Source organism: Cryptomeria japonica, chromosome 4, assembly GCF_030272615.1.
Source record: "Cryptomeria japonica chromosome 4, Sugi_1.0, whole genome shotgun sequence".
Classification (NCBI taxonomy): Eukaryota; Viridiplantae; Streptophyta; class Pinopsida; order Cupressales; family Cupressaceae; genus Cryptomeria; species Cryptomeria japonica.
Window position 1 is genome coordinate 686175383 of NC_081408.1, and position 72089 is coordinate 686247471.

The 72089-nt window shown below is 36.4% G+C and overlaps 2 protein-coding genes across 2 annotated transcripts; both read left to right on the forward strand.

Annotated features, from left to right (window-relative positions):
- Positions 1 to 19891: 19891 nt before the first annotated feature.
- LOC131028626 (chaperone protein dnaJ 10) lies at positions 19892 to 59862 on the forward strand. Its single transcript, XM_057958929.2, has 10 exons — positions 19892 to 20326; positions 33368 to 33427; positions 35651 to 35733; positions 36154 to 36313; positions 36998 to 37127; positions 44595 to 44753; positions 44977 to 45155; positions 45422 to 45502; positions 46677 to 46829; positions 59218 to 59862. The coding sequence occupies exons 1-10, from the start codon at positions 20240 to 20242 to the stop codon at positions 59326 to 59328; spliced, it is 1203 nt and encodes a 400-aa protein (XP_057814912.2). The 5' UTR covers positions 19892 to 20239; the 3' UTR covers positions 59329 to 59862.
- Positions 59863 to 69502: 9640 nt separating this feature from the next.
- On the forward strand, positions 69503 to 70075 carry LOC131875325 (uncharacterized). The gene has a single exon (XM_059219412.1). It carries the CDS (start codon positions 69503 to 69505, stop codon positions 70073 to 70075), a length of 573 nt encoding a protein of 190 aa, XP_059075395.1.
- Positions 70076 to 72089: the final 2014 nt, after the last annotated feature.

Genomic DNA, 72089 nt, shown 5'->3' on the forward strand with positions numbered 1-72089 from the left:
ACTTTTTTCCGAAAGTGACAACTCTTCCTTCCAACAACCTCATAATGCTTCGCTACACATTGAAGGCTTTATCAACCAGCATAGGATCAAGCGAGTCTTGATCGATAATGGAGCAGGCCTGAATATTTGTACACTACAGTTGGTCACAGCATTGGGATATGCAATAGAATCAGTGGATCCTCGTAAGAAGATCACAATCAAAGCCTATGATGATGCAGAGCATTCCTCCAAAGGAGTTGTGGTACTACCAATCCGAGTGGGCCCTATGGTAAAACACATTATCTGTCAGGTTCTGGACATTCCTCTGCCATATAATCTATTGTTAGGAAGACCTTGGATATATGCCATGCAAGCCATTCCATCTACCTACCATCAATGTATCAAGTTCCCACATAATGGTGTAGAGATCACAATCCTGGGCGATGCAAATCCCTTTGCGTATTGCCATAATATCAGCCATCAACCAGAGATTACCGTTCCTAATAATAGAGAAGCCATTTCTTCCACATCATATATAAGTCCCGCCTCTCTTACCAGTTCAAACACCACTATACCAAAGCAAGAAAAGCTTAAGATGAAAGTAGCAGAGGAAGGCCCTGGGGAATACAACTTGAGTCAACTCTTTTGTGTGGGACAAATACCCACTTCTCCTCGAACACATGGTAAGCCACAACAGTTACTCCAGCAACCACTAATCATGCCTACATGTGCTTTGACGCCTTTCATCCTTGGAAAGAGTCAAGAAGAAGAAACCCAAGATGAGGACTTAGCATAATGGATCTATAAAGATCCCATCACCACTGATATACCGAAAGTTAAACTTCCTACAGATTAGTATGGCAAAGGTCTCCTCATTATGCAAAGAATGGGGTATGATGGTCAGAGTGCTTTAGGATATTGCAAACAAGGACGACATGAACCTCTGCTGCCAAAATTAAAGCCCAAAAGTAATATAGGCCTAGGCTTTGAAAAAGAGATCTTTCCTAAACTCAAATTCAAAGGAAAACCCAGCAAACCATTATGTCAGCCTACTGCCAAAAGGACACCTTTCATTATCAAAGTAGCATCAAACACCATCACAACTGCCCCACCAAGGCTCAAAATCCCAACACAACCAGCACCAATACCATTCATCCCACCAAGCGAACCAGTAGTCCCATCAGCAAAACCATTAGCAGCAGCAACTATATTAGAACCCGCAGCAGCATCTCTGGCACCAGCAGTTCCAGCAGAAGCCGCTGAGTCAACACTGCCGATACTCTCTGTACCATATTCTTTTATCCCCATCGACCTTACTACAGCACCAATCACCACAAAGGTACATCAACCAATCACACCTGCAGTATTTAACTCAAAAGACATCCTAGTATGGTATAATAATCGGATGCTGGAAAGTGATTCAGAGACCGACTCACATGAGTGGGAATTTGATTCTGTATAGCTTAACACTTCAGATGAGGAAGATGCATCACTACCTCCGCCACACAAAGACATCTCTGTTTATGGAGAAGCCCAAATAAAGACCACTTGGGTTCCTGAACTAGAAACATCTTCCACAGACCCTACTTCTCATCCTATGCCTGATTCTGACAGGGAGAGTACCATCAATGACCTTCACGATAATGTCTTAACCCTCACTGATACATCTAATGCACTTAACCTAATCGATGAAGTAATTCCCATTATCCACCCTAAACTCATCGAATGGAACCAACCAAATCCCCCATGTCTTGACTTCTTCCAAAATGATGAGGCCATCGTTGACTTTTTGGAATTAAGGGATAACCTACCAAGCGGGGATCACAAAGCTGGATTCACCATTAAACTTAATAGCGCAGCATACTTCGGGGTGGATGCCAAACCTTTCAGCTGCAAAAATATAACAATAAAACATGAATCTTCTAATGAAAACCACACTGTGGCACTGTTTGATCCAACAAAAGTAAAAAGAAAGAGCGTATCCAACGGTGAAAACCTCTCTGAGGTGCCTGAGGATGAAGGGTTTGACATTCTCCCTACTAATGCACAACAGGAATGATCAACGATTCTCATCGAGGAAACCAAAGAATACAATGTGGGGACTCCTGAAAATCCTCATCTCATACATCTAGCATCTCTTCTCACTCCAGAGGAACAACCTAAATTTATAGAGTTCTTCCAGAAGCGTCAGATCAACTTCACATGGTCATATGCAGACATGCCTGGGCTTGATCCTGATTTAGTCATGCATCACCTCACCGTAGCAGAAGGAGCCAAACCTATCAAGCAGAAGCTTCGTAAGATGCATCCTCAAATTGCAGTACTAGTCAAAATAGAACTCAAGAAACTCCTAGATGTTGGTTTTATTAGACCAATTGATTATGCAGAATGGATCTCCAACATTGTGCCTGTCGGCAAACCAAAAGGGGGCATCCGCATTTGTACTGACTTCAGAGATCTAAATAAGGCATGTCCTAAGGATGACTTCCCCCTACCAAATATCGACATCATAGTAGATCTGACCACAGGACTTGCCATGCTTTCACTCATGGATGGCTTTTTAGGATACAATCAGATAAAGATCGCACCGGAAGATCAACATAAGATAGCCTTCACCTATCCACGGGGCACATATTGCTAGAATGTAATGCCTTTTGGTCTAAAGAACGCAGGAGCGACTTATCAAAGAGCAATGACCACCATCTTCCATGACATGATGCATACTATGATGGAAGATTATGTTGATGACTTACTAGCAAAATCACTCACGAGAGAAGGGCATCTCCACATCTTAGATAAAATCTTTGATAGACTGGAACAATACCATGTTCGACTCAACCCAAAGGAATGTGTCTTTGGAGTAACCTCTAGGAAGCTTCTAGGATACATTGTCTCAAGCAAAGGTATTGAGGTCGACCTAGCAAAGGTAAAAGCAATCATGGACATGCCACCTCCAAAGAATATCAATCAGCTAAGGACATTACAAGGACAGCTTCAATCCATCTGAAGATTCATTGCACAATTGGCTGATAAGTGTCACCCATTCACACACCTACTACACAAGAACATCCACTTTCAGTGGGATGCCAAATGCCAGCAAGCATTTCAGACGCTTAAAGACTATCTCATGAATCCACCATTGCTGATGCCACCAGATCCAAGTAGACCGTTATTACTTTATATCTTAGCAACAAGTACAACATTGGGTGTACTACTAGCACAACGTAATGTAGAAGGAAAAGAGTGTGTTGTTTATTACATCTCTCGCACACTGGTGGGCTATGAACTCAATTACACACCTATTGAGCGAGCTTGCCTAGCAGTAATCTTAGCAGCCACTAAACTGAGGCACTATCTGTTAACACACAAAGTACAACTCATTGCAAATATTGATCCACTCAAGTATTTACTCAGCAAAGCAGCATTGACAGGTCGCTTGGCCAAATGGGTGATGATTCTAAGTGAATTTGACATCGAGTATGTAGATCGTAAAGCTATCAAAGGTCAAGTTATTGCGGATCAGTTGGTCGATGTGCCTCTCATAGGCGATCATCCTCTCATTTTCAATTTTCTAGATGAAGAGATATTCATGATCACAACAACACAACCATGGAAATTATACTTTGATGGTTCATACACTAGGCATGGCTCAGGGGCAGGCATTTTGTTTATCACACCTCAAGGTGACAGCATCCCGAAGTCTTACAGGCTCACATTTCCATACACTAACAACATAGCAGAGTATGAGGCCTTGATCACAGGACTCAGGCTAGCCGTACAATGGAAGTTACAAGAACTACAAGTATATGGCGACTCCCAACTGGTCATTCGACAAGCAACAGATGAATATCAGACCAAGGATGATAAACTCATGCCATATAAGCAAATGGTGGACAAACTAAAGACATCATTTACTACTATCACTTTTGAGCAGATACCAAGAGATCAAAATCAAGTTGTTGACGCTATGGCTACCATCGCATCTCTCCTAGATCTTCCACAGAATTCAACACGCTACGAGTTCTTGGTAGAACAGCTTTGGATTCCCACTTATGATATCCCCGAATCCGAAATGATATGTCACCTTGTCGGTTCTAAATCCCCATGGTACGGTGAATTCTACACCTATCTCCGCGATCACACCCTTCCTTCCAACCAATCGAATAACCAATGTAAAACCTTCATTTGCCAAACTGCTTGATATACCATTATTGTTGAAACCCTATACCGACGCGGTCTTGATGGTACTCTCCTTCGATGTCTGGAACAAGGTGAGATAACAAAGGCTTTGGAAGAAGTCCATGAAGGAATTTGCGGGACTCACTCAAGTGGTCCGTCACTAGCCAAGAAACTCCTGCGCAATGGATACTATTGGCCATCTATGGAAAAGGATTCCTACTACTTTGTCAGAAAATGCAAGAAATATCAAGTTCATGGCGACCTGATACATGCACCAACCCAGGAACTACAACCAATCACAACACCATGACCTTTTTGTCAATGGGACCTTGACTTTGTGGGTAAGATTCATCCATCTTCATCCAATGGCCATAAATTCATTATTACCGCCATCGAATATTTCACAAAGTGGATCAAAGCTGTTCCACTTACCCAAGTCACCGGCAAGCAGATCGCCTCATTCATCCTCAACTACATCATCTGCTAGTATGGTGTGCCCATGTCCATCATCACAGATAACGGTCTTCCTTTCAAAAATCAGGATGTCCGTGAACTTTGTGAGAAATTTCATATCCAACACCGCTTTTCCACTCCCTATTACCCACAAGGCAATGGTCAGGCCGAAGCATCCAATAAAAACATATTGAGGATCCTAAAGAAGACAGTCAATGATGTCGGCCGTGATTGGCATGTTCAATTGAATCCAGCACTATGGGCATATCGAACTAGCATTCAGACTCCTACATGCGCAACTCCTTATTCATTGGTCTACGGTGCCGAAGCTATCTTACCTATTGAGGTGGAGATACCATCACTACGAGTTTCCTTGCATAATCTAATAGATGATGAAGCGTACAGAGTCTCACGCCTCCGAGACTTAGAGTTACTTGATGAGAAGCGACAAGCTGCATACAATCACCTCAAAGCCTATCAGCAGCGCATGAGTAGAAGCTACAATCACTGAGTTAGATCTCGTACATTTGAGGTAGGTGATCTTGTTCTCTGAGAGAATCCTCGCAACCAACCAAACAGAGAACATCAGGGCAAGTTTGAATCAAACTGGCTGGGCCCATATGTTGTCACTGCTGTATTCGGGTCCGGGGCATATCAGTTGGTTACATCAGAAGGAGAACTGCTCACAGATCCAATCAACAACATGCACCTCAAACGGTTTTATACCTAAGTTGAACAGAGCATCAGGCTCCTCTGCATACCAGAAAATACCAAAAACATTTAGAAAAATGTCCTGAAGAATTACAAAAAACATTCAAAAAGTAAAGAAAAACCATGCATCCAAACGGTGAACAACCACTCCGGTGGCACCTTGGGTAAGTGTGATGGTGAAAACCTGGCAAACAGGCGCCACTCATAAAGATAATGGCTCTAGTATCTTTCAGGCTTGTTGCAATCACTTCATACATACATCCATCCATCCATGAACCATGGCTTGTTATAAATCTACAAATCCAAGAAAGTACTAAATGCATCCTACATCCCGCTTTTTTATAGTCATGTCTAAAAACTGGGGGCAATGCCTTTAACCTATTGATGGAAGTGGATTCTACATTGTCTTGTGATTCATTAAAGTTCTTCATTTAAAACTATCTCACAAAATCCAAAAAACATTCAAAACAATTCAAAATCCAAAAAAACATTCAAAAATGTCTCACAAAAATCCAAAAACATTCAAAAATGTCTCACAACATACCAAAAACATTCAAAAACAATACAAAGTCCAAAAACAACGAAAAAACCATCGAAAATCAAAACACGGCAACACCTTGTACATACTCATCCGCACAGATACAAAATAAACATTGACATAATACTCACACGATGACCATTTACCAATCAAACCACACAATCAACATCAAATCAAACAAGGATGCATCCTTCCTTACCAAAACAAAGACAAAAAGTGATGTTTTCTTTGACAAGATAATTATGTTAAGCTATCAAATACTTGGTTGATTTGTGAGTACAATCATTTGTTTATCTGTATCGGGATCTTTCAACATTATTTTGTATCGTTTGCGCATTATTTCCGATGAAGTTCTGGGGCATGTACTAATGGTGTCTACGTGGGAAGTTCACCAAGCTACGTGATCTTATGCCAAATGCAATCATAGATCATTACGGCTTGCTGACTACAGCGTATACCTCGACCATATGAGCATGAACCATTACCAAGGATCCTTATTCTTTATTCTTTATGAATATATTGTTGTTTTGCAGGAACAATGCTCTTCCTTTGGTTCCTTCCCCCTCATCCAATTTGGATATAGGTTTTTATCTCTTAGTACGGTATGCACTTGTCTCAGGATATGATCAGCCTAAGATCAAGGAGGATGATCCAAGTCATGCATGAACAGAGATAATCCTTGTCTATTCCGCAAGCAATACTTTGGTCGACTTGACCCTTATATCAAGTCGTTTGTATTAACTTGCTATATAAAATCCATGTAAGGAATACTCAGGTCATCTTGAATCATTATGTCAAGATGCTTGTATTCTCTTCCAACATTTTAAAGCTCAATGATGAAAATAGAGCAATATGGATCGTCATTTCATCTCATCTATTTATATCTTGCATTCCGTTGCATATCACCCATCCATTCATTCATTCATATGTAGGCTTTATATGCAAAAGTGACCATTAAAGTTGGTCTTGGATACAATCATGACCGAGTACTTTGATACATCATCAATGCATCATGCAAAGTCTTAAAAACCTTGCATTCCTCATGGTCATATCATCATCGCATTTAGGTGCATCTTGCATTAAGTCCATTCATGTCATTTTTAAACTTAACATGGCCTATAGTTCATTTTTGACATTAGTTTTCATTAATCATTTGCATCATTGCATCAATCATAAATAATTAGATTCATTCATGGGATCAAATTGTCTTTGATTGTTTTAAATCATTTACTAGGCATTCATTTAGTGTCAATTATCCATCATCATTTCATCATCCTTTATCATTTATTATTGCATCCATTCATTAGTGAAAAAGTGCATTCATTCATCCATTATTAAAGTATCTTATTAAGCTCATTTTAGGATTCATTCACATTGCATTCATTATCCTTTTTAATTGCATTAAGGTACAGTTATTAAAACCATAAGTTGTAATATCCTCATATTATCATTTGTATTTAAATCATATTTAAAAAGCATTTAGAATCATAAATCCATTTGTTTCCAAACATTGGTTCATACCATTATATATATATATATATATAGGCATTTATTTCGACATTATCATATAAACATTTGTACTTTACATTTTGTTTATCCATTTTACATTCATCTAAAAACATCTAGATGCATATCCATACATAAAATCATTCATTCAACCATTGCATTAACATCATCGCATAAATTATCATTGCATAGGAAACACCAAAATCCTGTTCATAAATCATCATAAGCATACATCCTCATCATGACATTACATACATAAGGCATTACATCAAAAATCAAACAAAATCATACATATATAAGCCTGCATTCATATGTCAGTATCCCACATCATAAATCATCATAAAAACATGCATATAAGAAACATCTCATCAAATGCATACATATACACATATCCATCTAAGTAATCACTCATCATCCTGCATAAACATCCATACATATCAACTGCATATCATCAAAATATGGGATCTCCTCATATATCAGAGTACAATGAAGTCTACAAAATTGGCTACCAAGAGCCATCCAAGATACAGTCCAAAAAATAAACAATGATACAATACATATATGCAAAAATGCTCTCTCAAATGCCACTCTGGCCAGATGTCGTACCACCATCGCCACCTGCTCCACAACCGGTGCCTGCACCACCTGATCCATCTCTCCGTGGAGGCCTCATCGAACCCCCACTCACTCCTGAATCCCCTGATCTCTCCCTCCGTAGAGGACCCATCACACCCCCACTGCTCTGCACCCTCTGTGATCGCTCTGATCTAGCCTGCCGCATCTGAGAACAACTAAGAGATCGCCGACTAGCTGGCACCACCTGCTTATATAAACCCCGCCAGTAGTATATCTCTACCTGTGCTCGTTGCATCTCCCTCATCACCTCCCCCATAGGCCCCTGTGCTCCTACTCCCATCCAGACTCTCTCCTGCAGCTCTGCCAATCTCTCCACTGCAATATCCCTCTCCTGTAGCACCACCGCCAGCTCTAACTCCCGTGCAAATAGCTGCACATCCTTAGCCGCCACCTCCGCCTCCAAATCCTCTACTCGGGTCTACAAATATGCTATCATGTGATCTCGAAGATCTCCAGTGGCTCCCTCTCCGGTATCCATCACAGCCTCACCTATACCACCCTCTCCAGTAGCTCCCTCCCCTCTGTCCATCGAGATCTCCCTCTTCATCCCCCTCCCACCCAGCCGAACTCCTCCCTATATCAATGGTCCTTGTGCTATCCGTAGAGGCAGTCCACCTCTTCCTCTCCGCTAAATCTGCATCCCCAACCCACCACCTCCTCCACCTCCTCCTCCATCTCCTCCTCCACCTCCTGCCCTCCTCCGTCTCCGTCCCCTCTCGTCCTCAAAATCCAGAATCGACTCTGTTGGATCCGATATTCGTAGGATCGGGTGCACTGCCCGGTACTGCGTGTACTCATTTGCTACTCTTGCATCCACGACCCTCAGTCGTATATCCCACGGTCTTTCCTGTAGCGTCTGAAACTCTGCCAGTGCCTGATCATATGACAACATTGACCCCCATGCATACCTCTCCCGAATCACCCGCGCATACTCCCCTAATCCACTGGGCAGTCCCTACTGCCGTCCAAACTGTCTCAGCACTCTCCCGGGCACCTGTCTCTCCACATGGTACGTGGTACTCCCAATGAGGAATCGAGTCATAAAAACATAGGGCAGTGCCTCTGCATCATCATCCCATGGCTCACACTCTAGGTATGGTCGCCATATGACTGCATCTAGATCGTCCAGTGCCCGCCGCCACCACTCTAACTTTCCCAGGTGGGGCTGACTCATCATGCTGCTATACATGAACATATACGGCTGATCTACGGCATGAAACCTCAGACTCACTGGTCGAGTCACTGGTAGGTTCTCCCAGGCCCAAATATGCAGCAGCGTCACGCCCACTGCTAAGGAACCCCTCCCTCGGTAAACCACCTCATGAAGCTCCAGATACAAATGCGCCAACACGCACAACCCCCAAGTAAAACGGGTCCCCTCGATAATCATCGTCTCGATCACCTGCCCCCACCCCACGACCAAACCATGTGATCGCCTGCCAGGACATAGAAGTCCTCCCACGATACCTGATAGCACTGCTAGTAGCGACTCATATAACGCAGCTATCTCCTCCCAGGCAATAGAGCCATCATCAATAAAAATATCCTCATCAAAAAACCTCTGAACTGCAAGGGTCCCCCAGGATCTGTCATATGTGACCAGCTCCCCCCGAATCAGAATCCGCAGGATGCGCCACACATCCTCCAGGGTCACTGTCATCTCCCCCTGTGCTAAATGGAAGGTGCACGTCTCGCTGTGCCACTGCTTGGCTAACGCTATGATCAAACTATGATTCATCCGAATCATGGGCATGTGCATCACCTCATACAATCCAGTAGCAGCAATACAATCTATCTCTTCCTCTGTCAATCAATCCTGCAACCCCTGTGTCGCAAGATGTCTCTCACGTAACTGCAACACGCCTAGATCCTCCTGCACATAGACATTCATCAATCACCATCAGTTGTTTTGTTTTCAAACTTTCTTAAGTTTAAACCTAGACTATCAATAGATACTTTGATCAAGTATCTTCGGGTCTCAACAGGTAAGCAATCATGGCCACCTAGATTTCAATGGGCATTTATTCTAAAAATGACCTAAGTCTCATCAGGCTGCTATGGTTCAAAACAACTCCCACTTCACATCGCCATCCATCCATCATTGGCATCGAGAGATTTTCTTCATCCAAAGTGGGGCATCTCTTTATCCTAAAACAAAAGCGTTTTTTTACCAACAAAAGTGTTAGTTTCTCAACAATAGCGCTACAACCCTAACAAAAGCGCTCAATAAACTATCCAATAGCGCTCAAACTACAAATGTGCTAAAACACCTACACAGTAGCACTAATTAAGAGCAATAACGCTCAATTAAGCACTCAATAGCACTTATAATCAATAACGCCTAAACATGCATACAATAGCACTAAAACATTTCAAAAGCGCTCAAACAATAGGCCAATAGTGCCATTGCGGCACCATAGCGCTAGTTCATTGAGCAAAAGTGCCAAAACCATAGTTTCAGCGCTCTTGCTCCAACTCGACTTAGACTCAACAAAAAGCCTATCAAAAATGCTTAAAAATTCAAAATTCTAATTTGCGTACCGCTGGTCCGTAGTCGTCTAGCCGCTGGAACCATCAGACTCGCTCAAATCTGTGCTCTGTAATCGGTATCAGCATCCTGACTGCTGCTCACTCCTCCAAAACATCACTATCAGAGCTCTGGTTTCACACTGGTCGCGGTCACAAATGATCCTGTTTTCATCCCTTTCACCCCATTTATACCCTTCATCGTCACCATAACTTCCCCCCCGCTCACCACCGTGGTCCCCGTAAACTTCCCAAGCTCCCCATTTCTCCATTTTACCCCTATTTTCTTCTATTTTTCACCCGTATGGCTAACTTCTTTTCTTCTAAAACCTTGCCAATTTTCATTCTTTTTCGAGATATCGCCCGATTTTTCAAAAAAATTCGGCCCATCTCTCGAGGGGGCATACCACCCATTAAATTAACATTTTATGGGACATTTTCTTCATACCAGTTTTTCTTTCTTTGAAACGACGCGATAAATCGCACCATCTCAAAGATGGACAAATGTAGTCACACAAATCTGTCCAGCTTAATTAAATAAATATTCGCTATTCATTTGATTAAAAATCCACTAGCCATCAGTTAATTAAATTAATATTTAATTAACTCATCTCCAAACATTCTCCTATTAATTAAATAAATTATTCAATTTATTTTAATTAATTCATTAAATCAAATTCACAATCAATTAAATAAATAAAATCTATTTATTTAATTAAAGTCCCCTTTTCCTCTTTTAAATAAATTAAATAAAAATATTTATTTAAATCATTTATTTCCCCCCCACTTGCATTTTCCTACAAATGCAACTTGCACACATTTATTGGAATAAATGAATTTTTATTTTAATAAAATCCTATTTTCCCTCACCCACCAAATCCACTTGCAAAATCTAATCCCCTTCTGGATTCTTCTAACCCCTTCCTAATTAGCCTAATCCATCCCTTAATTATTGTCGCATTCCTAAGCAAAATGAAGTCACTTCTCAAAGACTTCAAAAGTCTTTGAAAAGCATTTAATGCTTTCTGTGTTCAACAAATTAACCCCCAAAGTCTTTTAAGACCACTAATGGCTCTTACATGACCATTTATGTCTCTTACATAACCATTTATGGTTATTTCAAACTTGTCCCCCCAAGCATTTATTGCTTTGACCATATTTATCCTTTTTACATTTGCACAAGAGTTTATCCATTGGATAAAAGCTTTATTCTTTGAATAAAGAATTTATTCATTCAACTAACCTTGACTTTAACTCCCAAGGTCATATCAAACATTTAATGCTTATTCCCTCCCCTCTCAACCTATCTCACATTGACACTTGTTATCCTGGGATTGAGTTGAAAGCCCTCACATGGATTTGAAATCATTCAATCCTAACCCTTGTTGAGATTACTCAATCGCAACCATCCATTGCTCCAATTTTCTTATAAATAGAGCCCATTTCTTCATAATCTAAATCCTGAAAACTGGTATGCATTTAACCTATAGGCATTTTAGAGAGCATTTAGCATAGCAAACTAAAATCTTGTTATTTTGGTTAAAATCAATCATTTTTAAATAACATCTAGTATTTTAGCTTTTCATTTTACATTTTGAGCAAAATACCCAAATCTCAATCCTCCATAAGCATCCATAGTGCAAAAAGCTGCTGAGAGCTACACTATTTTGGAACTTGGAGAGGAGAGGAACAAGGGAGAAAGAGCTAAGAGCATGTTAGGAGGTATTTGGAGATGCCTCATCATATTTGTTTCTTTAGTTAAATATGCTTTCATGTTTTTAGTATCTCTTTTGATATGCCTATTTAGATTAGTTTTTGATTGATTAATACTGACGGTTTCTTGTGTGTGTGTTATTTATCTCAGACTAACTTTGTCCATTTAGCAAAGCATCAAGTACATGTGGAACTACAGTCATATATTGATTTGTACCTCAAAACATTTCTTACTTTTTGTTAAGTACAAAGTTCTATTTCCATAACTTGTTATGTCCTAAGCTTATATATAATAGTTGGGCACCCATGTCCTTTCAAATTATGTTTGCATATCTATGTAAATTGAATAAAGTTAGAATTCAATGTCTCATTTATAGGATTATTAACTTTATTAAGAAAATGAGTTTTCAACAAACCTCTCCTATGAACATTTTTTTTAGAAAATTTAAATACTAATTTTAATTGAAGTAAATTTTAGGAGAAAACATTAGCTCTCTTGTAAAATTTTAAATTGATAAGATTATGATTTGTAAGATCCATATTAAGATAAACATAACATTACTTTAAGTGGAAGAAATAGTTAGTTTATCTCTTTATAATTTTGCAAAGGATTTGGCATTAATTCAAGAGAAACTAGAAGTAGATTGGTAACAATTATTTATTAGGAGCCTTATTATTATTTACATTGGTTACATAGCATGTATTTAGACTCTTTTCTAATCTTATGTATCGAGATATTTTGTGTTACTTTAATTATATGCCACATTGTATTATCTCATAAGTTTGGTTATAATAGTTGGCCAAATTATTTAAAATTATGCATGCAAATTTTTTTGTAAAATAACAGAAAAAATAATTCTTACAAATACCTAGATGCTTTCAATTCACATTATTTCATTCTCTATATATATACTATTTACATGATCATCATTTATAGATAGATCACATTCTCCTAATTCTCAAAGGAACTTCAAATGGAATAACACAATGAAAAGATGCAAGAAAAGCATGCTCGTCGAAATGAAATGCAACGCATACGATACCATGCAAGGAAAGATAGTATTAACCAAAGAAGACAAGAAAACCAACACATCCTTCTCGATGAATCTTCCACGTCTGCATTCTCTTCATCTAATAATCCTTTCTGTCTACCATCACATCCACCTCAATTACAATAGATAATTGAGCCCAACCTTTTTGCCCAAATGCAACCTCCATCACCTTTCTTTCAAAATTATTACATTGCTAGAAATAAATTTTGTTCAAAGTTGGATAGCCTCTCAAACATGTCAACATGTTTGGTTTGTATGGAAAGATATCCAGGCATCAAATGATGGAATAACTACTTGTTAAAGATGCACATTAGAAAAGAATGGTCATCGATTCTCAAAATGGAACAATATGGATCCTGATTAGCAACCTATCTATTTGCAAAGACTATCCCAAATCGAGGAGATGTTAATTGCAAGGGTTAGCCCAGTACTTCAAGTTACTTATGCTAGAGGAGGGCAACTCAAATATAGTGGCCACACTATTTGTTTTCCTCAAGATATTACTACAATTACATCTTACTTGCCAACGCTTATACATGAATTGGATATAATAATAGTAAACAGGGAAAGCATTGGGCAACAAAAATATAAATTTTATGTTAGTAGAGATCGTTTTCATGAAGCATTGAAATATAAGATAATCAATGACCCATATTATAAAGATGTAAAGTTAGATGAACTTGCATTAACATCTTTACCCATTGCCTCTACTGACATCTCAGACCTTCTGTATGCAACAACTTCATCCATTGATCCAAGAGATGCAGAGTTCACACAATCAGATATTATAGAGGATGACACATTACAAGAGAACATGGAATCACAATCTTCATTTGTGGCAAATATTCCACCCGCACTTGGAGAGGTTGAAGAGGTGTGCTCTTTACTAAAACTAGGGAAATGACGATAAACTCCTACTCTAAATTGGCCACCCATTTCTCCATCCCCCATAAATGAATACACCACTGAAGAATTGTTTGCAATGGCATTTCCCACTTTGTTTCCAAAAGGAAGTGCCATATTCAAACAATAACGCATCAAAGAATTTAAGTTACATGAATATGCTATACATCTTCTACGATACCATGATAATAGATTTGGGCAACACCCATGATTTAGATACTTCATACTAAACATACTGATGCATCATTGAAGTCAAGCCACATCCTCTATTTTTGTGCAAAGACAACTAGATGATTCTCTACCAACAACTATTTATGATCTACGCCAAAGACTAAAGGACTTGCTTGATGACAAGCTTGCTGACTAACTCATGCGGTTTACCTCATCAATTTGTGGCACGTGCCCATTTTGGAACCAACATAGAGGAGAGCTCTTTGACATGGTTATTTAGATTGGTTGCCCAACACTATTCTTCACCCTCAGTGCAACAGATACAAAATGACCAGACTTGCATAGTATCATGCCATCCAATGCACCTACAAATCTATATGCAGCTTCTAGATGGAGGATACAAAATATAGTTCAAAACCCACACCTTACTGCTGTATACATGCACCACAGATTTACAACATTTCGTAAAGAGGTCTTGGAAAAACTCCTTGGTGCAAAAGACTATTGGTATAGGTATAATTCTCATACTATTGTAATCTTGTACTACAACACTTGTTACTTATATTACTCATTAAAAATTCCTTTCGTAGGTATGAGTGGCAACACAAAGTATCTGCACATATCCATGGTTTCATTTGGCTCCGTGAAGCACCTGACTTTGAAAAATTACAGCGGAATAACATTCAATCAATACAAAATGCACTTGACTACATTGATGGATATGTCTCTGCATGGAACCCCAAAACCATTGAATTAAGAAATATAATGATTCACATATCTCCTATTGATGATCCTTTCTTGATGGACACAAGAATGATAATGACAACAAACCCTTCCACTGACTACAATGAATTGGCAAACCGTGTACAATGCCACACAAAGTGCACCCTACAAACTTGTCTCGGGAAAAAAGGGACATCTCTTGTTTGTCATTATAAAGCCCCTTGGAACATGCAAGACAAATCAATCCTCTCCGATAATGACAATGACCAACCTAAACATACTCCTGCAAGAAATGACGACCGCTTGAATCTTCACAACCCATCTATACTCTCTATTTGGAGGGCCAATGTAGATTGCCAACCTATTCTCTCAATAAATGCAGTTCTAAAATATATCACAAAATATGCAACAAAAGCCGAACAGAAATCTGAAACATACCATGCTATGGTATCTCGCATTTTAACCAATTTTGAGCTTGTCAAACCTTCCCCAATTGCCTTTAAAAAAATGCTTACTGATACTCTTGTAGATCGAGACATTGGTGCTTAAGAGACTTGCCACCTTCTGTTAAAATTGCCACTCTCCATATGTAGCAGGGCATTTGTTTCTTTAAATGTAAACCGAAAAAACTTTCAACATGTTTCAATCTCATCCACATCCACAACCACGTCCCCAAGTTATATATAAGCTTACATGACATGACCTACACATCTAGAAACATTGTCACTTATTCAAGTCACTCAAAAGTGGACCTTCAAAGCATCTCACAAGCACAACCAATGGAAAGAACAATCCACACCAACCATTGTTCAAGTAACTCCACGATTCACAAGCATCCCAACAAAAGATGACAAAGCTTTACAAGCATTCTATTGGACTGAACTATTACTATACCATCCATTTCGCAACATTCAGAATGATATTGGTACATCAAATGACCAAGTTATGGAAAAATGGTCAACTTTCTCTTGCTACTACCAACCATGGCATGTGCGACGCACACCTCTGCAACCAGATGAAGAAACTAATACTAGAAGTCTACCTATTTAGGAGGACCGCATGCAAGAAGATATACCTGATGAATGACAAATCTTATCAAATCTATATCCAGGCCTTCCTATACACATTGATGGAATTGACATGCTTGGTCGACATGGAATTGACCTCAACCATGATTGGGGAGAGGCTCATGTAAATCCACAAGAAGAAATAATAGCTACTACTTTCATAGACTCAAATCGGCCAAAATTTCAAGATCCCTATGATCTCAAGCAAAACACCCAACTTCACCTGTCTATTGAACAAAAAAAAGCATATGATATAGTTGTTTCACACCTATAAGCCATTGCTTTGCAGCTGCTACTTAAGATAATTGTTCAAGGAACAGATGGAACTGGAAAGTCTCACTTGATTAAAAGCATCAAGATCGCATTGATGAGCTCAACATCAATTGGACAATCACCACTAATACTTCTTGCACCAACAGGTATCACATCATTCAACATACAAGCATCAACAATTCATTCTGCCTTGAGAATACCAATAAAATAAATGCCCCCCTTACAAGGACAAATGCTAGCAACATTCCAAGAGAGCATGTACTTCATTCGATACATTCTAATAGATGAAATGAGTTTCATTGGCCCAAAGCTACTACAACAAACTGACAGCAGATTGCGTGAAGCATTCCCAAGCCGAAATCATATCCCATTTGGAGGATGATCAATCATGTTATTCGGTGACTTAGGGCAGCTACCACCAATCAAAGATATCCCTATGTATGCTTCAACTTCTTATGGGGGAATACTATGGCGTTCTTTCACAACAATTATAACTTTGAACAAAATATTTCATCAAATTGGAGACAATCCAACACAAATTAGTTTTCGTGCCCTTCTCTCAAATTTACGAAATGCAAAGCCTACAATTGCGGATTGGCAACTTCTAATGTCACGATCAAGCTCCTCACTCACAACTGAAGAGCAATCTCATTTCTCATCCTCCATACATCTATTTGCAATGAATGAAATTGTGTCTTCACATAATAAACGTGTGTTGTTATCTTCAGCAATGCCAGTAGCATTATCCATAACAGAGCAACTTAGGGGATCAACATGCTCAAATCCAGAAGAAGAAGAACTTGAATCTAACATACTCCTATGTATTGGCCAAAAGGTTATGTTATGTTCAAATTTGTGGGTGGAAATATGGCTTGTAAATGGTGCACTTGGAAAAGTCAAAGCAATTGTATATAGACATGGAGAAAGACCACCTCAACTTCCATTATTTGTTGTTATTCGCTTCAAAAATTATAGAGGACCAATGTGGGATCACAATCAACCAAAAAATGTTCCTATAACCCTTGTGAGTCGTGGTGTTCGCTGTTAAATACCACTAAAAATGGCATGGGCATTAACTATACACAAATCACAAGGGCTCACACTCCAACGAGCAACAATCGACATCGACAACATTGATCGTCAAGGATTGACATTCATAGCTATCTCAAGAGTTTGTGAACTCACAAGTCTCCGCATACACCCCACCTTCACATTCGAAATATATTCACGCATGCAAACCAACCCATATGTTGCTTGTCGAAAACAAGAGGAGGAGCGATTGCTAGCATTATCAAATACTAGTTCTACAAACACAAGTTAAAAGATCTCCAGATTTGTTCACTCAAGAACTTGTTTCCGCAACTTTAAAATGTATACATTAAAACCATACTTTTTAAACTTGCAAAGTATTCAACAAATACTTCCTTTAATTTTGTTTGAATTACTAAATCTACAAATATTTGATAATCAATGTTAAACAAACAAGCATGTAACAAAAGTTGTACAATATTCAAATTCTAATTATATCTCTTTTCCATACTCTACAACTACAAATTATACAAAAGGATAATTGAACACTTATTCGTAATAGTATTCTATTATTACTACAAGTGAAAAGATCTCCAGGTTTGTTCAATAAATCACTTGTTTTTGTATCTTTATAATGTATACATTAAATCTAGACTTTTTCAACTTACAAACAATTCAACAAATAGTTCCTTTAAAAAAATATTAATTACTAAATCTACAAATATTCAATAATCAATGTTAAACAATCAAGCATGTAACAAAAGTTGTACAATTTTTGACTTTCTAATTATATCTCGTTTTCATACTCAACAAGTACAAGTTTTACAATACGATAATTTCCCTTATTCGTAACACCATTGTATTATTAGTTACTTCCAATTCAAAAGAGTTTGCAAAAATAATTTGTACAAATAAAGGAACATTACAGTGTTAATTGCATATATTGTTCAACGTCCAAAACTAACTTAAATACAATATCAAAGATATCCTCTGCGTACCCATTGCACACTAAGGTGCGATTGCTAGTATATAAATTACACCATTTATTACACCTAGATATGTATTATAGTCACATATGGATGAAAAAACCTCGTTATAAAAACAAAAAACAAAGCTGAAACAAAACATATTCTATTTTTTTAATTAATTTTTATTAAAGCAATGTTTTTTATTTTATAAACAAGAAAATAAAATTTCTATATTTTATGAAGACAATGTTTTTAAATAACAAAAAGCAAAACTAAAACAAAATAGAGGTTATTTTTGTTATTAATTTGATAAAATCAATTTTTTATTTTAATTTAAAAATAGAAATATAAAAATTCTATTAGAAAGATAATGTTTTTTGTTTGTAAAAACAAAAACAAAAAATCTATCAATTGTGCACCTAAGAACTCATTGTCAGCCAATGTTGTTTTTTGTTTTAAAAACAGATATTTGTACAAACACTATGTTTAAAAAAAAAAAGAAATACTATCAAAGATGCAACATATACAATTTTATTTAAATTGAGATGGAGGCATTAGCAATCAGAAGAAAATCATTAGGCATGTTATGAATAGAATCTAGAAAATTGAATACTAAGAGTTTTCAATTTCCTTATGTTTATGCTTGCTTATCTTGAATTAAAGTTCAGTAAATACTCTTAGAAGGTTAAAAATATCAATAGTAACATTCAAATGGAGGCAAAAGAGCTTTGTAGGATTTTGTCTAGTGAACAATTCAAAAGCCCATTACCACCTTTGCTTTCTCCAAAATAAAACTTTAATGACAAAATTCAAGTTTCTCCAAAATAAAACTCTAATGACAAATTTTTTCGTCAAATTTTGAGGTTGTAGAAAATTCAAATGTCATAGTTATAAGATGATGCCTTTAATGTTGACGAGAAGAATGTGCCTCTAGGAGACAAGAAGAATGGTTTTCAAATTTGATTATTATGTGTATATTGTTTTTTATTCTTAGATTTAATATTATCTCATTTTGATTGTTAAAATTTTTGCTTCAAATTTATTACATTAATTTTTTTAACTATTATATATGAATATTATATACTTCCAAATTTGAGATCTCCCCATTCCATAATTTTTAAAAAATATAAATATGCTAATTATATTAATACTATTATTAAAATATTTTCTCAAAATCAACGCAAACCATGAAAAAAAACCACCAATACAAATCTTCAACATGAGAGAAAGTCCGTCCTTCCGACATTGGAGCAGCCATCAAATCCCAGGCATAAAGAAAACAAACGGAAACAAAGGTAAGGGGGGGACCCACAGCGAAATTTACACGGTGGACCGTGGGTTTTCCACGACCAAACCGCGGCTTTTCCGCGTTAATGGATAACCGTTCAGCTTCGGACCAATGCCGGATTATTCCCATTCAATAAATTTTCATTTAATACATGTCAACCTTTAAATAAACGGAATGTTCAAATACGCGCTTACCTCCCCGTCAAAGCAACGAACCTTCGAAAAAAACATCACTCGCGAATGTATTCGTATTTTTACGTATTTTGTAGTCCCTACGTACGTAGCAGGCCATACGTATGTGTCATAGAACACGTGGCATCCGTAAAGGTCAGCGTTTCAGTAGTAGAAAATGAATACGAAGCGAAAGGTTTTCTTCTTTTTCTCTTCTTCATTTGCATCAAACGAGGAGAAGCCCTCAGTGTTGTTGCGCTCTGTATATTTGGCCGTCACCGTCAATTAAGGGGAAATTATTTGATCTGCTGAATCTGGTGGATTTGTCTACTGATCTGTCTGTAATCTGGTGAAATGGTGAAGGAGTCTGAGTACTACGATGTGTTGGGAGTCAGTCCAACGGCATCTGAGGCAGAGATCAAGAAAGCTTATTACATAAAGGTCAGTTGATAAATATGCATTTGTTTTCTTTTCTTGATTAGCTTTTGTTGTTTTGTATTAGTTAATTGTTGTTTTTATGGATAGTACGATGAATTTTGACTTCAAAGCAACAAATTTGAAAGATCGTAGTTAATTTCGTTGTGCTTGAGGGTATAAGTTGTGGAGGGATTGATTATCCTTTCTTAACGAGATTGTTTCTCGCAGTTTGCTGTAGAAATATGTTTGCCGCGTGTTGACAGAATTTTTTTTCGATTATTGGCTGTTTCGTTTTGATTATTAGCTGTAGGAATTCGGTTGTTGTTTTTGTTTGGTAAATTTGTCTAGTCTTTTGAAAAGTAGGGGTTTGTTTGGGTCTGTAGAATTGAGCACTGTTTTTTAGGTCTAGGTCACGAGGTCGAAACTTAGGGTTGAAAAAGTAGGAGCGCTGAATATGATATTCGTGAATGAATATTTGGATGAAACTGTGTGGCAGGCTTTTGTATTTGTAGAGGAAGATTTGATAAAACTTTCCAGTAGAATTTTTCTATTTGTGAATGAAATTTATCAGTAAAAGTGCATGGTAGACTTTTCTATTTGTGAATGAAAAGTTTGCTAAAAACTGCATCTCAGGATTTTCTATTGGATGAAACTGTGTGGTAGATAAGACAATAAATAGATGGAAAGAACTCTTCTCGTGTGCTCGATTACATACCCCGGATTGTGTATGCCTTGGCTGTGATCTATCTACAACCAGGAACCTTTATGGCCACAGCCGAGTTATTGGTGAAAACATGACAGGACATGTTTTTTGGATTGAGAAGGGAGAATTCTTTTCCCAGCGGTTCTCGGAATCTTCTTTTAGAGCAGTTAGTATTACTGGTGCAAAATAAACATGAATTTAGAGGAAGAGCGAAGAATGAGCTAAAAATAGCTGCGATTTTGAGAAAATGTTCAAGAAACCCTTGTATTTTAACCTTGATTATCTCCGAAGGCACAGGCTTGGAGTGTTTCTATTATGATGCCTGCTGTTTTTTTAAAGTCTATGGTTGCAAAACTTGCAGAAGTTGTGCAGACATCAATACCGCTATGCGTAGTGACATTACTGTAGAATACAAATATGTATCAGAAATATTCTGTTCTAGATATTATTTTGGTATTTAGTCTTCTTGCTGTCTTTGGTGCTATGGTTCTGGAGTACAGTTGCCTGTCTTGCAAAAATACTTTTTGAATTATTAAGAGCAAGATTCTGTTGCAAATTGTTATCAGTGGATTTCTGCTCATGGTTTTTTAATTTGTGGTTGAGTATGGACACAGTATCAAATCCTGTTAGATATGGCCGTAGCTGAATTATTGGGAATCTTACTGTGGAAGATGCTTTTTCTGTCAGATTGATAAGGGGGAGGAACTGAAAATTCTCGGTACAGTTGACATAGAATGTTATTTTTAAAGAAATTCTTATTATCAGTGAATAATAGATACTTATATGAATGCAAAGAAATGAATTAGCTTAAAGCAGCTGCAATTTTGTGAGAATGTTCAAGAAACCTTGATATTGTAATTCTCATCATCCTCACAAACAAAGGCTTGAAGTGTTTTCTGGTGTGGATTTAATGCTTTTTGACTTTCCAAAGCCTTTGCAGAGCTGTGCGATTTACAGAAACTAGTCTTCCTCCAATGCTGAAACTTTCTGGAAAACTGTAGAAGGTCAACACATCTCAGAAGTATTCAATTCAATACATTGTTTTTGGAACAGAATTCAATCCCTCTTGTAGTGTCAGGTGTTGCAATGTCGGAGTATGTTGTGTATTGCTTGCGTACCCTTTGAATTGTCCATTGGAAGAGTTTGTCTAAGTTTTTAGCACTATTCAGTTCTCAGAGCATTTCTTCTAAAGGTAAAAAGATGACATCTGAGAGCATAGATGGATCATCACAAGATGACTGTGTTTTCTATAAAGTGATCTTTGTGCAGCAGGAGCTAGGAGAAATATATTTTGGATTGTGGGCAAATGTTTGTAGAAGTTGTGACTGCTGGTTTATTTGGCCTCCCAAGATTTTTTCTTTGTTGGAAGTCATAATATAATGGTTTATTAAACCATGGACAATAGGATACATTCAGAATGATGATAAGTGTTTCATTGAGTGCTGTTCCTTCTGGTCTTTCCTGCAGGCCTCCGTCATCTGCTTCACATTGGAACCAAGAAACATATAAGAAATTCCATTATATTTCATTCAGTACTTTTTTGACACTATCATTGGCTATACTTAGCCCTTCTACTACAAACAGCTGGTTTTTCTGGAATGATTGTTATCTGATAAATGAAAGTGTAGTGTCTTTTCTGAGCTGGAGTAGTGTATTTTCTGAGCTACTTGTTGCAAAACTTATCATTATCCCCAAAGCAATAAATAAGGAGTAAAAAATTAAACCAGAGATAAAAAAATAGGTTTGATTCATTTGGGCGGTTGGTTGAAGCTTATCTCCATCACTTCATTTATGTAGATTTATCCATCAGTTGAAAAGGTTCACGTGGAGAGGAATAAAGTCTTAGTGCAGGGCAATAGATATCTAATATTTAATTACGGCATGCCTGATTGGGAATTTTAACATTGTTGAAAGAGAGATGGGTTTGGTGTTATTGAAACTAGTGTGCACCATCACTTCATTTATGTAGATTTATCCATCGGTTGAAAAGTTTCTCATGGAGAGGAACAAAGTTTAAGTACAGGGCAAGAGATATCTAATAATTAATTACAGCAAGTCTGATTGGGAATTTTAACATTGTTGAAAGAGAAAGATGGGTTTGGTTTTATTGCAACTAGTGTGCATGATGTTGCGTTCATAGGAAAGTGGAAGGTTGGAAAAATATGTGGTGAGAATCCTTGATATCTCCATCTCTAATTTTAAGTATTGGATGCTTGACTGATTTATATAATGTTGTGGGGGAGTGTGGTCTTTTATATACTAATGTTTTGCTCCTTTTAAAAGAATTTGCCATGCAAGGCACAGATAGTTTGGGGGAATTGCATTGCAAATAAGAAGAGTTTTTTTCTAGGTGGAACTTTGTTGTGAGGCTCATATGGAATCTTTCCTCATTATGTGCTAAGTGGGTTGCAACTTGAAGTTTGGAGGAATAGTTGGCTAGAAAGTTGCTTTGGTTATGAAGGTATCTTTGGGGTGAATAATTATATATTTTGTTTGAATTGATAGTGGTGGATTATATTCTCCATCTAACTGATGTTGATAAGTCTGTCTTACATGAAGAGTAATATGATTCCTCAGCCCTTTCTGCTTAAAATGCAATTTGAAGTTTGGGGACCTACATGGAAGGACTAAAGATGTGCTACAGTGAAACTTATATATGCTTTAAGATTAATTTGCTATATGTAAATGCTGTCTCAGATCTCTTTTTGATTCAGGGCTGAACAGATGGGGGCCCATAGGATGCTGGAGATTGGCAGGTGAGATGTGTTATCCACCAGATTCTTGCAGTGACTGCTAGACTGGGGAAACCTGGGCTTGCTACTTAAGATTGTCTAGTTTGCAAAAAGGAAGAACCAATGCATCACATCGTTAGGCAGTGGCATTAAGAACATCTGGATTACTTCATAAATTTCTTCCTCTTTGGTGGCATGAATTTTCTTGGGTGGCAACTAGATGGTTTAGCAATATGGCAACGCCATATGGATTACTCTAAGACTTGTAGGTATATCTCTTCTATAGATTCCCAATTCAAATTGTCTTCTCATAGAGGTCCTTCAAATTTACAGCTTTCAGAGAGATGTTACTCTAGATGTATGTACTAAAGCTTATGCCTGAGGTGAGGTGTCCTTGCTCATGATAGGATTGTAGCCTTTAGGTAGTTTATAAAATGTTAGCTGTTTCTTTCTTATCACTTGATGATGTACTATAGGATTGGTGCTTCATTAGAAAAAAAAAGTGTGTTGAAAAACATTCAACCGATTACTTTAGAGTAAGTGAGCTTCCATAAGAAATCCAACATGATTCTTAAACTAATGAGATGGAGAACAGAGACTGAGCATCAATAGTATCCCGTCACCATCTGTTGAAGAAGTTTGCCCAACACTGAAGGTATCAATAGAATAAATGGTGGCATAGCTTGCCCAGAGATCCCTAGAAGTTTGTCCTGTGTTGTTTTGAATATACTTGGTATTGCTTGCTAGAAGTAGTTGATTAAGAGAACTAAGAACTTTCCTTTTGAGGACAGAATGCCACGAGTATAAGCATACCAAAAGGTGCATATTACTAGAATGCTTTCATTTCGTTTTTGAATGGAAAATTCCATGGGGAAAAATATTGACTTCAGCAAATGCTAACTTAATGACAGACATATACCTCTCTCTTAGGAAGGACATGTAACTTAACTCAGTATTAATTTAAAATAAATGATAAAGATATTGATAAAGGTCATATAGAAGATTCTCCTTTGAGAAACCACACTTTTCATCATTAAAAAAGATGTTGTACCCAGATAGAAATAATCTGTAATTGTACTTTTCAGGGCCTGTGCTGTATCTCAAACCAGTTTTCAAAAATATTGAGAAAATTTTTGGCCTTGTATTATTTTCTTTAAATTTTCCAGGAACATGATATAAATTTTTAGATGCAACTTACAGATAGGATTGCTCTTATAAAGAAAATGTATAAAATTTAAACTTTGTCAATCGGCACACATCCTTACATTGGCTATTAATTTTATTGCTCTCTTCACTATATGTGATAATTTTGAAGCCCTTAGATTTTGAACTTTGCAAGCTAGTTATGCGTATCTAGCTGACATTGTAGTTATTACTTATTTTATATAAACCAAACTTTGAATGATATTGCTCGAACAAGCTAGTGAGCAGAGTTTAGGATGTTGCTTGCTGGGACATGGGTGATAATATATTGGTGTGGTTTAGTTCCTTCTAAGTATGTTTTACCATTTGCAGCTGCACTGTAGATTTTGGTTGTTTTGGGAAAAGAGATTCCTTTTATGGCCCCTTTAGTGTACATTTTTATTTGACATGTAAGCATTTGATTATGTTGGATGTATTTGCAATTTTGACTTCCACGTACTATGTTTCACTTATTTTTTGAGATCTATAATCTCTACTGTTCAATGTTGTACCCAACAGCTCAATTTTACAAATTGGGGTTACTGTGTGAATTCTTGCAATTTTGTGTAATGTCCTCAAGTTATAGTTTGTAATTTTCTGAAAATTTGAATGAAATGCAACTGAACCAGCAAAGTGGAAACTAACTGCAATTCTGGTTATAAATAGTGAATGACTAAAATTTCTTGTCAATGAACAGCCACTATGAAATACTGCATTCACCAAATTTTAGAGTAGGATCAATTGGCATATTGTTGATAAAAAATAAAAGAATAACAGTAGTGGACAACATCAAATGAACCTCTGATCCGATAATTTGTCCAATTGCATTAAGTACAATGCTGATTGCAGAAACTGGACATAAATTCTTGAACTACAATGATGTAAACACACTCAAATAATGCAAATATGATGAACAGTTGACCATGTACTGAAAACATGCAAAATGGAAGATGAATTCACTGATGTATCGCTTCTACATGTGCTGCAGCAGTGATGGATCTGCCTCTGCACCTCCATATGGACTACAAATGATGTCTAACCCTCCAAAAACTAGTGTGGTACCTCCCAAATGAGGTTACTCAACATAAAATGGATATAAATCAGTGTGACAGGTAGAATGGGTGTCCGAAATTGATGCGATCTACAATAATTTGTCCAATACCAGTTGCCCTATGTTGGAATGATTGAATCAGCAACTAGTGATTAGAAATGGGCCTGTAACTTGCATTTATGATGGTAAAGTTGAGTGGAGTAATAGTAACCTGCAAAAAAGTTGGGGCATCCAGTCACCCTAAAATTGTGCAGCTTCTGAAATTTCCTTTGGAGGAAGGTGGTGACTCCTCTCCTTCAATGACATTTAGGGAAGTAATGATGTTAGTCAGCTCCAATACTCTGAAAATGATGACTTATGATTTTTCTCAAATTCTAGAGATGCATCCATGTGAATTTGGTCAGGCCTTTGCTTACCTTAATTTTTTTAGGCTTGTGTTTTTTTGAGGTTGTTTCGCTTTATTCTTGGTCTTAAGCTTTATCTTAGGTTATTGTGAGTTTTGGGTTCCTTTGTTACTCTTTCATCCGGTGGCCTAAATCTTCAGATTGTGACAGGTGTCATTGTTGTGGTCACTTAGATTCTCTGGTGTAAAGTCTTAGGTTTTGTTTTCCCCATGTGTTAATTAAGAAGAATAATCTTTTCATTGGGCTTGGGATCTTAATGTATTTGGTCTCAATCCTCAATTTCCCTGATGTTGAATGGAGTTTTCTCCTAAAAAAGGCGTGAATTAATCTTAAGGTTTACTCTCATATTACCATGGTTTCTTGGCCTTTCAACACTCTTGGTAAAGAAAGCTCATGCCCAATAATTGCTTGAAGTTCATGAACATAACATGTGGCAAAAGGATTTCAAATTTATGGAGAATTAATAAGAGTAATGGTTTAAATGAGATGTGATGGGTAGCATAATCAATATTGTGAAGTTCCTTAAGACATCTCCTTTCTTATAGATCTTGTTCTTAATCTTAAGAAGGAAATTATTTTCAAACTTTGGCATTTTCAAGAGATTTGTTTTTTGTATCTTTGGCAAGACCTTTTACTTAGATGCTTGTTTTTCCTTTGATTATTAAGTTGAGCACTATTATAATGAGATAAACATGGTTTTGAAAGGTAAGGTACTAGTTGTCTACTCTTTGGAATTTGTGATACCATGATACCATGGTTATTGTTGGTCTCACAGCAATCAAAGCTATAACAATATCTGTTACACATTGAGGGATGCAATCATTCCTCCAAATGATGGCACATAGGCTGAATTGGATGCTTTTGCTTATTCTTGGTGCATTTGATCCTCATTTTTCCATAGTGGAAATAAAACCTGAACTTTTCCCTTGCCCAGTCACTCAAAACGACATTTTCTACAATTCTATGCTTAGGCATAGGATCTTGTAGTCTGCAAGTGGACAACAAGTTGCCAATCTCTTTGGTGTGTTCTCTTTAGGTGTATACACACACCATACTGAGTCACTCAAAACGACAATTTCTACAATTCTAAGCTTAGGCATGGGATCTTGTAGTCTGCAAATGGACAATAAATTGCCAATCTCTTTGGTACCCATTAGGTGTACACACACACACACACCATAGCTTTGTTCTCCTTTACATCTATAATTATATATATTCTTATATATTCCATATATATATATATTTTAATATTTATTTAGAAGAATTTTTTGCTCACTTTTTATGGAATGATTTTTAATTTTTTTACAGTCATTCCTCTTATCCCATTTCTAGATTGATTCTCCTTTTCTTACTTTTTTTGATAATGTTTTGTGGTTTTTCGGTATTTCTATTATTGTATCTATTGTTTTGTATTGTGCTCTCCTCCCTTTCTGTTTACCTTTGTAAATTAAATTATTGGTCGAGTGCTCCTCATCCATTCTGGCTCCTTGGTTCCTGTCCTTCTCTCTCCCCGCTTATGATTAGGCTGTTTTGGTAATAACCATTTCATTCCTCTTTTCATGCTGTCTACATTCTTCATCCCAATGATGGATCATGCAGTGTGATTTGAAACGTTGATGAAAAAAGTTAACACAGTCAAATCCAGAAACACAACATTTGAAGCTATTATCATGAACTGTGGAATTTTCATGTCTTCAATTAGTTCATATTGTGTTTGGACCGATATAACACCAAGTTTTTGGGACGAGGATGGTAGGAAATGTTGTGAAGTTATAAATGATATTAACATATTATAATTTTATGTTAACAATGTATAAATTCTTTAGTGTATTAAATATTAATAATGTTTATAAATATTATAGAAGTTTTTAAGTTGAAAAACTTGTCACCACAATAAGGTGCTGCAACCCTACTCTATAATGGCATCCTTCTTTCATAGTGCCTAGAAGCAATGATAGCTTTCGGATGTACCCATTTCCATGTGACATGCATATTGGGCCCTATCCATATATGGCATCCCACTCCTCACTTTTAGTAGCTGATAGCAAGTTAAGCAATAGCCAATAGTAACTCTCAGTTCCAAATAGAAGAGTTCAAGGTATATCTGCTGGGAAGTAGTAGCTTAGTTAGCTCAGCTACTCACCTATTGAAATCTGAATTTGATTACTGACGACCTACATCCATGAATGGGTCAAAGCTATTTGGTCTACAACACACTTAATGCAGTTTCCCTTGTCGTCCCCCCATTTCCTATGAAACCACAAACAAGAGCAATCACTATTTTGTTAAATTGCTTTATCAGATCTGTGTTTCCCTTGTTGCACTCCCTGTGTCCTAAAACAAGAGCAATCATTACTTTGTTAAATTTTTTAATCAGATCTGAACTTTTTTTTTTAAATATTAATTTTTTTGCAAGAATGGTTGGACATCTAAGGGAGACCATTTGTTGTCCCTGGATACGCAAACATTTTCGATGAGATGTTTCCTTCATCAAGTGAGGGAGGGTTAGGGGACATGGGGGTGCTTTTTTGAGGCAACCCGGAACATCCTTGGTATGGGGATACCTATATAATGCTAGGGGACGTTCCTCCATGTAACATAGGTTTGGACCAAGTATTTATTTGGCATAAATATCAGGCCCACTATACCATAATTTTTGATTTTTTTCTACCTAATGTGTATGTTAATGTGGTCATTAATAAATCTAGGATGCCAACAATTTCTCATTTATTTAAGAAAGGTCTTAGAAGATTGCTTGTTGGCAATTGTGGCCTTATCATAAAACTGTTAGGGTTGAGGTCTCATGGCACCTCATGAGTTAGTAAAATTACCTTATTGTGTTTATGAGGAGGTCTTGATTACCAAAGTTCGTTATCAGTTTGAGCATGCCATGTTAGGGCTTCTAAGAAGCAAAAAAATAGTGTTTACCCCAAGTTACCATTGTTTTAGGCATTCATGAGTTTCCAGCCTTTGGAAGTTAAGTCTGCAGGTATTTTGGATTTTCACTTTTTTTTTGACATCTATAGGCTGTGGTATCCATTAGGAAGGATCAAAGGGATTTGAAATCTCAGTCCATTATGACTAATCTGATTTATGAACATGTAGTGTTGGAGATGGATTTCTTTAATATCAATGCAGAATCAGTTGGAGAGTTTATTGAGAATATGTGGAATGATGGAATTTGGAGAAAGATAGAACCTGACCCTGGTTTGTAATGTCCCCTCCTTAATTTAAGGGGAAGCCTTTTCCCTGCAGAGTGTTTGGTTTCTTATTTTCCACAGTCACAGTTCTAAGACCACCACCATTCATTAAGATGTTTATGAAAGAAAAAACAGTTTAAACCAAAGAATGGGCAGCACCTGTTTTTAGGAGAGACAAAAGTTAATTAAAAATTAATTTGTAGCTAAAAGACAAATGAAGGTTGGCATCCTGGAAGAGAAAGATACAAAAGAAGTCAATAAAGGAGGATGGAAGACATCATTGAAGACGTCTCTATATATTTGGTCAAATCTCCTGTGGAGCAGAGATCATTTTCTAACAGCCCTAGGACGAAATCTTTCTAGGCCTGAAAATTAAAGGATGAACATTGAAAACCCTTTTCTTTTCCTTGCAGAGTTGGTAGATGGAAACCCTTGACTCAAGCAGATTGGAAGTTATTTTCCAAAGGCATTTTAGTGTGTTAAACTGCTGCAGACTTCAAGTAATTCGATAATTTTCTATGTTACCCCGAGTTTCCGGGACGGGGATGGGGGATGGGTTTCTAGGATGGTGATTTTGTTTGCCAATTTTGGGGATGGCTAGGGGACAGCTATATAAAATATAAGGAAAATTAAAAATATGTAGGGAAATTTTAGTTTTTCCAAAGGCATTTTAGTGTGTTAAAACTGCTGCAGACTTCAAGTAATTCGTAAATTTATTATGTTACCCCGAGTTTCCGGGACGGGGATGGGGGATGGGTTTCTAGAATGGCAATTTTGTTTGCCAATTTTGGGGATGGCTAGGGGACAGCTATATAAAATATAAGGAAAATTAAAAATATATAGGGAAATTTTAAATGTTCATCTGAAAACATGGATAAAGCATGCATATATACATTATATTCATATGAAAACATGGATATAGCATGCATATGAAACATTATAGAACTTTAAGTTTTCACATAAAACATTTGTGTTCAAAATTCATTGTCAATACTCAATATGCTTTCATAATTCAGGATTCATTGTCAATATGCATGTGATATTAAAATGAAATATACAAAATGCCCAAAGGCTACACTGTTGCCATATAGTTTCATTTTCAATTACGATATGAAAATAAAAAAAAACAAAGTATACTGCTGCCCCTAATCTGCATCTCCTAACACTGCATCAAAATCAGAGTCATCCTTTGAGTCTCTAGCACTGTCATGGTCCACATCCACCTCATCCAACGGAATCCCAACCAATCCCCTTGGTATTTCCTCCTCATCAACTTGGGCCACGTCTTTGGGATCAACGTCCCACCGTAGATTCAACCTCTTTTCCTTCTATCCTGCTGCTCCTCTTTCAATGGCTGCTTACATCAAACACTCTTGCTGCTCCACTTTTTTTTCCCCTCATACAAATGATCAAATGAGTCAAAACCTTTTGCCTAATGTCTTGTAGGGTGATTGGGGAGGTAGGAGCCCACAAAACAATAAAAAAATGTCCATTTTTGCAACTTGATAGTGTTTTTTTTAAAAAAAAATGTCTCCCTGATGCCAGGGATGTTTGGCCGTCTCCGGGATGGTTGGGAGACGTCCTAGATGTCCCCAATCATCCCTGGGACGGCTAGATGCCCCCGATGTCAGGGGACGACATTTCCAAAAAAGGGGACGCTGTTTCCGATTTCAGGCAAAAAAGGGAATGTTGTTTCCGATTTCAGGCAAAAAAGGGGATGCTGTTTCCGGTTTCAGGCGAAATAGGGGATGTCCCGTGGCTGGCCCCATGTCCCTGCGACGTACTTGGGACAGGGTTTTCAAATGTCCCCAGGTTTCGTAAATAATTTTATAAGAGCAAATATTTGACGTAAATCTAAGCTGATTTCTGAGTGTCCAAAACAATAAAAGTACAATTTAATGGAAACTATTAAAGTAACAAAATCAGAAAATCCTTATTGATAATTGCCTGTGCAAGTTTTACTGTGAGTTAGATTTAATTATATTTAATGAAAAAGAAAAGAAAAATTCAAGGAGGTACATAACATGCTTCAAAGGAGGAATCATAGAAAGAGGAGGTTTTATTTCTGGGGGAAAGAAAAGCAGAAAAGCCTCCTGCTTTAGAGCCCGAATAAAGGGTATATATGGGGGAGCTTGAGACCCCTGTAACCTAGCAGTTGTGGCATCTGGTGTGCTAATCTCAAAGGTCACTCCACTTTTTCCCAGGAGTTCTATTCTTGCTTTTAAAATGTGATGTTTTTGAAAATGTTAGGGTGTCAAGATTTGTGAAGTTAAGTGTCTCAGAAAAGATGAATATTTCTATTCCATTGGTAAGTGTTGGCTTTCCCATTGTTACCAGTTATTGATCAGGAGGCTCAGTGAACTGAGAATTTGAATATTGTACTAATTGGTGTTCCCAAAGTGGAGATGAATTACTCCTATAAAAGATGGATAAGATTAACTGCATGGAAAGGAATTAAGTTTGGACATCCTACTATTACTACCATATAGGAGGATATCTTGGATGAATCCCTGGCTGGGACAAAAGAGAGAAGGAACTAGGTTCTTTGACCAAGTTAATGAGCAAATATGCAAAAGGGAAAAACTAGAGATTCTAGGCTGATCAAATAAGTTGCAGAAAGTACAATGTCAATTAGAGGAATCACAAAAGCAGGTTTTCTAGGTGTCCAAATCAATTTGTGATGATGCAGAATGGAATTTGAAGTTGTTATTCTCTATGTCGTTAATCTTATATAGCCACATTGTTAAGCTTAATGTTATTAAGTCTTGGTTAAGTAGCAACCTTAGACTTCATCAGATTTGCAGAAGGTGGACCTTATTTCTCAGGAAGGAGCTTTTCTCTCATCTTCAGTTCTTCTTTATTCTAATGTTGAGATTGAATTGGTGAAGTTAACTACTAGAGGAGCAAAGCAGGAAATATCTCAAATGATTGAGGTGGTTTAAAAGGATGTGCAGATTTTAAATCAGTATGTGTCCAAGGGGTGCAATGTTTTTCAGAGGTAAATTTTACAAGAGTATAGAATTGTCAGGGAAACTTAGTTCAGAAAATAGATTTTGACTCCCTAGTTGCAACATTTATTTATAAGAAGGTGCATGATATTCAGTTAAAGATCCCAAATGCAGTGTAGAATTTCATTGTCACCACAGTTAAAAGAATGGAGAGAATTTGGGTTTATTCAGAGTTGGTTATGGATGAGTTGCAAGAATTGTGAAAGACATCAAGTTTTTTAAAGCAAGGTTGAATAGACTTAGTAATTTTTTAATGTGTTTCTCTGTGTATTTGTTTCCTTGTGTTTTGTGTGACCTTAGGATATGAACTGATGAACTCTATGTGGGTGGTGGGCCACTTTTATTGCTTTTCCTATGAAAGTATAAAATGAGAGGAATTGAGTTTCCTAATTGGAATTTGATTTCCTCATCTGTTTTTGGTACTGATTACAACGTTCTGGACAGTTATGGTTTAGTTCTCTTTCAGTTCTGTTCTTGTCTGTGGTAGGTCATTCGTAGAGCTTAACACCATCTTTTTGCCAAGTTATGGATTCCTTTATTTCAGTTTTGATTCAGGTTATTATTAGTCTGGTTTCACTTGTTGGTGAATATGAACAATTATATTCATCAATTTCTGAAATGTTCATGAGTTTAGTTTAAATTCACCTTTTTATGTTTTGATCAAACACATTTTGTTCTTCTAAATGTTTGGGCTAGGTTATAGATTGTTTGAAATGTGGTGCAATTTATAATATGCAGATGATTACAGAGAGGCATCTGATATGCTTAAATATATGTAAGTGCAGGCTAGACAAGTCCATCCTGATAAGAATCCAAATGATCCTCAAGCAGCTGAAAAATTCCAGGCAAGTAATATTGTTCTCTCATCCATATCCATGTCTTAATGTTTCTCTAATCTTTGTATATTGTGATTCTTAATTTATTAAAACAGGGCCTTGAAAGGTACACAAACTTGAACAGACTAAAAAGTGTTTATTTGGAAGACATGATATCAATATTTAACTTCTGATCCAAAGAAATATTTAACATATTTTCTTCTATGGCATTAATGGTAGCTTTGATATTATTGTGATGGATGTTGGCAGTGCTTGATCTGTTGCGCACTTTGAAGTGTTTAATTAATCTTTGATGGTGCTTCATTCAGTCCTTTTAGATTTCTGGAACATGTAAATACGAGGCTATGATAAATTGGAATTCATACTCCTATGCTATTATCAACATGTGAACACTTCTTTATCTTAAAAGACAAATAAAACAACAGAGAGTGTCAATTATTTAATGTGAGAGTGAATTTACCTTCTTTTTGCGGTTATTAGAGGTACCATGCTTTTAATCAGCTTAACATATCAATTAAATGCTTGAGTAAATGAAGAAAGTTGCGTGGAATGGAAATAAGCAAGAAAATGAATCAAACAGCAAATCAAAGAGAGACAGCATACGCATTTACCCCTAGAAACCCAATGTAGGATAATTCTAGAAAAGTTTCTACAATTAGACAGCATGTAGGATAATTCTAGCAACTTTCTACAAGTCATCTGCTTAGTTTGAGCCTTCAAATGCACTGTAGCTTTTGCTAAGCACCTCTACAATGCTCTCCTAGCTTGTTTTGTTGTGGATCTTGCTCTCTCAGTATGCTTCTCTGCTGCTCTCAGCTGTTGCAGTATCCTCTGAATACCTTCCTTAGATCACTCTTACAAATGTTGCAATTTTATCCAATACTATTTGTTGACCCATAGGTGGTATATATGCACTAGAGGATGCGAAAATCAACACAATTCTTATAGATGATTCTTGACACCTCTCATATAAAGAGATTGGAGGAAGACTCTTTTATGCTAGCTTTGTGATGAAAACAATAACCTAGGACCTAATATCTATGAATTAGCCTTGAAATTAGATTAAATAACAATGCTTTTTTTATATTAATCAGCATGAATGAGCTTGCTTGAGCAACAATACAATTAGTAAAATACAAATACATGGGCCTTTTAGATGAGCGAGTTACGATGAGACATGTGCAAGAGGTCATGAGTTAACTCAAGGGGTCATGAGTTAACTCGGTCAAGTGAGACAAAGCTGGCCTTTGATTAGACAGAGGCGGCAACTAACTTCCTTTATTATTGGCTATCTAGGTGAGGGAAATTAAATATTCTATTATCCTAAGTAAACTTAATAAATAGGTGCACAATTACACTTGGATAAAAACTAGCCTAGGTGTAGTACAATATTAGATGTACATTTACTTCCCTTTGGATGCTTGGTTTTGCTATTTTGTCACGAATGGCCAAACCTATCCTGGCAACAATGCTCTATGAAGTATGGTTTCCCACATGGAACTTGTTCTCCAAACAATGTGGCCAGAGGTTGTTTGAATAATTATTGAGCTCCAATTTACTTGCATCACTTGTTCAATATCTAACTCTACGTCTTTGCCTAGCCTAACTGTGTGTTAATGAGGTTAAAATCATTTATTTAGCTTTGCTTGAGTCTCATGAGTTAAGTCAATCCAGTAAGCTGAGCTATAATGATTTCATGATTGAATTGGGACAAAGAAGTCAAAAGTGATTTTTCTCTAAATGTGACATCTGTTTTTCAATATAATTATTTTTAGTGCCATCTATTTTAAAAATATATCAAGGAACCAACTTAGGATGAAAAGAGATGCATGAGCAAATATTTCTTAAATCCTTTGGTTGTCTTGAGCTGTGGCAAAATGGCATTGGCTTTATTAATGGGTGTTCCCAGATTGAGAATTGTATTATCTTTGATAAATGTCAAGTTTTAATTTGTTGAATCCACTTGCAAGTTGCATTGGATAATTCTTAAACTTTTACCAGATATGTCACTGAGATCTCATTTTTAGTAACAGAGATTTAATGTAGAGTATAAGTATATCATGCATAATTTCCTTTAATCGGGGCATCGCTGAAATTTTCTAAGGAATCAGGTCTGCCAACTGATCTTCACAAAATCATTTCAAAATGTGAATGATCTTAACACATTTGGTCATTCAAGCTGCAGTATTTTATTATAACATTGTCTAAAGAAAAGTGGATATCTTGGTACAGGCATTGGGAGAAGCTTATCAAGTTTTAAGTGATCCAGCACAGCGTGCATCATATGATACTCATGGAAAAGCAGGCGTGTCAACGTAAGACATTTAATATTTATCATACCTTTAAACAATATAAGTGGATGTTATTCTTATAATCTCATTAGCATTAAGGTTGTCACTTAACTCAAATGTATGTAGATAATTGATCTTTTGGCACTACTTTTGCTCAAGGTAAATTTCAAATAGATGAATTCTAACATACTCTTTATGTGTTTTGTTGAGTGTGTAAAGATTCTAGATGTAATGTTCATTTTGTGCTTATATTTCCAAAATATCACGGCTCATTACTTTTTGTGTTAATTACTTAGGAGGGTAAAATGATGTGTGAACAATTCATATTAACTTTGTTGAATCTTTTATTTACTTAAAAATACCTGGGTAACTTAGCTGTAAACCTTACTGTTTTTGAACTATCTAGGAATAACTTATCATTGTGCAAGATGCTTCTTTCCTCAGGGATATGATGATTGACCCAGCTGCAGTCTTTGCCATGCTCTTTGGAAGTGAGTTGTTTGAAGACTACATAGGTCAGCTTGCCATGGCTTCAATGGCTTCATTTGAAATATTTACTGAAGGCGAACCAATAGATTCCAAGAAACTGCAGGAGAAAATGAAGGTATGCATGGTGCTTGTTTGAAATATGACTATGAAAGTACAAGAATTTATGGAATCATATCATTTATTATCCTACATAAAATTGTTGGATGGGAGGTGCAAAAGCACAAGAACCTTTGGAAATTTGAAGTTACCAATGAATTTGAAGTTACCAATGAATGTAATGCCTGAAGGCAATCCTTATGAAATTTGATTTAACAATTTGTTAACCATTTTTGATGAATATGCAAAAATAAATTCATTTTTGTTGGAGATCACGATGTTTCTTTCACTTGGTCTAATGTGATTGATTGCTTGAGGAGAACGACAAATAATTTTTTTTCAGTTCCTCTAGATAATTTATTATATAGTGTTGCATTTCTTGGAATTGTATGAAAGAATGTGTGTTTCATTATCTTAAGTCTGTGGAAAATGCTTTGAATATTCGTTTAAGTGTTCTCAGAATTATATTTTTGTTAAAGCTTGAATTAAGGATGATAATTATTTCTAAGGGATGATACAAAGTTCATTTATGTATGTATACTCAGTCGCTCTAAATGTGATTTAGTTAATGTGGAATATTTTCTAAAGATGCAAGTGATTTTGAAATTTAGAGATTTGTACTGATTCAGCATTCTATTGCAGTAAAATCTTCATTTAAAGTTCTGTTGTTCTCTTTTGTTTTGTTATTGTTTCCTTTTTGTAGGCTGTACAGAGGGAAAGGGAAGAAAAACTTGCAGAGACTTTGAAAAATCGTCTCAATCAATTTGTACAAGGTGACAGGGATGGTTTTATACAGCATGCTAAATCTGAGGTTCAACGTCTCAATAACGCAGGTAAAAGTTGATCACAGTTAACATTATATATGAAAAATTAGGTTTTAATTTTGGGTAAGCTGAACAGATTCTTTTTGAAGTGACCGATGGAATAAAATTATAAACTGTTTAAGGTGTTTGTATTTGCTATTTTTGTGTTTTTCTAAATTTCCTATATGAGTTTGATTATAAGGAAACTTATATTTCCTTAAATGAGTTAGGATCTTTCATAAGATATGATCTTATTGTTTGTGAAAAAGTACAATCATGTTGCAGAGTTATAATGGGTTGGTATGGGCTATGACATTCCAAATCCAATTTTAAGTCACAGACAGCATTGGAGGTTTGTCATGTACATTTTAAGAGCTCGAAATAAAGCAAGAAATTTGAGCTTTGAGAGTGGCAAGGATGGATGAATATCATAATGAATTAAGAATCCAAACGGACCAATACCATAACAGGATCAGTTTTAACAGTTCCTTACGTTGAGGAGCATGTGTTTTGTTGGTTTATCCCATCACCATTCAGCGGAATAATGGTTAATTGAATTAAATCAAGAGCTTTGCTTTATCATAAGATATGATCTTATTGTTCAATGTTTGGTAAATAGGACAATCATGTTAAAAAATTATAATGGGTTGGTATGGGCTATGACATTCCAAATCCAATTGAAGTCATAGGCTTGTAGGTTTGTCATTCATTTGCAATAGCTTAAAATAAAGCAAAAAAATTGAGATCTGGGAGTAGCAGGGATGGATGAATATCATAATCAATTAATAATCCACAAGGATCGACACCATATCCGGAACAGGTTCTTATGGTGAGGGAGCATGTGTTTTGTTGGTTTAACCCATTATCTTCCTTGTACATGGAATTGGAAGAGTTAGGTGATATTGTTGTTTAAAATTCTGGCGACTTATATGGCATCTTTCAGGAATACCCTTGGTTCTAGATCTACCAGTGAGGTCGTCTCGAGTTTTTAGTTGTAATATTCTCATAATTCATGGGGCATCACTTCAGTAATTTAGGATGTTGATTTAATCGATTCAACATGTGTGGATGTTTTTATAATGCATGAGATGTTGCTTCAGTAGTGGAGGATGTTTATGTAATTAATCTGTGTTTTTTATTTGGCTTGATTCTGTATTGGTTATGAGGGAATATCAATTAAAAAATGTGAGTAAATTTGAAAGAAACCCTTAACAATTTTTTCCCAATATCTTGAATTTTACAACACAGTAATTCTTGATAATTCACACCAGATAATTAACTGCAGAAGGAAAACGATATAGGAAGAAATGCCTGCGTCGGAGAGGCACTCGGCATTTATCGCTATTCCATTCAGCTTAGCACTCCAGTAATACCTCCTGGCCAGTGTAAAGGTATATGGCTTAAACAGGCAAGTCCGAGAAGAGGAAGGAGCCACAGATTGGAGTTCCAGGTGTGTCACAGGAGAGACAGAGTATCTATCAATTATTCAATCCTCCTGTCCGTCAATCTTCAAAAATACAAGTCATGTCTGAAATGATTGCCGCTACAGGTTCGTGCCCGTTAAAAGCTCCTATGAATGTATGAGATCCGTACTGAGCTTTTATTCCCATTCATTTACCAGTTGAGGCTGTGCCAAGAAAACTGCTGAATGGCTAGGCAGAATCCTCGAACAGAAGTGAGACCAAATAATACCAGCACTGAGTGTGTTACAGAGTTCAGAAATGCCTTATATGGCAGCCACAATAATTCTCAGAAATATAGCTTCTGCCTAAATAATTACAGTAGGTGACTTCAAATAATTATCGAAGCTGTCAAATAAACTTTAGCCCACTGCTTGTGTTATTTGCCAATGTTTGGACAGTAATAAGAATGGATCAAATATTGAAATATTTTCTATAGAAATATCCACGGGAATAACCTTGATATTGGGGAACCTTAAAATAGCTTTGACCATAAAACATAAAACTCATGGCTAAACAATATTAACCCCTAATATTGAAAGGGGGATTAAAATAAAATCTCATTGAGCCCCACATAAATGATATGCACGACTTCAGACAATAACAATAATATTACACCTCAAATATTTTGCTATCCATCTCCAGAATACAATCATTCGATAAGATATCCATTTATTATTTTCTGAAGCAAATAATCAATATCTGCAAATTTCTTTATTTATAGAACTTAACTGCAAATTTGTCTTCAAAGGAAGACTTCACAAATTTTGCTCAGCTGTAGATTCTGTTGCTAATCCACCTTTTAGGAAGAATTAGGTTTTCATCCAGTTCTTCAATCAAACTCTTGAAGGTTTTGGTCTCCAGAAATCATAAACATCAAATCAATTAAAGCATACCTTCCTTCCTTCTTTCAGCCTCCTAATAAAGAACACTAAGAAACATCTAGTACATTAGGCCGACTTGGCCGACATAATAATATTTTGGAGAACTCTATTTAATAAAGTGACATTTAATAATTTTCTATTATTTTTATTACTATTTAATTAAATTAATTAATATTAAGTCATCATTTGAATATATCTTTTATTTTTTTGACAACTTAATAAAAATCAATTTAATCAATTCACTTAAAAATTGGGGACATTACAAATTTTTTCTTTTCACTTGTGTTAGCAGGGACTTATCTTTTAAGGTTGGGAAGTGCTTAGGGTCAATGGTCTGCTAGAGGAGGAGAATGTTCTGCAATATTCTTAGTAAAGAGTGGGGTCATTGCCTAGCCCAAGGGAGGTGTTTTTGGAGGGGATTTTGTACTGTAGACTGTAGACTTGCGAAACTTATTTTCTTGACCCTTTTGAGTTCCCAAGAGTTTTCCCTCTACTTTGTTATCTGTATATTATGAAAGGATTGTGGAGAAACATATCACATATTCATTTCAAGTGAGATATGTCTAAATTAGTGAGGGACCTGTTCTCCCCTACAAATGGGTAATTCCATGATGTCAGAAACTGTTCCAGTTTAAATGCTTGTGGTGCCTTTTAATGCAAAGTAGTCACTTCAAATGCCCTATGTTAGTTCTGATTTCATTGTGTCACAAATGATGAGTTTTGGCTTCCTGTGTAAGTAGGCTTAAAGGATCCTTTTCTGTTGCATTTTTGCAGTTATATCTGCTGAGTGATCATTGTATACAATGTTGCCTGTGGGCTCTTTTCTGTTGTTTCCTTTGTGCAAGTATTTCTGCTGAGTAACCTTCATATGGTATGTTGTGTATGGTTGGTCAGCCAGAGGCAAGCCATTTCACTTGAGAGATATGGCCCTAATACCATATATGTTGACTTGGTGGTCAGCACCTCCTTGGGGACTTGTGACATGGCTTAACTGCCTCTTGTGGGTTGGGTTAAATCCAGCGTTTGTATTGGGCATTGATAGTTCGAGCTTTTGGCGCAACGGCAAACGATTCCAACAATTGGTTTCAGAGCCTTGGGTCACAGGTTCAAGTCTCCCTTTAATGGGTGCTAAGGGGGGGATTGTTGACTTGGTGGTCAGCACCTCCTTCGGGACTTGTGACATGGATTAATCGCCTCTCGTGGGTCGGGTTAAATTTGGCATTTGTATCGGGCATTGATAGTTTCTAGCTTTTGGTGCAACAACAAACGATTCCAACAATATATTCTTACGTATGTATTATATATTCCTAAATATATTATGTTGAGCACTTGTAGCATGTTTAACCTTAACATTAATTATAGTTAGTACCTTAAATAATTAGGATGAAGGGGGGTATGTCCTTACATAGTTAAGTCTGTAAATAAAGGTGGAGACGTTTCTCCCAAGGCATCATATCATCTAATATTGAATTCATATGTTATCATCTCATAATTGGAGGTCACCCCCTAGAAGTGGTCTGCTCTAATGCTGATTTTTGCATTTATTTACAAGAAATATCATAGCATAGAATAATTTCTTGCATTTGTTTGAAGAAAGTGTTTTCATGATATTGCTCTCTCATTTATGAGAATCTTCATCTTTTTAGTTATTGAATCAATGCTGTCATATTCCTCTTATAAACATGACTTATCCATGTCAATATAATGGATCATACTAAAAAATGGGATAGGTAAAACTAAGAAGGTATTCCACACGAGCCCATCAAGTGGTCATCTAGGATCACTTGCATAATATTTGTATCCCTCTCACTAATGGATTTTTTGCATATAAATCAAAGTTGGTTAATAACCATGCTAGAAAATCTCTATTAGACCTTCACAAATTGTCTCAAGATCATAGTTTTAAGACTCGTGGACTTGCCACGGACTCGTGTGTCCAATGGCGCCATGGACTTGCGAGGCGAGTCTTGGGGAGTCTTTTTGAAAGACTTGCGAGTCTTTCACTTGGACTCGCAAGTCTTTTGACTAGACTCGTGCAGCCCAAAAAACACGTCAAAAAATTATCTAAATCTTTTTTTTCAAGTCAGTTTCATTCCCTTCATCAGAATATATGCATGAAATATAACATTTATACTTTAATTATATTTCATGTATATATTGGCAGGACGTTTGAGAGTGGTTTCAGATCTCTAGGAATTATAATGCAAATCATAGGTTTTAGAAGATCTTTTAAATTTTCAGACTTAGTCAAATTTCAGTAATCAGTAGGCTCCTATTAGCATTCTCTCGCCCTCTATATCTTACTCACTTTATCTACCTCGAATTTTAGACCTATCTATCTCCCTATCACTCTTCCTCTATCCCCTCTCTCTACCACTCTCTATCTCGGTCTCTCCTCTCTCCCCCAAGATCTAGACCTATCATTATATGTAATTTTGTAAACATTTATAAACTTATGCTTCTATTATACATTTTAAAGTTTGAAACTATGAGTATGAATGATGAAATTTCAAATATTGAGTGTTTGGAGATCATATGACATGTGTAATGTTTCAATTATGGCTCTTATGTTCTCTAAATGCATTAATTTCTTTATGTTTTTTTGTAAAACTATGGTTTTTTTTTTTTGCTGAATCCTTGCTGAGTCTTTCGCGAGTCTTTCACGAGTCCGAGTTCGAGTCCAATTTTTTGGTTTGAAAAAAAAAAAAGAGTTAAAAACAAAGAAGAAAACATACTTAAGTTTTTTTTTTAAAAAAAGAGAGTTTAAAACAAGGAAGAAAACATACTTGAGTTTTAAAAAATAAATTAGTAAAGTGAAACATAAAATGTTATATGGTTTCAATTACTTTAGTAGCTCCAATTTTGAGAATGTTTTGAATATTCTTTGTGACGTGGTGGTTGGTGATGAAGGGTCGGTTGTCCTTGAATTTGACATGCCTTGTTTTATAAAATCAATTTTGATGCCATGCCAATCTTTTGTAGCATAAGATTGAGTTAGTCAATAATGCAAGGTGTCCAAAAAAGATTAGCAATAAATTATCAAATTGTGCATCCTTTGCCTACCATTTACAATCCACTTTTTAAAAATAATTGTCTCTTTAGGGGACATTATAATCAAATTGGGCCAGTTTTGGCATCCTTACAGCCATTGGAAACAATGGACACCCTTGTCTCTTTTCATGAATCTCTAACGGGCTTCAATGGATCTTCTACAAGTTTCACCTCCTTTGTCAATAAAGTGTTAGGCCTCTTCTCATAATTTGGGCCCTTGTACCATTTTGGAGCCTTTCTTACCCTTCCTTATCAATATGGTGAGCAAACAGCCTCTTAGAATTTATTGTGAAATTCCACTTCCAATAGTCCCTTTGTTCTCTTGTGTTAAGCAAGCTCTTTTTTGAGGCAAGGCCAAAAATGGGTGGTTGTTTACAACAACTCCAGGAATAGATAGGGAAGGGGTGTGGTGGGTGTGGGGTCCTTATTACTTTAGATCCTTTCTGTGCCGAAGGATGATTTGTTTTACGACCTATTGCTTCATCTGCTTGATATTTCTCTTTAATACATTCTATTACATGAGATGTTGGTACAATACATTTACTAAAACTCCTTCCTTCTATGCAATTGAGGAAAATATTTTTGTAGAAGATGTGAGGAGTAGAGGGGAATATGCAACGAGGACTTACATTTTAGAAGATCCCCCCAAAAATGACCATAATGAGTTGATAAATCAAGATTTAAAGTGAAAAGGCTGTGTTATAAAGAGTGCCTTTAATGCCAACATGAGATCATGCTGTGGTGGATCCATATAAATTAGAATCATGTGGAGTATCCTTGAATAACTGTGATGATTTCAAACTGTGCATGCTGTTTGCGACGGAAGCTCAGGAATGTTTTTTTGTGTCAAATCTGCCATGGAGCTTTATGGTCATATCCTTTTGAAGAATTCATTAGATCAAATCTTCAGGCACCATACATGAGAAAAGGTTAATTTCATTCAACCTGCTTCCCAATCAAGAAGTGCACTGAAAATAGAATTTACTAGAGTTATGGTAGAATCAAATTGAATATCTTTGGTGTTCCTTTTAACAAGTGAGCTCCGAGTCTTGGGACACAGTAATTCTGATGTTAGAGGGGAAGATGGCTACTAGATCTTTTTTTCAGGAAAATGAGGGATCATTTTGAAAATGGTGCACAGACAGTTTATGGGAAAAATTTAGATGACAAGTTTCTTTTCTGGAGATGCACATGTCCCTATTCCATTTACAAAATGTGCATGTCCCTAATGAACATATTTTGGATAGAAGTGATTACATATGCTTAAATTTTTCCTTATATAGACAAATAGATTGAGAATTGATCAGTGAAGTATGTGACATTATCACTGGGAACACGTTTAGAGAATAACTCAAGGGCTTTAATCTTTCGCAATGCAAACCTTAAAATTGAAACCTACTGGTGCGAAAAGTTGAAGAACTGAGAGAAAAATGATGCTGTAAGAACCCTTATTTCAACTTCAAGTATCCACCAGAATCATTATCATAATTGAATTGGTCACCTATTACTTTCTTACAGTTTTCTTGCTAAATTTTTCATTAACCAGGTAGAACCCATTACTTTCTTTTGCAGCTTATGTCTCAAGTACACATGGCATGCTATAAAATCGATATGTATATCTGATAGACAGTTGTGACTTTTTGTTTGATTTGGTGAATACCCTTGTGGGTTAATATTCAGTTTCGATGCCACAACTGAGTGTTGCTTCCATCCAATTGCCTTGGATTTGGACCTACTACATTTGTCATGGTATTTGGTACCAAATGTGTTGGATGTGGTATTATATCCAATCTCAACACTGCCATGCTTCCTGGACATTCAAACTTGCTGCTCCATTATGAAGGCTCTGAAGCTTTTACCACTTGAACTTGTTCCATTTGATGCAATTTGTGTTTTTTTAATTGCATTTTCTTTATGCCTTTTCTCCAGTTAAAAATCCTTAATAACTCTTGTGGTGAAGAATCAAGATTGTAGTAATACAATCTAGCTTGTGCATAGTTCTACATTAGAATGTAGTCTTGTCTTAGATTGATCTGAAAACATTTTCTTAAAGTAATTAATTATACTTTTGTTGATTGGTTTCTTCAACCTTCTTCCAACAGCTTATGGAGGGCAAATGCTGCAAACAATTGGCTACATATATGCAAGGCAAGCAGCAAAGGAACTTGGAAAGAAAGCCATATATTTGGGTGTACCATTTATAGCCGAATGGTTTAGAAACAAAGGACACTTCATAAAATCCCAAGTCACAGCAGCAACAGGTTTGTTAGTGCACTTCTTCTTTCTTGGATGCATTCACTTTTTTGATAAATTACTTATCTTAGAAATATTAGCTAAAGTTACACTCACTTGTTTTACCTCACATGTGGATGCCTTTTTAACTTGTTTTAATTCTAAATTCTGCAATATATTTTCAATTCGGTAGCCATGGTAATTACACTAATAGTTTAATTAGCACCTCTTTATTGGTTCTTGGTGTGACAGGGGCCTTTGCCCTTCTACAGTTACAAGAGGACATGAAACGGCAACTCAATTCTGAGGGGAACTTTTCTGAAACTGAACTTGAAGCTTACATACAATCAAACAAAGATTTGATGATTAACTCACTCTGGAAATTGAATGTAGCTGATATTGAAGCAACTCTCTCTCATGTGTGCCAGATGGTAATATTTTCAGAGAAAATTCAATTATATTCTGGCTATCCTGGGTCTGTAGTTTTTGATATTATACAGATTTATTTTTGGCATTTGTATTTGGCAATTTGAGATTGATTTTATATAGATCTGATGAATTTGACTGCATTTTCAATATACTTTTTTGTCTTTTTTGGAACATTTATGTTAATGACATTGTTTTTATCCTCAATATCAGGTTTTTTATCCATTTAGATTTAGTTCATAAGGCACTGACAACTGAATATTTCTAACAGGTCTTGCAAGATACTACTGTAAAGAAAGAAGATCTTCGAGCTCGTGCGAAGGGATTAAAAACTCTGGGGAAGATTTTCCAAGTAAGTTTTCTCATAGTTCTTGGCCTTGCAGTTGAAGGTAGTTTCTTGCTATATTTTTAATCTCTTGGTTAGAGGGATTGTCGCTGTGTTAGTCAAATATCATGTATAATTGTGCTTTCTATTTGTTTTTCTTGGAGGAATGACGTTTCCTAGAATTTTGGTCTTAAAAGTAGTACATTTGTGGCATTTGTAATTTTCCATTATTGTATTTTCAGTTCTAGTTCCAGTTTCATTATTGGTGTATCGCTGTTGGAGAGGGTGATCTGTTGTCAAAAATCAAAGCATGTTTACATCATTTTTTTAGTACAGAGAATATGTGCAACTTTGCTAAGAACAGGATTATGGTCCAGGGATCTAACAGATTTTTTCAATGCATTTTTTTGTCATTTGTTTCCATATCATTAAAATGTATTTATTGGGAGGTTCTTTGAAGGTCACCTATACATTGTGCCTAACTAAGAAACATAGGAATGAATTGTCAACTTCTTGTAATTCAATTCTGTAGGCCATAGAACATATTTCTATATGCCGGTTACAAGTTATTTACATGATTACCATGGGCCATACAGTGGGAAAAATGGTTATTTTTTTTTTTTGTAGTGTTTTGGTATTAGTTTGAAATAAATGTAAGAATAGTTGTGATTCCGTGAATGGTTAGCTCACTATGATTTCAGTAGACAACCTTTTACAGTGAATCAAGTAAATGCTTAAATTACAAATGACATTATTTATGTTAACAATATGCAAATCTCAAATCATTGTCATACTTAATGGTCTATCTTTTTCACGTTCATGCAATTCTCTCCTAAATTCTTGAAGACCTTTAAACCATTTTGTATATGTCTTGCTACACTAATATGTTAAGTGTTATGTTCTTCTTATCATGCTGTAGCCTTACCTTTATTGCTCTTGCTACTATTTCAGAATCAGTAGATTGTCCAACTTGTTTCTCAAGTGGAACAGTAATCCTTCTTGTAATATTCATATAAGCACCCAGGGACTTGCCTCTTGTACACTTATTTATGATATGTTGACTTCATTTTTGAAAACTTCAAATTGGGGTTTAAGACCATGCGTCACTTGTTTGTCTTTGGCACAATTGCAAAAGATTGTTTTGTGTGTCAATTGATGTGCTTTATAAACATTTAACATTGGGTGCCTATTGTGCTTACAGACTGCAAAGCTACCCAGCGAAAATGGAACTTCACTGAAAGACACCACTCCTAAGCTGAATGGGCAAGACGGCAGCAATGATACTAGCTCTCCAGACTCATCACCAAAGACTTCTTCCAGCTCGAATCATCCTCCAAATCATCCTCCGGCCCAGGTACTTTGCAATGTTGTGTCTTCTATCTGATTACTATTTAACTCAGTTGCATTATAACATTTATGGGCAAAATCTACAAACAGTTTTTATTCTCTCCTAATAGTTTCGTGGACATTATTAATGAGGGGAGATTTTACTGCATATTCCATGAGATAAAATGCACCGGCTTCTTTTTCTCCTATCAAAGTGCTGTGCCCAAGTTCAATAATATTGTCAATTGCTATATTTTCCATTACGCCCATTTGTTGGCCATAACAGTAGACTTAATTAATTTGGGCTGCGTTCATGCATCCTAAATTTTAATTCATGCATTTCAATGTGTGTAACAAGTTTTGAATTAAATTGTTGAACTCAATTGCATTATAACATTTATGGGCAAAATCTATAAACAGCTCTTACTCTCTCCTAATATTTTGAGGGGACATTTTACTGCTTACATTCCATGAGATAAAAAGCACCTGCTTCTTTTCTTCTATCAATGTCCTGCGCCCAAGATCAATAATATTGCCAATTGCTATATTTTCAATTACACCCATTTGTTGGCCATAGGCCCGTAACGGTAGACTTAAGCTGGACTGCGTTCATGCATCCCAAATTTCATTGGGTAATATGCTTTATCAAATTTTATACACATTAATCTAAGAATTTTGGAAGAATGAATGCTCTAAATATGAGAGAATTGGATGGCATTCACTTCATACTTGTATCTAATATTTTATGAGGAGGTTCTGTGGTTGTGTCTTACAATTTAAGTTGCTTTTTATACATAATTAATGTGGTGTTATTTTACGTTAACATAAGCGATAAATGCCTATGTACAAAGAGAAGTCTATCATAATATTATATTCAATAACACTCTTAGTGACAAAATTAGAGACAACTCCAATTTTGTTGCAAAATTTGACCATTTGAATTACCAAGAAGTTTAGTTATTAGATCGACAAATTGTTCCTGAGATGTGCAATAGTAGAGAAAAATATCATCAATATCAACTAATTGCTGAATTTAGTGATGATGGACCTCATTGTTCTTGGTGTGGGCATGATAAACTAGGTTCTTCACTATAGTTTCTAGAGTCTCAGACAAAAGAAGTTGGTGTAATCTAGGAAAGTTCTAGATTGCTAAAAAATTGGCATGACTATATTGCTTTGCAACTAGCATGTACAATTGCTTTATGCTCTTCAATTGAAGATAAAGCTGGGGTGTGCTAAAACTTACTCTGGTACGAAACAAATCTGATGTCCAAGGAGAAAATATAGTCAATTGTTGATCTTTGAGTAAGAACTGAAATAGCTCAATTAAAGTCCACATATCTTGTCAACCTCAAATAAATTGTCCTTTGATTCAGAATGCCAAAGTCAAGAGTACCTTTGACATTTTGCAACACTCATTTTATTGCTTTCCAACAAACAAGCTTTTGTTGGGCTAAAAGAGGTAACCGACAACAAAATTAAGATCTTGTCATGTGGGTTTAAGATTTATTAAATTTCCAGTCAATTGTTTGGAAAGTGATTAATTGATTGGTGATGAATCCTCATAGGTTGATAATTTCACCCCAACCTCTGTAAGTGTAGTGGAAAATACTTGACCTAGACCATGAAAGTGAAATTGATGCAGGAGCATCTGGGTCATGCGCAATCTTTCTTCATCAAACAAATGGACTATTTATGCTTTTTGTGCTAATTCTTTGTGTGTGAGAGATAACTATCATAAAATTAATGTGAATAGGTTGATCATCAAATTTAATTCCTGCCTGCAGCCCACAATTCAGGAAGATACTGGAACCAACCACCTAGTCTTTTCTCTACCCCAATTTCTATGCTTTCAGATCCCTCACTTCTTTCTCATTTCAAGATTATTTATTTTCTCTGTTATGAAGAACACAAATGGACATTGAGAGGTGGGGTGAATCATTGTATTTCAAAAAACTTTAAGTTCAGTGTGCAGATTTTAAGAATGTAATACAAACGTAAACACACACACACAAGCATATCACACAACACCAGATGTAGGAGAAAGACCCAATGTGGGAAATTCTTCGGTAAGAATAGCTGCTGGAGTCTACTGCTCCAATCCAGCCTCACAAAAAATAACAGTTTACAATGTTTAGGGCACCAACCCCTGAAACTTTAGGGCACCAACCCAAGGAGCACCAATCCCCGATTTTATGATCACCTACTCAAAGGAGCACCTACCCTTGCTTATGAGCACCCACTCAGAGTTTTACAATGATTGTTCAAGATTACAATTGCAATAATGAAACCTCGTTACAAATGAGTTTTGTAACACTTACACATTTCTCATATCATGAGAATGATTTTCTCTGCCTGCTGAAAGTTTTCCTTTGTTTCTCCTCCTTCCTCTGTCTGGTTATCTTCTTCTCTATGCTACAACATTACTCTCCAGAATGCTCTGTTCTTGCTTTGTGCTGACACTATCTACTTTTGTAAATTTGCTCTATTTTCTCTTTTGCAGCTACACACTCTGTCACTCTCTATGTCTCTCTCTATCGCTCAATACTCAGTCTACTCTCGGCAGCAACACACCACTCTTCAGCATAACAACATATTCATCGATTGGTGGAGTTATCTTTATTTTCACCTTTATCTTTGTCTCACCTACCAAAGTCGAATCACATTTACAGTTACTGCTGGATTAGATCGACTTTGTACACATCAGATTTTTCTTCTACTGTAGACTTGAATATTTTATTTAAGTCAGTTGTCTTGGAAATTGAGATTTTATTCTCTGTGTTGAATAAAATCTCAGATCAGCTGCTTGAATTAAATGCATCCAATCTTTCTTCTGATCATTCTCTGTACTAAGTTGCTATTTTTAGCAAGCTTGAATTGTCCAGCAGATCTGATTTTGCCTTTGTCGATTTCCTCGATCCCATCAACCATCTACAAATCAGTCACCATTAATGCATTCTCCATCCTCTTTGAAAAGTTCAACAACTACCACACTGAAATCCACCGTCAATGACTTCTGCATAGCTGATTCATCCTCTGTTCATCAGAGAGTGTTATGTCTTCATATTCTTCATCTAGATCAGATGGTCAAGGTCGGTCAACCTCCATGTAGATCATTTTGCCTATCGGCAAGCAAACATCTTATTTAGCGTCCAAGTCACTTGGTCAATCATCCACGTGGACCTTTGAGTCTATCGGCTTGCAAACATGGCCGCAAAGTCGATCACATTCTTCAATTCTATCGGCAAAATACCCTTTCATCATTTCGACAGGTGTCCTCTGATTCGCTTCGTACATGCCATCTTGTCGGGTCAAACTTGGTCAACGCCCAAGTGGACTATCGGTTGCTCAGACCCTTTGAACTTCATACTATGCCTCACATGTATGTTCTACTCATGCGGGATAAGGTTCTATCATTGCTTTTCCTTATCCCGCGAGTCTCTTCTCATCGCTGCTTGGTCATGCAGGATAAGCAGACCCTTCAATGTCTACTTCGCTTTTCCTTATCCCGCGGGCTTCTTCACTTCCCATCTTGATCATGCGGGATAAGAAGGCCCTTCACTTCCTTTTGTTTTCTTTTCCCACAGGTCCACTGACTTCATCCTTGTCTCGTGCGAGATAAGCACCTTCAAGTAATCATCCTTTGATTTCTTATCCCGCGAGAGCATTTCTCTCCAAGTTTTACCATGCGGGCTAAGGAGGCGCCTTTACTTTTATTATCCTGCGAGAACCTTGTGTAGCCTCTTACTTTGTGCGGGATAAGGTTTCTCTCTTTTACCTTCGTTTTTCCTTGTTCCGTGGGACCACCGCATAACCATCTGTCTCGTGCGGAATAAGGTTTTCTTCACGACATGCTTTCACTTGTTAGCCCGCGCAACATTTAATATACATCTTAGCCTATGTGGGATAAAGAATCCGCAAACTTCCCTTTAGTTTCTTGTCTTGTGCGACATTTGTTGGTTACTTTTGACACCGCAGGATAAGAGGAAACATCTCTCCGCTTTGACCTCCTTTGACTTTCTTATTCCGGACGACCATCGTTGATCACTTTTGACTACGCGGGATAAGAGGGACCACTTTGCTTAACAAACTTAAGTTATCCCGCGTGACATTTGAGGGTCACAGTTGATACCGCGGGATAAGAGGGACCGCTTTGTTCATTCAACATATGTTATCCCGCGCGACAAGCACATGACCTTTTCCACAATGCTCAACCAACATGTTGCGGAATAAGAAGAAACATCACGTGCACCTCACAAGTGTTATCCCGTGAGGTCAACACTCTCTCTCAGGAACGTTGCGGGATAAGAGGATAGCCCAATTGACCAGTCAACAATGTTATCCCACAAGGTCATTTAACCCTCATTCGAATACATGACGGAACCCTCGGCTGCACGTGAACTAAATAGCTGCTGCCATGTGGAAATCATGACATACCAATCACAACACATGACTCGATGACTGTTGCCGACATGAGAAGGCGATGAAACTGGTCGAAACCCCTGCAGCATAACACGACGTGTTATGCACGACTGCTGCCCGCATCACTGCAACCTCTAGACACTCCTTGACATCTACCTGCTTCTCTGCAACCATTTGACATCCCTTGACATCAACGACAATAATGCCAACATGTTATGCATGCATCGTAGTAATACTACCATCTGAAGTATGCTTGCTTAAGTACAAATTAGGATTAGTTTTGCATGTATGCTGCCTAGCTCAAATATTTTTAATGCTTTTCCATTGTTTGACTATATTGGAGTATGAAATTACTATTAGGAATGGGTATCATCAACAATTGATATTTTTTTTAATTAATTTTTTTTGTGATACAGAGCATTGTTATTTTCTTGTAAATTTTCTCTATTTTTTTGTCATTTTAAAGCTGTATGAGAATGTTAAGTCTAAATTGTTGGGTCCTTTTGAAGAAAATTATTGTCTACATTACTGAAAGGATGTCTTGTAAGGACATTAGTGTGAAAAAGGGGTAACAAAGTGTCCTTAACTGCTAGGAGTAGCACATAAAGTTCTAATTATAGGTGATGAAAGAATGCCCAATGAACCTAAATCATGGTATGACTGATGTATGAACATTGTTTGGTTAGAGCTTCATAATCAATTTAATGAGTCAGACAATCATATTTTACTTGATGTTGCCAATGAATAAAGTGAAATGGGCATTAGAACTGTTTTTAATTGTTTACTCTTTGCAACCTTATCCTCCAAAACCTGTTTTTTGTCCAATCACCTCTGCTATCACATTTCCTGTTCCTTGTTCTGGTAACAAAGCTTCAGGAATGTGGTGTAATGTCCCCAAATTATTAATACTCTTCACTTTGATTGAGACCCTGCAAACAAGTTAGGAATCATTTATGATCATAATTCATAAAATAGATCTCTTTAATTAGAAATCATCAAGCATATATTAGAAGAGTAGATCTAATCATGAGATTGCTTAAATCAGTTTGAGAAGGCTCAACCATAGCATAGCTAAGATAGGGTGACTTGATATGATGCCCTAGAGATCCTCTAAACTAGGCCCAAGGGCAGAACACTATCCCCTTTCGCCTCATGTGGCCTGTGCCATCCATATGAGGTGGAGTACCTAGTGAGGTGTCGTATAACAGTTCCCCTCAATCTTGCCACTTCTATCCTACTTCCCATGATTGAACATTCTTAATGCATTTATTTACCATAATAGAGAGCATGAGGAACATTCACAACAGGGTGCCCCGGAAGTCCATCCTTTCTATAAGCCCAAAGGCAGACCCTTGTACCCCTTTGGCCCCATGGGACTCCCTGGTCTTATACCATGAGGTGGCATACCTAGAAGATGATCCCATTACCATTCCCCTACTTGTAATTCCCCAATTTCTCTACCATGGCTGGTTACAGCAGTCAGACAGAATAAATATGCATAACATCTTATATCATAATCAAATATTTCCTATATCCATATATTAAACCAGTCAGAGATAGTAACACACCATGAATCAGCAATATATCTATTATGCTATGTTAGATAATGAAAAACAGCAATGCATATTAATTCAGAAGTATGCAGATATACACAGAATTATTACATTATGTATGGAAATCTGTACCACAATATATAAATCGCACTGCGGAGTATTATTGCTTTTCTTGTGACTCGATTTCCTTTTTCCTTGTGTTTCAATGTTTTATAACAATGCTAATTCTGAATCCTTCAATGATCATTTCTTGAATGCTGGCGCGTTCCTCTTATACCCCTCCATTGGGTTTGTAGGGTGGTGACTTTCCTTCAGGGTTGTGACCGATGAGATGGAATGTGTTTATTGGATACCAATGGCCTTCCTTCCTTATCTAACTGCCTCTCTTAATTCATCCTTGTTAAGTCTAATTAATCTTAATCGATTTAGGGAATATTTCTGTTAGGAAAGGAGAAGGAATGCGATCTATAAGGCAATTATTGTTTGCTAGGTACACAGTAATAATCTCGATCTGCACACCATAATAATCACGACCTGCTCACAGTAATAATCATGATGTGCTGCTATTATTCGGGTCAATGTTAGGAATAAGAAATTGTGAAGTATTACTGCCGTAAGACAATATCTTATTAAGATATGTTGATAATGGGTGTCAGATCGGATGAAAGTCCACCCTTCCCAAATTTGCTTGTCCTCAACCAATGATAGTTTTAACCAAGTCCTTTTAATGGGAGGATCCCAAAATTAACCCTTAGATCCTCAATTTGTATATCACTGTCTTTAATTCACTGTGGGCTATCTCAACTAATGATTGGGAATTAGCAAGGTTTGTAATCTAAAGACAAGTTTTCTCTCATCAATTGTAATCGTAAGAACTGTTCTGGTTGTTCCTATGGATATTTTTTCAAGACAAAACAAGGGATGAGCTTCTTATATATTAGGATGAAGATTAGAAGCATGACACACATCTATGGCCTTAATTGTGAGATGATCATTCTGACTATGCCTTATAGAATGGAGACCTTTAGGAATTTGTTCACTGAACCTTATTATTAAATGGTGGTCATATCGTAACACAATCGTTTGAGAGAGGATAAAATGCTATAACAATTGTAAAAAAAACTTGATATCGTGACAGATGACTATGTTTAATCATGCTCTGTACAAATTTTGAATATAACAATTTGTGATAAGCAGTTTGTGAAACGATAAATCTGTTTAGAGAATAGAAGAGCCTTTGGTACAAAGAGCTATTACGGGAGTGACTTTGAGGAAACCTCAAATGATGGCTTTACCCCATTATTACATACTGTCTAAATTTCTTGCTTTGTAAGTTGCTGGATGAATATGTCTAAGTCAATAGTTAAAACAATTAGTGAGATAAATTTCTCAAAAACGTATAAGGGTGCCAATAATGAGTGTATCTTGAACCTTCAACATTGGAAAGTGATTAGTCAATGAGAAATTTCAGTGGGTAGTGTGAATGTCACTGACATTGTAGTTAAGAAATAGAGGTTAGTAATAAATAAGATGTCAATTAATTAAGGAAACCTGGCATCACCCCTTTTTGGCATGCAGTTTGTATGCATATAGATTGTTGTGGTTGGATATTGACGTATTGGTAACTTAGGGGGGGGTAGATTGAGATTGAATGTATGACAAATAAATTGAATATGGCTAGCATAATCATTGTCTGATCACATTCTTAACATCTTTCCTTTCTCCTTTTATGACAATTTATAAGCAACTTACTATACTCATCAAGTTCTTATACTATCACTTCACAGTTTGAGCAATTGTACTTCCACACATTCTTCCTTCATATGGGTTTTCATAGTATCGTAATGTTCAATAATCACTAGGTTGCCCTTCACATGTTATTATGAGTATGTGACTCATGTTTGCAGAGGGGAGGGCCTTAGTGATCTAAAACATACACCTCATTTTTGGATGGGATGTAAGAGTATAGCTCTTAAAACATTTATAAGTACTCAGGAAACATGCTCATGGGATAACTAAACATATTCAAGGAAGGCACACACAGACATGAATTAAGCATGCTGAAAACATGACAGACATGGGTCAAACACATACATCTTGTACATAAGCGTACATACAAGATACATACAAGATACATACATGAGAAAGGTACACATACAAAATACCCATGAAGTATTCATGTTGAAGACATTGTACATGAAGCAAGCATATAAATACGCATGAGATACAAGCATATTCATAACAGCATAGACACATGTAAGGCACGAATAATTTACATGTAGCAATACATGTAAGGTAATAAGGCATGAAGCCTGAATACATGTAATACACATGAATACACACAAGGCAATGAGTCATACACACGAATACTCAGGAGGCATTAAGCATGAAGTGTACATAAGGTATAAAGCATGAATACACATAAGGCATAATGCATGAATAAGGCATGAATCACACACTTGAGTACACGTAAGGCATGAATCACACACTTGAATACACGCAAGGCATGAATCACACGCATGAATACACGCATGGCATGAATCACACCCTTGAATACACGCAAGGCATGAATCACACACTTGAATACATGCAAGGCATGATCATACACATGAATACACGCAAGGCATGAATCACACACTTGAATACATGAAGGCATGAATCACACACTTGAATACACGTAAGGCATGAATCATATACATGAATACACACGAGGCATGAATCGCACACTTGAATATACGTAAAGCATGCAGCATACATGTGTAAAGCATAAAGTATACATTTGAAAGGTACCAATGGAGTAAAAATGCTGAAGATACATCAATTGCAAGGCGAACACATAAATACACATAAGTCACTGGGCATACATATAAAACACATATGCTGAAAACATATTAGAAAATTATAACTGAAGCAACACAAATCATACATGAGAAAAGCATGCATATAAAATACACATGGAGTAAGCATACTCAACACACATTACCTACATATAGAAGCACTGTTGGCCTTAAGAGAATGATTGTCAAAGTAGGTTTGCTCCATCGGCTGGCAGAATCATGCTCTGATACCACTTGTAATGTCCCCAAATTATAAATATCCAAATTTTGCCCTAGATCACAATTTTTAATTGAAACAAAGTAGGTTAGAGATACCTTTCACTTTGATTGAGACCCTGCAAACAAGTTAAGAATCATTTACAATCATAATTCATAAAATAGATCTCTTTAATTAGAAATCATCAAGGATATATTAGAAGCATAGATCTAATCAAAAGATTGCTTAAATCAGTTTGAGAAGGCTCAACCATAGAAGAGCTGAGATAGGGTGGCTCGATAGGGTGCCCTAGAGATCTTCTATCCTAGGCCCAAGGGCAGAACACTATCCCCCTTGGCCTCATGTGGCCTGTGCCATCCATATGAGGTGGAGAACCTAGTGAGGTGTCTTATAACCGTTCCCCTCAATCTTGCCACTTCTATCCTACTTCACATGATCAAACATTCTTAATGAATTCATTTACCATGATAGAAAGCATGAGGAACATTCACAATAGGGTGCCCCTTAAGTCCATCCTTTCTAAGCCCTAAGGCAGTACCCTTGTGCCCCTTGGGCCCCATGGGACTCCCTGGTCTTATACCATGAGGTTCCCTGGTCTTATACCATGAGGTGGCGTACCTAGAAGATGACCCCATCGCTGTCTCCTTACTTGTAATTCGCCAATTTCTCTACCATGGCTGGTTACAGCAGTCAGACAGAAAATATGCATAACATCTTATATCATAATCACAAATTTCCTCTATCCATATATTAAACCACATAGATAGTAACACACCATGAACCAGCAATATATCTATTATGCCATGTTAGATAATCATAAACAGCAATGCTTATTAATTCAAGGATGCAGATATACACAGAATTATTACATTATGTATGGAAATCCATACCACAACCAATATACAAATTGCACTCTGAGTATTATTGCTTTCCTTGTGACTTGATTTCATTTTTCCTTGTGTGTTTCAATGTCTTATAACAATGCTAATTCTGAATCCTTCGATGATCATTTCTTGAATGCTGGGGTGTTCATCTTATACTCCTCCATTGGGTTTGTAGGGTGGTGACTTTCCTTCAGAGTTGTGACTGATGAGATGGAATGTGTCTATTGGATACCAATCGCATCCCTTCAGTATCTAACCACATCTCTTAATTCATCCTTGTTAAGTCTAATTAATCTTAATTGATCTAGGGAATACTGCTGTTAGGAAAGGAGAAGGAAGGCGATCCATAAGGCAATTATTGTTTGCTAGGCATACAGTAATAATCTTGATCTGCACACCATAATAATCATGACCTGTTCACAGTAGTAATCACGATCTGCTGGTATTACTCGGGTCAATGTTAGGAATAAGAAATTGTGAAGTCTTACTGTCGTAAGACAATTTCTTCTTGAGTAATGTTGATAATAGGCATCAGATTGGGGGCTTGACCATGTGGTCATTCCACCTATGGTGTTTTTAGCAAAAGGTGAGTAATAGGTAAATTTGAGGCACCAGGGTGGTCGGGAATGATTTCAGAAACAGTGAGTATTCACATGGGCTGAGGAGTGCAAGCAATTGAGGTAGGAGAAGGTTGGAATCCAGAGTTTGGGTCTGGAATGCTACAGAGGTGGTGGGGATATCAACACGTGTGTGATTATTAGAAATTTCTTTTTGCCTTTGGATTGGCAAAAAAGGATGGAGAGGATTGCCTCTCTATCAACGCCGGGGATAATGTGAGCAAGGGTATGGTGTTTTACATTGTTGACTTCTTGTTTGTCTTTGTCTTTTGAGACAGTGCATAGAGGTGTGGAAGATACCAACAAGTACTTGCATTTACAATACATTCGTTTGAGAGGAACCCATTTATTTATAAGCAGTTTAATCTGTTGAAAAATGTGTTGAGAAGGCCTGGGTCATAATCTGAAATGACCTTTTGAGAAGGCCACATTGAAAGCATGGCATCTGTGTCAACTCACTTCTGAGGGTATTGGTTAAGTAGATCACTAAGATAAATTGTAATGATATTGATATAATCCTGCTGTGTAGACCTCAGTGGAGAGATGAGCATGAGGTCTCTCAATTGACTTGTGTATGAAAAATCATCATTATAAGTATTGCCACCTTGAACTTGTGTACTGGACAAATCCTCTTGTTTCCAAACTATTCTACATCTGCCTTGTTGCATGCCCATGCTAGATCTTATTGACCAAATGCTTTGAACGACAAACATTTGATTCATTCCTTTAATGAATGCTCTTGAACTCCTTATTCTTTGATTGTGATCTCGCTCAAAGCAATTGTGAATGTTATGCAACATAAAAAAGATTTCATCTTACTTTGTGATTTTCATGAAGCATCATCACAGCAGTGTGGATTCATACAGCTGCTGTGCCTAGCAGCGCTTGTTTCTTTTATTGGATTAAGATCTGGTTACAAAATCAAATATCACAGACTTCGTGGGTGTGCCTTTTCCCATGCTAGATCTTATTGACCATATGCTTTGAATAACAAACTTTTAGTTCATGGCTTAAATGAATGATCTTGAACTCCTTATTCTTTGATTGTGATCTCGCTAAAAGCAATTGTGAATGTTATGCAACATAAAAAAGATTTCATCTTACTTTGTGGTTTACATGAGGCTTCATCACGGCAGTGTGGATTCATACAGCTGTTGTGCCCGTCAGTGTTTGTTTGTCTCTTTAAATGGATTAAGATCTGGTCAAAAAATCAAGTGTCAGAGACTTCTTGAACGTGTCTTTCCCTTCATAATTTTTTTGTGTTGAAATGGAATTCTTGTGAAAATATTTTGCATGTTTACTCTTTAAAACACCTTTATATTGTCTGCATGTGCCCATGTGATGACAGCCAAGCAGCAAGGCTTTGTTCTTATTCTACATGATGGCTAGAACATATTATTTGGAAATTTCCTTTTGTGGTGGACCAAACAGCCAAGCTCACGTCTTGCGTTTGGGACCTCATACATATCTTTTATGGCTTATCTTTTGAGTGACACTTAGATGACTACTGGTTTCCTCATTATGTATTGAATTTTGTGCATGAGTGTGAGTTCTGATTTGCTCGGATAGCAAGGTGAATTACTCTATGATCATTGTTGCAATTCGTTTTTGTATGATTTTGGGTTTTTTGCAAGCGCCCAATGTTCATTCAATTCTTAATTTTTCATGTAATTGATGTAATATTGCTAGTCCTATGAACAAATGTGCATATGCATTGTAGTAAGTACTAATTCTGCAAATGGTTTTGCAAAACAATCATAAGACTAAGATTGTGATTATGTAATGCCCGTTTAATCTATTTCATTCACTTCTCTTGGGTTTTATCTTTCTTAGTACTTCGAGAAATATAAATTATTGACGTTTTGTTTGTTTGTTTGTTATTGTAGAGTCCATATGTTGAGTCACCCCATGGTGTTCAAGATCAATATGTGAATTTTCCAACGCCAATGCGACCTTCAGGGGTAGGGGTAGTGCAAACACCATACCCAAAGGTATAATTTCTCTGGTGTGGCATGGTATCCTGTGATATAACCTCTCAATCAAATTAATTAACAGGGGAAACACATCTCACAGTTTGTAATGGGATTCAAATTTACCTGGCTTTTGATCATAAGTGATTTTGTATTCATTATTTAAAAGCTCTCCAAGGATTTTAGGTGATCATGCAGCACTTTGTATGGTTAATGTAGATTTAGATTCCTGGAAAGTTACGCAAGTTGCAATTTTCACCTATTGTGTAAATCATATGCTCTTTTTTCTTTACAAAAGGTATTGTATTCAAGAAGCTGATCCAGCTCTATGTAAATTTAGATTTCTTGTTTAGGTTCCCTCGAGTATTAGGGATTGCCACCTTGGACATTTGATTTTTAGCTATCTATTTTTTGGTTTCTTTGCTACATTTGGCAATATTAGCTTTTTGATCTGGTGATAGATCATGGTAGATTCATGAGTATTGTACAGTTTTAGAAACATCTATTTACATTATCTGTTGGAAATAAAGATTTCTTGTGCGAAGCTATATTTTTGAAGCAGATATCGAGTTAATTAAAAGAAACAATTGAAGCAGGTCAAATTTTTTAAGAGGGCAATGAAGTACATCTGTTTGGCCTAAATTTTGCAAAATTAATGGAGATTATGTCACAATGGAAATTCACTAATTGAAAATAAATGTTCAAAGAGTACTTTCATTAATTGGAAATAAATGTTCAAAGAGTACTTTCATTAATTGGAAATAAATGTTCAAAGAGTACTTACGATGGCACTCATTTTGATTAACACTCCTGGAACGCTCTCTTCCACCCTTTCCTCACCTTCCCAATCCTCCTATAATGCAGGATATGGTACACTTATTCTCATAAAAAATGCCGTTTCCCAGATTCCAATTGGGGCTTAGCTGCTTGCAGATATCTTAAACTAATTGGCCTATATCTGTTTGCCAATATTAACCTCTAGTTTTATTTTGGAAGAATCAACTGAATAGTGAATTTCTTACGGTTATGGTCAATTGTTGGAAAAAATTATGATTACGTTGTGTGTACAGGAAAGATAATGTTGATTGTGGTGGTGAGTAACTGAGCTATTGTTGCCCTTGTTTTGATCCTTCTTTGCACTCATTTATTAAAATGCCATATGTAATTTGTGTTAATGAACTGCATTGAAACTTCCTGAACATTGACCAGTTCACTTATTATCCAAACATATAAAATTGCGGCAGCAGTTGATGGTTGTAGCTTGTAATCACATGCCAATTTAACAAGTACCATTTTTGAACCTTGCCTTTGTAAGTTAAACCTTTTCATTATTTGGAGGACTGACTTGCAGACTTTTGGGTGACATAATTGCCTGCAATATTTGTCGTTTGATTCATGAAAGAGAGCTTAGCAATTTGGGTTGTGCAAGCCTTTTTTTGAGTGTTGTCCTTTGACATTTCAAACAAATTGTAACTATCACGTTCACCCTTTTTAATTTAACGCAAAATATGACTAGGTTTTCGTAAGAGGCTTTTATTGCTCATGACAGTTTTCGATAGAAAATTAAAGCCATTACAAAATGTTCATTTGTATCAGACAGATATAACCGTTTTTCACAATATTAAGAATAATGTACGGGATATTGTTATTGAAGGCAAGGAAAGAGAGAAAAATAAGATTCTAATTATGATGCAGTGCATAAAGAGAACGATGGTGGACAGCCATAAAGAAATGTGTGTCAAAACTCTTGTTTTCATGTAAGGAATGGAAATATTCTTGAAATCAGGATTTTTAATTAGGGTTTCATCTAAGGCACGTGAGAGTGAAAAGTCTTGGTTTGATGTAAAGTTTAGTGATAAATAGTTGAAAGTAATTCAAAGTCTGCATATGGGATTGAGTTCTTTTTTATTAAAAATATATGAACAACCTAGACGATTAAACATATATTAACAAAATATTAAAAATTAAATGCTATCAATGTGTGGATGTCTACGTGACACTTGGTCTTGCACACGTGTTGTAGCCTCAGTCCCATGTTTGTCATCCCAAAAAGTTGCGAATATTTTTCCAGATTTGGACTTTTTTCTGCACAACATAAGTCGACAATTACAAGGAAGAAAGGGAATTCTAGATGACACCATGATGATAATAATGACACTATACTAACTAAATTGAATGAAAAGTCGAAATGAACAAGGGAGCCTATTATGAGCTTGCCATACGAATTGCCAAACCCGTATTTAGACTTTTGATCTACACGACGAGTTGATAAGGATTTGAAATGTTTGTATCTAGCCCATGCGCTTTCAGGACTAGGAACTTAAAATTTAAATCTGATGTCTACAAGTATTGATAAATTCGCGTAATGGAGGTCACCCTTGTGTCGGAAACGGCTATCCAGGCAGATAAACTGCACTTTCCATAAAGGTGGTGTTAAAAAAAAATTCTAAGTACACCCTTCTATGGTTGTGCGTTTTTAAATTGCTACATAGATGCTGCCTCTCGTGCCAACTACAAAAGCTACATATTAAAGAGTGTACGATAGTAATGATGAGCATGAAAGTAAAGAACGAGTTTTGAAGAGTCATCTCGAAAGTTGGAATGGAGATGGGACCATGTAGATATTACAAATGCAATATCCTCGAGTGGAGTAGAGTTAAAAGGGCCAATGTTGGAATTTGCAACTTGGTCAAGAAGCCCAACATGTTGAAGGTTGCTAATGAAAAGCGACAAAGAATAGAGTTGCTTGAAAATAGAATAATGTTTGAAAGATTGTATGATGAATTAAAAAATGGAGCTAGAATGGAAGATGAGGCAAGCAACTCGAATTGGATATGGATATCAGGATTCGTCCAAGGGCAGTCGCCATGCATGCTTAGCCAAATCAAGGTGGCAAGATTCCATGAAAAACTTGCTGAATATTTGAAATGTTAGTGGATGCTAGCGTGTTTTGTGGATATTCACGTATTGCGTTGGCATCTAAGTATAAGGAACCGCATGAACACTAGGAATTACAACTTGGCATGATACTAAAACAATAATCACATTGGCTAATACAAAAAAGTTCGAGAGAATATCACATGATTCAAGTTGGCGTTGAGGGCAGGATAAGTCTCGAGGCTAGGAGGAGTCAGGACTAATTGAACTTAAAAACAACAGAGTTATAAACGTTAAGACGAGGTCAAAACATAACATAATAATTGTAGGTTATAAATTTTTTGATATTACCTTTTGCCCCCCAATAATTGTAGGGTATATATTTTTTGATATTAATTTTTTTTTTTCCCAATATAATAGGCCGATGATATTAGGTGTAAGTTATGCAAAGCATATAAAAGGAATGTCATCATAGAAATGATTCCAAAAAAATGGATACTATAGATGAAAATGTGGTAGCACAACACCCAAGGGTATTGCAAAACAAGCATACTAAACACTAAAAAGCTACATAAGTATTAATGTTAGAATACATAAGTATTAATGTTAGAATACATAAGTATTAATGTTAGAATACGATAAAACTTGCAATAGAGGCAATAAAAAATATAAATTGCACAAGAAGAGCATATACAAATCATATATATATATATATATATATAGTCTAGTGCACATATAATACACACACAAAAGGATCATGAACAAACAAAACACATAAGAAACATAATGGATTTGAAGAAAAAGAAAATCTAGCATTTTCTAATGTTCTTTGGTGTTGGAAAATAGAAAGTCATATCCCTAACATGCTCTCTTATTAGGGAAAGTGTGGGGTATGGTTCAAGGTCTAGAGTATCGAGTTGCTAGGAACTATGCAATACCTTTATGAAGTATAACCACTAACATGATGTAGCTAGGTGAGCCTTAAAGAATATAAAAGTAGTTGATAGGACATACATGGTTTAGGATATTTTGTTGTTAGGTGGCTCATATGCAAATATGATAGTAGGAATTACAAGGGAGTGGTGCACTTCGTTGTTTAGGTAATTTTGGTAAGGGTGGCGAATCAAGTAACTCTTTATGCTTTTGACCATAAGCTATTGATAATTTAGGAAGCATGTTAGCAATGCGTGTGCATATGTGTGGAAGCACATTTGAAAGTGCAAATATGCTCTCTTGAGTGGAGGCTTATTCCTTTGTAGTGACATATACTTCTGATACTATTTGTGTAGACACATAAATCTATCCACTAAATTAAATAAATATTTAATATTTGTTTAAAGCACCAATAATCTTCTATTAATTAAATTCACATTTAATTAATTCATTTCAATCCTATTCTTCGAATTTAATTAAATAAATTTCTTTAAATTAAAAATTACTAACTGTAGTCCAAATATTAAATAAATTTATAAATTAATTTAATTCCCCTTTCTTTTCATTTAAATAAATAAGTATTTATTTAAAAATCCTCCCATCCACTTGCATTCTCCTACAAATAAAAGTGGCACCTTTATTTTGAATAAATAAAATATTTATTTAAAAACCCCTAAATCTTCACCCAGTTGCAAAGCCCACTTGCTCACTAACCTTCTTCTAGATTCTTCTAAGCCCTGCTAAATTAGCCTAACCCCCCTTCTAATCACTTGGACAATCCTAACCCCAAATTAACTCTCAACCTATCATCTCACCTTACAGTGACTTAAATGCTTCCCTTGTTCAACACACTAACCCACATGGGTCTTGTCCCTTTAGTCAAGGTCTAACCATGGGTAAACCTTGCACAAGCGTTTACCCATTGGACAATAACTTTACAGTTGGTTAAAAGCTTTATCCAATAACCCAACCACATAAGGTTACCTTCATGTCTCCTCAAGCATTAAATGCTTCTTCCCTTTCCTCTCAAGCCCTCTCATGGTGCCACTTGTCACCATTGCATTGCTGGAAGTTGCAAACATGGATTGAGGATCAAGCCCTCCTCATGCAATCCTATCCCTCCACAAGCTAAATCAATCTTGACCATTCATTCAACCATTTTGCCTAGAAAAGGAACCTCATTCCCAAGAAAGAGAGGAATCATTGAACATTGTTATTATCGTTGTATAAGTATTTCATTTAGCTTTCTCATAGTCATTCTAGTATGAACATTTGCATAGCAATAGAACTCTTCTTTCAACTACATTCAATCCTTCATTTGACATCCATGGCTTCATGCTAAAAAATGAGGGCTACATTGAAGCAAACTTTGGATCTTGGAGAGGAGAAGAACAAGGGAGAGGTAACAAGAGCATCATGGGAGCATCTTAGGAAGTCTCTTCTCTCTTCTTTTCTTGTGTTTATGCTTTATTTACATGCTTTTTAATCTTTTTTGGTATGCATTGGAAGGATTTTAGTTCATTTGTTTTGGTTTTTGGTTGGAAACTAACATATTAATGTTTGAGCTTTGTTTTTGAATGTCCCCTTTTATGTGTATCAATTTGAAAAGGAAGTGTATACAAGGTCAGAGGGGGCTAGAAGTAGGCAAAAATTTATAGAGAAATGTTGTCTAAAATGGTGTTGGCTGATATTGTTTATGATTGACAATATGAACCACATCATTATGTAGTAACTTCAAACTTTTATGAACAATGGAAATAATTGATGATAATGTGGTTACAAGTAGGAATAACAACACATGGACACATTGGATAAGTAAGATGCAATGAGACAACATAAGTTGCTTTGAATTAGTTGATAGTTTGTTGATGGTAGTATAATTTTGTGTAGAGATGCAAATCATTAGCATCACATTAACATAATCTTATCCCAGATTATAGGCTAAAGGTGTCTTATGAAAACCTTATACACGACTTTTGGAGAACATGTGAAATTAAAAACGTATGAAATTTGTGAAAACCTTTCATTAGGGCCCTTTTTGAAAGTGACCTAGGGGCCTATATCACTAAGAGAAGACATTTATTAGTTGATCAAAAGAATAGATGGAATAATAATATAAGGAGCAAAACCAATCAAATGCAATATTTTTTAGAGATCATGGAAATAGTTCCACTATCAAGTTATTTGCAAAAATAGTCACTACAAAAATTGAGGAATGTCTCAAAAGTATCGCAGAGCAAAGCTTGAACATTTTGAAGTCTTTGCTGGCAATACTGAAACTCTCATCAGCAAATTGGATGAGGAGAAGGATACCTTGGACATTGACCCCGACACTGAAGGCACAAGAGATGTTCAAGGACCTAGAACCAGAACCAGAGGAAAAAAGAAAGAGAAGAAGCCTAATAAGGATCTGGATGAACTCAAAGCTATTGCGGCCTCCTATGACCAGTTGGTGATTAAGGCGGAGGACCTTCTGAAGACTCTTTAATTGAATTCTTGGTTTCTGTTGTTTTGCTGTTCCTATCTTATGCTGTCTTTTCTGTTTACTGGTTTGTTGCTAGTCGTTTTGTATTTGGTTTTTATGTTTTGGAACTCTATGATGACATTTCTTAATATCCTATGTTAAAGGTTTCGGGTCCTAAAAACCTGATTTTTCTAATTAATCAGAACATGGTACATGTGTTTGTGGAGCACCTTTGCCATTATATTTCTAGAGTATAGGACCTAAATGTTAATAGGAACATGCATAATGATGACTTTAAGTGATAATGAATTGCACTAATAATATGGGGTGTGAAAGGTCAACATTACTACAATGGACAATATAAATGACAACTTTTGTGAGATCAGTGATGTGTGTATTAGGTGTAGGAAGTGACATGGGGATTTGATTATTATTAATATTAAAATTCAAATATGGAGTTTGCTTAATAGTAAGCCTTGATGAATAAGGGATATAACACAAAGAAATCAAGACATCTTAGGTGATGACATAATATTGACATCGCTTATAAGATAGGATCCACAATGCGTTATGTATCCTCATTGATGAGCCAAAATAATGGCTCTATTTTATCCATGTTTATGTGTCATTACTAGGACATTAGGAGTCTAGATATGTCTTTTGAGTTCAGAACCTTTGCTAAGTGATAAGACACTATATGTTTTGATAATATGGTCATATGACATGAACTCGCTTGATGTATGTTCCTTTTTGATGCAATATAATAGGTAATTATGCTATGAGGAATATCCATGGTAATGTTGCATGTAGATTTTGAATGTTACTCTAATAGGGATAAATAGGCCTATATTTGTGCACGTTAACAATTCCATGCAGGACTAAAGAAGAATGTTGAACCAGTCCAAGATGTTTAGCAATAAAGATCATGGAGTTGCTGGCCGGTAAAAGAGACATCAAGGATTGTCATTGAAAGATTTAACTAGCGGTTGAAGATGGTTCATTATGACTTATCTGAAGACTTTATGATTTCCTTTGCTATATCAGCAAATTTAGGACATAGGTTACGCTAGATTCTCTCTTTGTTGTTCCAACAAACTTTGACTGATTCTCAGCGCTTGTAACCTCACCTTCTTTTTCTCCTTGTTCAATAAAAGCATCCTCCTTGAACTTTGGTAGTGGTATGCTAGGTAGTTAGAAATTTCATGCTTTAAATAATCTCCCACCTTCTCTTGTACGTGGGTTGAAAAAAGAACACTTTCAACATGTGTAATACAGTTCTAGTTTAGTTGAGAGACAAACTTCCAACAATATGTTGTTATGTTATCAAGTACTTTTGGATTAATAAAGATGATACTTTAAGTTCCAGACATTTGATTTAGTTGTTTGGATGCTTACTAAGGGGGACCACTTAGTGAGTATTCCCTTGATTTCTTTTATCAATTACTTTTTCATTATGTACTTAGCATTATCTTGATGACATACTGTTCCTGCAGCCACTGAAATATCTCATGTGACTGTTCCTGCAACCACTGCAAACTGAGTAGGACCCTGTTTGTTGATCATGGATAAAGTCTTGTCTTTCCTAGTTGTTTCTTAGAAGATAGTTAGTTTTCCTTTCAAGAATTTCAGTTATTTGCTTTCAACATTTTCCTTCAGTAACATTTCATTTCCAGCAATAGGAAAGGTGATTGTTTTAGTTTTTCTAGTGCATATACTTTGCAGACCCATTTCAAGTATATGCCTTGGGTTGATAACTAAATGAACCTTCATGATGAAAGATAACTACTTAGTTGGATGTCCAATCCCTAAGGTATGACCTCAAGGTCTAGTTGTTGAACCATTGAGAAGATCAATCATTTTTTGGCATCGTTGCTGGGGATGGTGTCAAACTAGAAACCTTTGTAGCTATTGATAATTGTACTTTGTTTTCAGTAGTTAAAAGTTTTGTTTCCATTCACCTTTGTAGAGTAATGACCTATAACTACTTCTAAATACTATTGCACGCCTAGGAGAAGAGACGCTCTAGGGAGGTTTCTTCCTAACATCCCTTATCTTGACAATCATTTTGAGAAAGCTTATAATCTATTTGAAGATGGAGACCAAGATATAAACCCTTTAGCTGAGTTATTTGCCAACTTTGAGGAGCCAACTGACCAAGAACCTGTTGTAAACCCATTTTATTTGATACTTTATCAAGCAAGGATGGTTGATGCTGCACAAAATCAGCCTAACCAAGCTACCTTTGAATTCCCTATCACTGACCAACATGATAACAACTACCTCAAGAATATCCCCGCTTCAGTTTTCCCTAAGTTTTATGGGCTTGTAACAAAGGACCCAAATAGCTTTCTATTCGAATTCGACATTCTCTGTCGAAACTATGATTATACCACTGATGCTCATAGACTCAAGTTGTTTCCTACTACTTTGAAAGAAGGAGCCCTGAGATGGCTTATGAGTCTGGGGAGAGATGTTGTTGATAGTTGGGAAGCTATGAAAAATAAATTTCTCGAGAAATACAAAGAATACTATAGAAGTGGTAATAGGGGAGATGACATCTTTAGGATGCAGCAAAAGGAAGATGAAAATTTGGAGGGCTACATCTCAAGGTTCTTGTTCCACCTAAAGAAAAATTCAGACCATACTCTTAACCAAGAGTATCAAAAGTTGCTTTTCCTTAGAGGGATCAATGACAGTTGTACTGATGCCTTGGACTTGATAGGAGGAGGAGACATCACTCAAGTTCCTTGGGATGATATTAAGAAGATATGCTAGAACTACTCTCGAGCAACTTTAAAGAAAGGTAGAGGTTATCAAGATACCAAGGAGAAGTCTTCTGCCAATGGAGTTTCAAGGATGGAGATTACTCACTTATTGTCTGACTTTAAGCAAGATATTATCAATAACATGGCCACCCAACTAGACACACTTCAGGCAAAGAAAAAGCACGAGGAGGCAGAGGCAATGTTAGCTGAATATTGCCCTCATTGCAGGCAAAATAAGAGGGACTTCAGGAGCAAGACAATAGCAAATATTGAAAACCAACATGCTCCATTGGAGTTCAAACCTGTTGAATGGGGGGAGAACCAGATATTATATGTTGGACAAAGGAGACCATGGGCTCCACGACAAGGTATGCCACCTGATCCATTATCCTTTAATGGTTCTTATTCAAATTCATATAATCCTAATAATCAATGGCAAAATACTTATCCATCACATTATGGGAATTTTCCTCAGCAAGATTGGAATAACCCCCAAAATGCATGGACCAATTATCGAAAATCTCCCCCTCCTTGGCAGCAAAAGCAAGGAGGTTGGCAATCACCTCAAGGAAGTTGGCAACAAACACCTCAGTGGAGAGGAGGACAACAATGGCCAAATCAATCCACCAGTTTCCTACAACCTCCTCAATAACCCCAAAAACAAGCTCTAATGCCAACACCTAATCAAAATGCTATCACTCCACCTAAACCTAATCAGTTGCTAGCTCAACCTATGCCCAATCTTAATAGTAAACAACCACAACAACAACAATTTTATGCTATTGATCCAAAGCAATACCCTACCTATGTTGTTAGTATTAGTGACATTCACTTAAGTTCAAGAACAACTTTTCCTGCACCTTCGCATCGAGTGATAACTAAGATGCCAGCAGAAGACCCCATTCGACAAATTGAGACAACTCCACCCGTTCCATCAAGGTGGGTGCAACAAGAATCATACACTACACCTCCATTTCCCCAAAGATGGGAAGTAGAGCCAACAAAACGACAAGAAGATCCCATGTTTGATATTGTGGAGCAACTAAAGAACGTGTGTGTTAAGATCTCTTTGTTTCAAGCAATAAAAGACGTTCCAATCTATGGAAAAACAATTAAAGAAGCTTGTTTGAAGTAGCCAGGAAGAAAGAGGAAAGACCCACAAATGGTCCATGTTGTAGGCCAGTTAGCAGATATCATGCTAGGAAAACTTTGTGTACCTAAGTATTTTGACACAGGGAGTCCTGTTGTGGGAATATTCATTAATGGAGTTCAAGTTCATAATGCCCTTATTGACCTTGGGGCAACAATAAATGTCATGACGAAGGATGTGATGCAGAAACTCAACATCACTACACTAAGATCTACACCTATTGTCCTGCAGCTTGCAGATAGTTCTATTGTTAAACCAAATGGTATGGTGGAAGACCTTATTGTAAAACTGGATTCCTGGGAATATCCAGCTGAGTTTGTTATCCTCTCACCTAAAGCAACTCTAGGGGGATACCCTATCATTTTGGGTAGACCTTGGTTAGCCACAACAGATGCCTTCATAAGATGTAGGTCAGGGGACATGACCATCTCAGATGGGATGAAAACTAAAAAGCTTGCACTATACCCACCTGCACAACCTCAACTTGAGCAAGATCAACCAGTTTGGCTAGATATAGAGGAAGAGTCTGATGAAGTCAATACAATACAACAATTGATGATGATAAGAAGGGATCCCTTCTTGTAGCTTCAGGAAGAGGAGGATGTGCTCTCCAATATCTTGCAAAATCAATATGGAGTGCCTGATCATACTGAAGACTGAAATGCAAAAAATATACGTCCCTTACAACTGTTACTGCCAGCTTCTTTTGTAGGATCTCCTGCAGCCACAAACCTATTGCATACATCGAGTGCCGCATGAAATACAAATGCCACACTTTTCTGCAACATATATAATAGAACTTATTAAGCAAGTTGAAGTGACTCCGGATAAATGGTTGAATGTTAATAGTAACCTCACTGAACATCAAACCATGTCTCTAACAAGAGTACTAATGTCTCATAAGGAAACATTTGCATGGGAATACACATATATGAAAGGTTTACATCCTGAGTTGTGCACACACTGAATCTACATCAAAGAAGACTGTAAACTAGTGAGGTAACCTTAGAGAAGAATCAACCATGCATTAAGGGAAATAGTTAAGCAAGAATTATAGAAATTACTAAATGCAAGATTCATATATCCTATGACAGTGAATGGGTTTCACCTTTGGTCATTGTTCCTAAGAAAAATGGAAAATGGAGGGTTTGTGTAGATTATAGGGAGCTTAATGCCGCAACCAAGAAAAATCAATTCCCTCTACCTTTCATTGAGCAAGTGTTGGACTCCTTAGCAGGAAATAATTATTTCTCATTTTTAGATGGTTTTAGTGGATACAACCAAATAAGAATAACACCCGAGGACCAGGAGAAGACAACATTCACATGCCCATGGGGGGCTTATGCCTACTCTATGCTTCCATTTGGCTTATGTAATGTCCCAACTACTTTCCAATGAGCAATCATAAGCATGTTCTCAGATATTTCTAATGATTGTATGGAGATATACATGGACGACTTCACTACCTATGGTGGAACTTTTGAAGAAGTATTAAGTAACCTAGAGAAGACTTTGCAAAGGTGTGAATATGGTGCTTTTGTTCTCTCTGTCTGTCAGTTTTAATTATGTATAAACTTTTTATTATAGCGCTTTTGTTAATAGAATAATGCGTTTGTTAATACTTCGGCACTGTTGTCCGAATTAGCGCTTAGATTTTTTTCACAGAGTAGCGCTTTTGTTCTAGAGAGTTCAAAATTGTAACCGAAAAATTGAATTTAGGCTTGTGGAAGCCCACATAAGGTTTTGGATTTTACTAACTTCTTTATTTGCAGGTTTTTAACAATTTGTTGCAGGTTTTGGAGGAGTTAAATTAGAAACATTTTTTTAGTCTTTGAGTTTAAAATTAATCTTTCATTCTTTTTCAAAACAAAGGGATTAAAATGAACCTCATAGTCTTTTTGGTCCTACTAAAATAAACTTCACTTTTACTTTGGTGCTTAAAAACAAACTTAATCTTTCATGTTTTTTTTAAAATAAAGGGATTAAAATGAACCTCATAGTCTCTTTGGTGCAACTAAAATAAATTTGATTTTCACTTTTAGTGCTTAAAACAAACTTCATCTTTCTTGTTTTCAGGCAAAGGGATTAAAAATCAACTTCATTCTTTTGGTGCACTTAAAATTCACTTTATTTTTTCAGTTTGGTGCATAAAAGGAACCTCATATCTGTATTTTTGCTACAAAGGCTAAACGATTTCATTTTGTTGACTAGGTTTATTTTTAGTTTGTCAAGTGTCCAAAACAGTTTTTATCTTGGCTAAAAAGAACACCATATCTATTGGAGCAACATCTCCAAATAGCAAATAGATCACATTTCAATAAAAAAGTTAAAAAGAACAAGTGTCTTTTGTGTTTGGCACGCTTGTGCAAATATGTAGAGTGGTCCCGGTTCTAACACACACTATCCTCTCCCTTGGCTCTCGTGGTCCTAAGTGCAAAAGAAAAGTGTTAGTATCGCTCTAAATTTTCTATTTTTAAGAGAGGCTTGCCAAGAGACACATCACTCTTGGAACGACCTTGTGTGGTAAATCCTTCGAGCCACTATAGAAATCAAGTGAGAGCGAAAGTTGTAGCCTTGGGTGTAGCTGTTCCTATAGCGT

Coding starts and splice junctions, on each gene's coding strand:
- LOC131028626 (XM_057958929.2), top strand. CDS start 20,240: ATGGTGAAGGAGTCTGAGTACTACGATGTGTTGGGAGTCAGTCCAACG. Junction 37,128..44,594: donor TCAACGTCTCAATAACGCAG/GTAAAAGTTGAT, acceptor TTCTTCCAACAG/CTTATGGAGGGCAAATGCTG. Junction 45,503..46,676: donor CTCTGGGGAAGATTTTCCAA/GTAAGTTTTCTC, acceptor TTGTGCTTACAG/ACTGCAAAGCTACCCAGCGA.
- LOC131875325 (XM_059219412.1), top strand. CDS start 69,503: ATGGTCCATGTTGTAGGCCAGTTAGCAGATATCATGCTAGGAAAACTT.